Genomic DNA, 57,702 nt, shown 5'->3' on the forward strand with positions numbered 1-57,702 from the left:
AATCACCACATCAAGGATAAGGCAGAGTCCAATAGCATCCATTGACCTATAAAAATCTGTCCATTCGATAGCTCTAAGCCTTTTTTAAAAAATGTCCATCTTTTGAGTTTCAGAGTTTTCTTTAATTTTAAATGGGCCAATATTCAGCTTTTCTTGCTTTTGGGATCATCAAGATTTGAAACTTATGTAGGATCAAGTATCTTGATGTTAAGAAAAAGGGTAAGGGGAGCAAGAACAACAGATGTTGGCATGTTAGTCTTTGAACCTTAATTTATCACAATTTTTTAAAAAAATTAGGATGACTTATTATCATGCACTTTGGAAAGATATTAATGTATGATTGCTTGGATATATGAATGCAATAAAAAGAAGTCACCACATAACAATTGTTAACCAAAAAAAATCTTTATTGAATTGAAAGTTATTTCTAACCAAATCCAATATTACATCCATGAAAAGTCTAAAATTATTATGGAAAGAAATCCTTAATTTGTTGATATTGGCCTTGCACTTCATTAAGGAAAACTAATAGCTATTGATTATGTGTTCCCACTAGTAGTACCTTTGTATTCCATTCTTCAACTTTTTCCACCATGTCATTGGCTTTATTGATATCCATAGTAATTTGATCTAGTAAGCATTGTAATTGGTTATGTTTTCTAACATATGCTTTCTTGGCTTGTTCACATTTTTTATTTACAACACCCATTTGTGTTCCAATTTTGACCACCACTTTATTGAGCACTTGGATGTGCTTTTGTGTTTTGGTAAGTGCTTCATCTTTTTTTGGCATCTTTGCTTGCAATTGTCTATTTTCTTTCAAAAGTCGAGCTAACTCACGATTAGTGATGACTTAGTGATATTGAGATCAAACAAAAAATTCTTCAATCATCTTTTTCTTGTCTTAGTGCTTAAATCTTTTGGTCCATTATTCCCTTTAACTCCCTTTTTAGCCTTTTGTTTACAAGCTTCAATTCATCTTTTTCAACTTAGAGCTTTCTTTTAGCACTACCAATAGAGGATCAAGAGATAATGATTTCATTAGGCCATTTAGGGTTGCTTATTTAGGGATTTTAACATCTTTAACTTGCCTAATATGCCACACAAAGTATTCAAAAACCTAATTTGAGCGTCTCTTCCTATCTTTCTTTTAAGAAAACTTCCAAGCTTGCAAGGTTTTGGCTATCTTTATAGAGGCATTAATTTCAACATATGAAAACTTTATTTTACTAAGATCGAAAGTGGCTGGAATAAACTATTCATGCCATATTGTCTTTGCATCATAATGGGAAAATAACTCACTGCACCTCAAAGGCCTAAGAGAGAAACCAAAAGCTTATCTTTACAACCTTACAACATTGGTCCATAAGGCATCCAAAGAACTCTCTATATCACATCTTGGCTAGTGAGCTTGCATAAAAATAAGATCCATGCTTTCTCAAATTTTTATGTAGGCTATTCATTCTCACGAAATTCCTTGATATGAGTGCTTGTAGTGAAATAGGGTTTGTGGAATTTATCACCATTATTTTTTTATGACTTTTCATTTAAATGGTTAACAATTAAGCACATCTAGTAAAATGACCCTCTCTATTTCGATGACAATGATTTAAAGATCTAATAGTCTCAATTAAAATTGTAGGAATAGGGTTGATTTGGTAACAAGTTGATCAAAGAAATCTACCACTACAACATCAATATAACCAATTAATTTTGGAAATAACATCATCCCATATAAAGCCAATGTCATCAAATCCATTCCTCTTTCAATGCCAAAATATTTGTATATAAAGTCACGAACTATAGAACAAGGAATACCAACACTTTCACATTTTCCTTTTATCCAATTATCAACAATTTGGACATCTACGACCATTTTTTGAGTAAGCTTTTTTTGGTAACCAATCTTGATTTTTCAAATGTAATTTATCAAGATTAGGGAGATCCAAGCTAAAGAAAGTTTAATATTCTTCAATAGTTAGCACCATGTCAACATTATTAACACAAAGCAGCGATATGAAGGGGTCTCAAAACTGAACCATGGCCCTAATAAACTAATCATCAACAGGGACCGAAAGAAGTAATGCAAGGTCCTCAAACTTCTTTGAAAAGTCTCATTGGTAGTAACACTCCATTGGTTCCAAATGCTAACCAAATCGCTAAGATCATTTCATTTGAGATTGAGATGGATTTTGGCAGGCAAAGTAGTTACATAATTGGCTGTAGACAACCATCTTCTTTAAGCTAAGCTTCATCAAATTTTATTCTCAAGCACATAAGAAACTTTGATAGGCTTTCCATGATTGTAATTAAGATTCTTTTTGTTAAGATTGTTTTTTAGCAATCACTCATTATGTAAATCTAATGATGTATACAGGTAAAATAAAATAGAGAAAAAATGCTAGTTAACATAATATAATATATACAAGGAATAACAAAATATAAAAGGTTAGTATGGAAAAATATATATAAGGAATAACATAAATTTACAAGAATAATAGTTATCCCATCATATGTCATATTTAGGTTTTTTTAAATTAAAAGGAAGGCAAGGTTCTAGCCTAGGTTTGGATCCTTAAGGTTCATGTACAAGTTGGGTTTAAAGGCTTGACAATCTAAAGGCTTTCAAATTGTTCCCTACATCATTGTCCATTATAGACTAGTAAAGCACCCTAATCCTTACCCACCATTATAGGTTCAAACAAAAAGGTTTCAATTTGAGTGTGAGTTTTTGCTAACTCACACGGAGGTTACCACCTCACGAGAGTATAAGTACTTACTCCCTCCTGATAAAGGATAAAGCTCAGGTATAAAGCTTATACATGAATGCAAATGTGGTGTGTGTAAAAGACATGCCGAGCAATCAAATAAATAAGTGTGAAAAAATAATATCTACAAAACAAACAAATAAGAAATCAAACAAATAGGTTAGTCTACATAAATAACTACATAATAAAAACTAACAAAGTAAGGCTTAAGATAACACATAACTAACTAATGGTTTGACTCTCTAAGGTCCCTAATGGAGTCATCAAATTGTCATAATATTTAAGTTAAAAAAACTTAACCATTAGACATAAAAAATCATGGAGTCGCCACTGATTTTTTTTACATAAGTATGATTGACCACTTATATGAATCTATTTTCTTTAAGGTTATCCTAAATGTAAACTAAAGGTCCCTAAAAAGAATAAGTTTTGGTCTATATCAATAGAATTAAGGTTTGAGAGTCGATTACATACAGGAAAGTTTTAGCACCCCTTTATGCCCAAAATTGGTACCACATTAATTAAGTGTTATCTTACCTAAGCTTTGTCAAAGATTGTTTTTATCATGCAAATCAAAATCATAGCATGGTAATACAAAAAAATTAATCAAAATATCAAGTAATCATGCAATCATGCAATACATATTAAAAATCATATCATGCAAAATATATTATTTATCATGCAAATATATTATAAATTATACCAAATACCATGTAATAATACCATGCCTAGATCATGTTAAAATGTCCATGCAAGAATGTCATGCAAATATATAATCATGCAATAAATATATTAATATTCATGCAAATATATTAGTAAATGACAATTAAGTATATTTATGCAATTAAATATAAAATGCCATGCAAATATATTAATAAATCACACAAATAATATATTAATAATCATACAAATAAATATATTAATAACATGCAATCACACACATAAATATATTAGATAATCATGCAAATATATAAAATCATGCAATAAATATCTTAATATTCATGCAAACATGCAATTAAATATATAATAATGCAAATAAACATGCAATATCATTCATCATGCAAATAAGCATGCAATAACATTCATCTTGCAATATATACAATATAATATTAAAACATGAAATTAAAATTATCATATCATATTAATTATAATAGCATACAAATATAATAGTCATATAATATCATACAAAAAAAATAAAAATCAAAACATTTTTCTTTTTTGCATTACATTAATTCAATAAATATTCAAATTAACAAAAAAATTAAAACCAAACATAAAATCAAACCAAACAGAAAAATAAAATTAAATAAGCTAAAAATCAAAATCAATTTAGATAAAAATAAAATAAAACGAAAAAATAAATAAAAATACAAACAAAAAAATAATCTAAAAAAAAAAGAAAAAGAAAACCTGCGATCTAGGTTAGGTCAAAATAGGGTTAACCTGCGAACCTAGACGAGTTGGAGTGCAGATCTTGAACACTTGAACCGCTATTGTTTTGGCTCAGAATAGAAGGTAAAAAAATCTGACTTTCTTCAAATTCACCTAGCTTAATCTCTCTTTAGATCCAATTCCTATGGCTTCTTTCTAACTTCAAATAGAAAACTTAAAAGTTACTAAAAATCGACCACTAATTCCAGAATTTGGTGTCAAAAAATTCAATTGGTCATCAGTAAATTTAATTAAACCCTGAAATCTTCAAAAACACAAAATTTGACCACCGCATATTCCTTTTGGCCGTCATATACCTGCCCAAAAAAATCAAAATTCGTAAAAAATTGAAAGAGAAACCCAGACAATTTTTAGAAAATCTTAGAAAAAACAATCCAATTCCAAAAAATTGAATCTATTTCCAAAAAACTAAAAATTTCATAAGTCCAAGACCAAACCCAGAATTAAATTTCAAAACCTTAAATTGCAAACAAAATCAAATTAAAAATCCTAGAAGCAAGATTCCAAAGCCTAAGCACGATTCCCAAAAAACCTAAAAATTCATAAAATTTTAGATTACTTTGATTATAAATGCTTCTGTTTGCTTCTGCTCACCATCTTTCTAATCGCCTTCCTTCTTCTAATTCACAAATTAGGTCTTTATATAGTGACTTAATCACTTTTCGTTTGGAAACTAGGAAATCTTATTGAATCTAAAATTTACATGATTTGATCATCTGCCATTTACTTTCCTATAATTTTTTTTTTTTCATGAAATTAGGATCCAAATAATTCCAAAAAAAAAAATCATTCACATCTGAGGTAAAATCCTAGAATTAAATGCAATCCCAAGAAAATTAGCGAAAATTTTTTTTTTTACTTTGACTTTGTTGACTTTGACTTTTGACCAAAACAAAATTAAAATCATAATTAAAAATCCAAATAAAAAATATAATATAATATAATAAATAAATAAATAATCAAATTCAAAATTAAAATCAACATTTTTTTGGCTTTTAATCTTTTGGGCCTAAAATTTCGTATCGGGCTCACTTCTCGAATGAAGCCCATTTTTTATCAAAAAATTTCTAGACAGAATGGGGTGTCTACAGAGAGCTTTGAAAATTTACTCACCAAATTGGAAACTATCTTGAATCATAAGATCTTTTACTTAGGATTATTAGACCTACAAAAAAATAGAATCTACACTCTGATACCAATTATTTGCCCAAATGTAGATAACAATCCAAGAGAGGTAAATTAGGTTGCCTTCAAATCATTTCCAAGATTGAATTTCAATTAAATGTAAAATCAAAAATTAAAATATATGAAATATATGAAATTAATGCACAAATAAATAACAATGATAAATAAAAAAGTATAGTAGAAAGATCAAACACAAAGATTTATAGAAGTTCAATTTTTCTTTAAAAGCACCTACATCATTTTTCTTAGCTTTCTAAGCTAAGAATCCAAATTCATTAAATTTTTAAAATTTTTACAAACTACCTTTTAAGAAGTATAACCTCTCACTCCTTATATTTATAAGCTAAGATAGCAACCTCTAATTCCTACCTTTCTAGGCTAACATAGCAACCTTTAATCATTCAAAATGAGTTTCTACAAAAAAATCTCAAAATTATTCAAGAAGATACCTCACCTCTTAATTACAATTAAGTTATAATGTTTTGCAAACTAAAGACACATCTCAAAGGTTTAGTGATTGCCTAATAAAGTACAAATGAGACTAAATGATTTAGATATAACAAATACAAAGAATAAAGAATTTAAGCTTTAAACTTTTTGTTGCTTTTGATTTTCTTGGAGATTTTTGAAGATATGGCTTTACTTCTCCTATATTTCTCTCTTTTTCATGGGTGTTGAAACTCTCCTTATATAGAAAAAAATGAATTGGAGCCATTGCAAACACCTAATTTTGCTCAGATAGAATCCAACTAATTATGAAGTTCTTAAAATCTAACTCGGTTCAAATATGATATTTCTTTAATTTTGACAAGTTCCTAAAATCAAAATTAAAACCAATTTGACTCAAATGCTCCAAGTTCAAACTTGGTCAAATCCAATCAAATAAAATCAAACTTGATCAAAATTAGTCAAAATCAATCAAACTGGATTAAACTTGGGTCAATCTTTGTAATTCACAACCAAATGGGACCAATAGGGCTTAGAAATGATTTTTGTGATTTTACTACACTAAAAACCCTTATCACACTTTTAAAAAGCCAAAATTATCAAAATACCCTTTAAGGGAATTTTTGTAATTTAACTTTATCGAAGTTGGATTTTTGTGAACTCTCAAATCATAATTTTATATTATTTGTCATTTTGTGATGCATTAAAAAGCTTAATCGCACTTTAGGAAGTATGAAATTACTAAAATACCTTTTAAGAGCATTTCATAATTTAATCTTTTCAAGGTTGAATTTTTGTGGAAAGCTTCAAATCATGATTTAATATCATTTGATGATTTTTGGTGCGTTAAAGACCTTGATTGCACCTTGAAAGTTGTGAAATTACCAAACTACCCTTTAGGGATATTTTCATAATTGGACTTTCTTAAGGTCAGTCTTAAGCAAAAACTTCTAGATCATGATTTTATAATATTTCATGATTTTTGATGCATTAAAACCTTAATTGCACCATGAAAGGTTGAAATTACCAAAATACCCTCTTAGAGGTATTTTAGTAATTTGACCTTCCCGATGTTGGTTTGTCATGAAAATTTTTAGACCATAATTTCATATTATTTGAGGATTTTTAATGCTTTAAAATCATAAAATGAAGAAAAGATCATATTTCTCTAAGAAAGTTGCTTAGAAACTGAAACCTTTTAAATGGAAGGTAAATTGGCCTTTTTACTTGTTCCAGCAGCATTGAAAATATAACCTTTAGCTATGAGCATTCTTGATCATAAGATTATCTTAGAAGGTTGGACCCAATGTTGAAAGTGGGTTCCTTGCAAAGAAAACAAGGGAGAAAAATTAACGAATAGATGAAATTTTAATCCAAAGGCTCGTATGCATAAAGGAAGAGATACTTTTTTCTCATGAAAGGGGCTAGGAATTCACAGTTAGAGAATAAGGCAGTTGGGACAAGAAAAAAAGTGAAAAAAAAAATTGGTGAGCGTGGAGTAGATATAATTCTTCTATCCTTTTTTCTTTTGTATATTCATAAGCATTTCACAACATTCATATTGTTTTTCATAGCATTTAGCTTTTGATTTTTTTGTCTAGAAACTCATAATTTTTTTTCTCTTTTAATCTAAGCTTGGGTCAAAATTTCATCCAACTAGATAATAGTTTGGATTGGAACTAGAAAGACCAAGCAACAAAAAAAGTAATCTACTATTGTTAGCCTTTGGAAAGTTCGACTAAGCTTCCATTTTCCATGGTTGAACCTCCTTTTTTTGTTGTTTTTTTGCTTTTAATAATGGTGAGAAATGACTTGAATGTTTTTTCATATGTTTAGAGCATGAATATTTAGTTTGATGGTTTTTGTGTGTTGTTTGGCTATATTGGTTGGTTTCATAGTTTTTCTATTATTTAGTTCATTATATGTTTGATAAAATTTCTCTTATGATGTGGATGCCTTCATATAATGATTATTTTAATGTTTAATGCATTATTGAGCTAAGTAAAATGAAAAGCATGACTGGGAGGAGTCATGGGATTGTTCAACCAAGTTTTGCCATGCATTGGCTGAACCTTTCTTATTGGCGTCATGGCCAAATATTGCTTGATTCTTCTTTAAATGTTTGTGTTCTTGCATGGTTCTTCAAATTTTCAATGTGTTTAATTAAATTTCCATGAATAAATGTTAGTTTAGTGGACTTTTTTTGGTGATTTTAATGTTTATTGGTATGAATTTCAAGAAAAAACAAATAGTGGAACATGTCTTGGAAATTAAAAAAAAATCTTAATGTTTGATCCTTTTTCATCATGTTTTGGTTTGCACATTTAGTTTGTAATGTAGTTTTAAAAATACCTAGATTTATAATAAGTTTGTTCCATAGTCATGCATTTTCTATGCATTAATATTTACATTTTGACCAATGGTATTTTTGTTATTTATTCTTGTCACATGCATTTTTTATGAAATTATAAACGACCCATGAAACCCTAAACCACCTATGAAATCCTAAACCACCTATCGAACCCTAAACCCAAAACCTTAAACCACCATAATCCTAAACCCTAAACCCTTAACCAAACCCTAACCCTAGCCTAAAACCCAAACTAACCCTTAGCCTTAAACCATACCTTAAACCCTACCCTTGACCCCAAACAACCCTAAATCCTAAACCAAACCCTAAACCCTAACCTAGACCTAAACAAACCCAAACCCTAATCCAAATCCCAAAATCGTACCCAGACCATAAACCACCCTAAACGCTAGAAACCTGAACCAACCCTTAAACCCTAAAATGAACTTTTGATCCCATTCATACATTTGCATTTCATTTCATTTTGTTGTTAAATATATTCTTAAATTGTAATATATTCATACTTTGTCATTCATATTCAATTGTTATGCATCCATATTATTATCATGTCATACATTTCATGCATAAAATTTCAAAAAATGATCAAAAAAATATTTTTTTAATAAAATGACATCTCAAGTAAAATAACCTTCAAGATCTAGCCTAAATATACCTTACCCTAGACCTTAAACAATCCTAAATCCTAAACCAAACCCTAAACCTTAACTTAGACCCTAAACCAACCCAAACCCTAAACCAAATCCCAAAATCATACCGAGACCATAAACCACTCCAAATGTTAGAAACTCGAACCAACCCTCAAACCCTAAAACTAACTTTTGATCCCATTCATGCATTTGCATTTCATTTCACTTTGTTGTTAAATATATTCTTAAATTGTAATACATTCATACTTTGTCATTCATATTCAATTGTCATGCTTCCATATTATTATCATGTCATACATTCCATGCATAAATATTCAAAAAATGAGTTTTCAAAAAAAATATTTTTTTAATAAAATAACATCTTAAGTAAAAATAACCCTTAAGATCTGGCCTAAATATACCCTACCCTGACCTCCAAACAACTCTGAATCTAAACCAAACCCTAAACTCTAACTTAGACCCTAAAATAACCCAAACTCTAAATCACCCCAAATGCTAGAAACTCAAACCAACCTCCAAACCCTAAAACTAACTTTTGATGCCATTCATGCATTTGCATTTCATTTCACTTTGTTGCATCTGTATTCTTAAATTATAATGCATTCATACTTTGTCATTCATATTCAATTGTCATGCATCTATATTATTATCATGTCATACATTCTATGCATAGGTTTTCAAAAAATGAGTTTTCAAAGCAAAATATTTTTTTAATAAAATGACATTTCAAGTAAAAATAACCTTCAAGATCTGACCTAAATATAAAGGGACTCTCGATAATTATCATTTATGAGATGTGTCATCTTAGTTTTATGGGGTAATTTGAAATTTCTTAAATTAGAGATATTTTTTAAGCTCTTTCTAAATATAAAAGAGTGAAAAAAAATCTCAATACTTAAGACATTTTCATCTTGATCCAAACATAAAATGTTTTACTTTCAAAAAAAATACAAATTGATTTGTTTTCAAAGAAAAAATTTGGTTTTTGGAATAAATAAAAAAAAATTAATCTATAAACATAAAACCATTATTACCAATGTTTAAGGATAGCATGCGATTGATCGGTACCATCTTCGATAGACGCTATGGGGATACCAATCCTTTTCTACATGTAACTGACTTTCGAACCTTAAATATGATTTTCACATACCTCAAATTGTTCTTTTTATAAAATTTTTAAAATTTTTTAAATGTTTTATTGAAAAGGACAAAAATTTTTGGTGGCTAATCATACCTTAAAAAAAATTAGTGGTAACTTTTTATTTTGTTTTCTTATTGAAAATGTTTTTTAACACTCTATTTTTCAAATTCCCCTACATTTAGTGATCAAGATCTTTCCCTACCCGTCACGAATGCCACATCGTGACAGCCATTGAGACTGAGTTGGAGAAGAAATTAGACATTTATCTCTTGAAAAACTAATAGTTCAAAGCCGTTAGAAGCAAAGGGATCAATCCAGTGCATTAAATGATTGATTGAGTCATGCATTTCTATCAATTTTTTATTATTATAGGCTAAGGGATTGATCGGGGTCATGTTGATTTTCAATTTAGGGTGATTTTAGATTAATAGTACAACTGACTGTCTTAAATTAAATCATGTTATGCATTTTACTTACTAATTTAATTATATCTTAAGTTATATAACTTCAAATCAAGATTCGTTTAAAGATTTAGAAACTGAACTTAAAGGGCTTTTTATAAATATAAAATTCAACATTCAATTCAATATATAAAAATTATAGTAAATTTTTAAAACTATCTCTTATGCAGTTGTTAGACAACCTATATAATCTCTAACAAAAATTCAAAATCTTTTCTTAGAAAATTTATATTTTGATTTTGTTTGATCCATTAAAAAGTAGACTAAAAAAGCTTTCCAACCATGTAAAATTCAAATATTAAAACTTTGTAAATTAACACAAAAAAATAAAACAACATTAATGTTGGAAAATCTTGTTCATACAAAGCATTTTTCTCAAGGTAATCCATTCCTCAAAACTAATATTGTCAAAATTGTATTGAATCCAAGATTAATAAGTTTACTACAAAAACAACAATTAGACTTTCATTTAAGCTTAAATAAATAATCTTTAAAGATAGTTTTGGTTTGAGAAGTACAAAAATATAAAGAAAGGTTTGCTTAAACTTTGAGAAACATTTTACAAAGAATTGCTAATCTTGAAATTTTGTATTTTTAATATAAACATTAAGACCAATCTTTTAAAATATTTTTTGATGATGTTTTTCAAATCAAATAACAATTTTGAAAGACATAATATTTATTTAGTACAAAAAATAATATATCATAAAAATCGTGTATTAAATAAATCTTTTCAAAATCCAAAATCTTTTTCATTTCAAACATCACTTTGAAAAATATATCATTTATGTAGTACCAAAAATAATAAAACTTGAGAACATGTTCTAAATAAATCTTTTTCAAAATATTGATAAAGTTTATTTAACTTAATGTTTTGTTATTTCCAAATAAGGATTAATTCAAGTTTCACAGTGATGTTAATGATGAATAAACTAAGAAAAAGAAATGAAAAATAAGAAAGATGAGAAAAAGAAAATATGTGAAAAAATAAGAAAAAAGAAAAGAAAAAAAGAAAAATGAAGGAAAAATGAAAACTTTAATTAAAAACCTGAAAAGGCAATTTAAGTGGAAAAAAAAAAGGAATTTGAGCTGAAAGCTTTAAAAAAGTAGCTTTAATGCATGAAAATTAATATCATTTGAAGATCTCATGGAATAGAGGCACGGTTTGGCTTGATGAGTTCAAAAAATTAAGAACAACAATAGAATAGGCTTTTGTAGGAGAATTCTAAATTAATTTGTTCAAAATTGTATGAATATTTTATCCAAACATTTATCTTAGTGAATCTTCATTTGCTTATTTGTCCTTTATTTGATTTGTTCTTGAAATGAATATTCTTGCTTCAATTTATCTTGTTATTCACCATTTTTGCTTTTCCATAATGAATTGAATATGTGTGTGTTGGATTGCATTTGTCATAGAATTGGAATGATGACAAATAAATGACTAATGATAATATGAAAGATCATTGCTTTAGTCTAAAAAAAAGTTGAAAGTGAATGGGGAAAAATTAAAAAGAAGACGTATTTTGAAAAAAGCTTGAAAAAAATGTTGATATTCAAGGCCTATAATTGAAAGAAGAAGCATTTTGAAGTGGTTCAAATAATGTAATCAAGTGATAATATTAGCGAAAGGACATTTGGCCTCATAAATTAGTTAATAAGCTTGTTCGCACATTCTAAAGAAACTAAAAAAGAACCTTTCTATACAATTGAAAATGCATAAGGTTGATTTATATTTACATTTCATGTATTACATACATGACATTCATTGTAAACATTTGATAAATAAGAAATTTTGACTTTTGATTCTGAAATTGAAAGTAGCAAAGGAATAAGAATTTTTCAAGAAAAATTTTTAAATTTTATAATCCTTGATTGAGGAAAGCATTTCAAGGATGGGATTTTAAGCCTTAATTAAGGAAAGTTTTTAAAGATAAGGTTTTAATTCTCGGTTGAGAAAAATTTTTTGAAAATGAATTTTCATTCCTCAGTTGAGGAAGTTTTTCAAAGATTTTATTCCTCGGTTGAGAAATTTTTCAAAGATTTCTTTCCTCAGTTAAGGAAATTTTTTCAAAGATTCCATAAGTTGATTAAAGAAAAATTTACAAAGATTTCATTCCTTAGTTAAAGACATTTTTTTTAAGAAAAAATTTTCATTCCTCAATTTGGTAAAACTTTTTAAAGAATAGATCTCGATATTTGGTTGAGGAGAATTTTGCAAAGATAGGTTTAATCTTAGGTTGAGGAAAATTTTCGAAAATGAGATTTTGATCCTTGAAGAATGAAGTTATTTAAAGAAAAAAAATGATAAAACCTTGGTAAGGACAATTTTTAAAATTTCAAAACTGTAAACCTTTGGTTAGAAGAGCCATTTTTATTTTTAAAGCTTTATAGTCTCTAGTTGGATGAGTATTTTTCAAAGTGAAATTTTTAAAATTTCATAGTTTTTTGTTAAAGGAGTATTTTACAAAAACATTTTGGAAAATTTAAGCTTGAAAATGGTTTAAAGGCCTTAAATTAATTTTTAGGTAATTTTTTTTGTAAGGCATGCAACGGCTGAAAGAATTCACGATGGTTGATTTATGGAATTTGCGATGATTTTGAATTTATTTAAAATTTTCTATAGAAGGTTCAAGATTTCGACAAAACTTTGAAGTTTCCAATGATGGAAACTTGGTTTTTAAGAAAGAATGAAAAAAAAAAAGAAGAAGTGGGGAGAAGAAAAATGAGAAGTCTTAAGGAAAAAGGGATTTTGGTTTTCATAACAGCGAATAAACAATGTTGTTTACTCGAATAGGATCCATGCTTTCACCTAAATTGATTCTTATATTAACTGGACCTAGTCGTAGGTTTCCTTTTTCTTTTTTTTGGTTATTTTTTATTTTTACTTTATTTTATTTTAATTTATGTTTTTAAATTCTTTTTTTATTTTTTATTTTTTAAATTCTTGTTTTTTATTAATTTTATTTCTTTAATTCTAATTTTATTTTCTATTTTTAATTCTATTTTTATTTTTTGTTTTTTCTTTTAATTATGTTTTCTTCTTAATCTTGATTTGATTTAATTTTATTCATTGAAAAATAATAAAGAAAATGAGAAAGAAAAAGAAATAATGTTGCTGTGAAATTTAATAGTAAATATGTATTTGTATAATTATTTCATATACATTTTTAATAAATGGGAATTCTTTTTAGGGTGAAATTTTAAAAATGTACAGACGTGTATTATTCTTAAAAATTTGTAAGTAAAAAGATTTTATTAAAATTTAATCAAAGAATTTGAGGATTTTAAAAAAATTCAATATTAATAATTTTTATTTATTTTGAAATTAATAATTGTAAATAAATAAAAGGAATTAAAATAAACTACTTGTTATAAAATATTGAATATATCCAATGTCGAAACTTCTTTAAAGAAATAGACATGTTACTTGAATATTCTTAAAATGAAAATTTTTTGAGAGTTTCAATTGGATCATGATGTTGGAGAAAACCTATAAAAATATTTTTAATATTCAAATATCAACGTTAATAAAAAAATAAATTAAAAATAAAGATCTTTTTAATTAATGTTTAAATAAGATAATATAAGATTAATTTGGTACTAATTTATAAACGTTGTGGGGTACCAAAACCTTATTCTCATGTTATTAACTCTTGAACCTAGTTTGCTTAGAAGACCAAAATCTATTTTTTTTTAGAGATTTTTAGTCAAGTTTAATACATTTTTATAAAGAATAGATTCAATAGGTGACCAATCACACTTAATTAAAAAAATTGATATTAACTCTATATTTTTTGTAGTCGAGTTCTTGAACTGACATATTATGACACTAATCACCACAAAATGTGATATTAAATTTTCTCACTTTTTACTCATTTTTTCGATATCCAAACAAATACTTTTCAATCAACTGATATGATAAGATTAAATCAACGATTCAATTAATGATAATAATAAATTAGTCTATTTTGAATTATACTGTGATTGAAAGTTAAGACAATACACGAATTAAATTATATTAAGACAAATAAAAGCATAAAAAATTAAAAGAAATTTTAAAAATAATGTAATTGAAAAAATTCACTCACGTAAAACTCTTCATTTCCTTCCCTCACTAGTTTGCTAATTGGCATATGAATGCAAATTGATTGATTGTTGGTACTAACATGGCATGATCTTTTGCTTAATCTCTCTTCTCTCAATACTTGCACCAAACTTCATCCAACAACTAAATCAAGATTAATCTTTTGTATTAGTCTAACTACTGCTTGTCTTCGGCTCGATCTCTTTTATTCCGTTTTCTTTCTCCATTTCTTTAAATTTTTTCTTTGTTTTTCTTCATTCTCTCCCTTCACAAGCTTCTTTGTGAAGAAGCTTCAATTTTTTTTTCAATTCTAAAATGTTTATTTTGTCACTGCCAATCATAAGATGATTTTAAATAAAAAAATAACAAATTTCGTCAAATTAAAAAATCTTATGATTTGTTTTCATTTGATAACTACTTGATTACAAACAAAAAATTGACAGATGCCATCAAATTGGAAATTCTACGGAGAATTTCATTTTGAAAATTATTTTAAATGATACTTACAGATGTAGTTAAAATTTATTTAATGTAATTAAATATTATTTTTTTACTTACTAACTTTTAAAACTAGTAAAATTTTTTTCTTAATAAATATATGTTTTTCTCATGGCATGAAACAATCATTACTTTGATTTTATCATCCCAAATTGTAATGCATCCCTTCAAATTCCGCTCGGTCCATGTTGTAATAAGCAAGAGACACAAAAACAAGAAAAAAAAAAAAACAACACGCTTTTTTTCTTCTGTTGTCCCCGCTGTGAGGGCTGTGGAGGGGCCCCGGGACACCGGAAATCTTCGGTTTCTCCGCCTCCCTTCGCTCTCTCCCACCCCTTCCTCTTTCTATATTATATTCTCATTCATCTCTTTCTCGAGGGCTGAGGCGGCCTCCATTTTTTGATCTCCGAAACTCCAAAGGCTTTTGCAGATTAGGATTTTTTTTTTCTCGTTGCTCTCTTCATTCATGTTCGAGAAACAATGTCCTTCATTTCAAATTTCACCGCGTCATTTGACGGCCAGAGGATGGCGTTTAATTCACCGCACGCCCAATTAAAGTCCCATTCGCTTTCTTCCATCAATTCAAAACCCACGATTACGATTGCCAGACCGTTTCGGGTAAATTTGACTCATTATTTACTAATATTATTTTTAAATTCTCTTTTTCTTTTGACTTGGTTGATCAATTTTGTAGCTGCATTAATGCTGATTCTTTTATTTTTATTTTCGATTTTGTTCCCCTTATTTTGTTGTAGATAGACACATTTCGCAGCTCCCGGATAGCTCTTGGTAGGTCGAGTAGAGTCGGTAGAGAACGAAGCCCACGCTTGACATTGATAAATGAGAGGCTTGGACATGATCGAAATGTAGCTGAGCCCTCTTCAATACTGGTAACAAGCCTTTGGAATAACTCAGAGTGATGAGAAGTAAATTTCATTTTTACCATTTTAATTAACTTTAATTTGCTCTTATTTGGGTGTACTTTATAAATTTTAGAAATTCACAGAACTAAATATTTTACTGCTAGAATATATTTTAATCAACACGTTGTTTGTTCAAGCGCTGTTAAATTATTATCTCTTTATATAGATTAAAGTTAAACACATTGTTACATGGTAATATGCAGTAATGAAACATTGATTTTGTGTATGATGTTCTTAACTGGCTATGTTTTATATTTTGTTTGCAGGCATATGAACTAGTTCAAGGAAAACTTGTAAGTTTTCTTATTTTAAAATATGGTATTTCATATCTTTTGTAGCTTTGAAATAGATAATTGGAAACAAAAAATAGGTCATTGGTATTAGTTGTGCTAATGCGTTATGCAATTGCTTTCATTGGATTAACATGATAGATTCTTTGTTCTAGAATAATTTTTTTTTAAGTGGATTCAATATTATAACCTCTTTATGCTTTTCAGCTTTTCTGAACTCTAAAGTCTTTCCCATTATGGTTACTGCATACTGTAATTGATTGATTAGGTATGTTTGTTGCAAACCCATCATATGGGATTTTTTTTTTTTTTTATGTATATAGGGAGAAACGACAATCATCTCTATTGCAAATGAGGATAAAATAATCATGGTTTTGCTTTTCAAATTATTGTAATTCTAATGTTCATTTTTGGAATATGATAAATGGAGTTTTATTTACTTTATATACTAATAAAAATATTTAGTGTATGGTAATTGTTACAAATTAGAATAGATTGTAAAATGCCTTTCCTTTTTCTATGTTCTTGAGCATCTATATGAATCTTTTCTTCCTTAATTTTTAAAGTTAGAAATGATGTTTCTGCTTGAATTCAACAGAACTTATGCATAGAAACTTCTACACAGGTAAAGTGGAGTTCAATGGTAGTATTGAACAGGTCAATACCAGAACCTCCAACAGCTGTTCTCTTGCATGGCATTCTTGGTAGCAGAAAGAACTGGGGTAAGCACCTATAGGTAATCAGTTAATACCTTTGTATATGTATGTCATCATTCTGTGCATTTCTGCGCATGTTCTTTTTTCTCCCATAGCCTGAAATGGGATATAGTTTTGCACCTTCTTTTGGGAATTGGAATGATCTTTTTCTTTGTGTATATATATCTCATTTATTTCTAAGTAATGATCTTTTCCCTTTCTAAAAGGCACGAAATTATGGAACTTAGAGAATTATCTTTCCCTTCAGAAAAAAAGTTAAGAATTTTTTGTAAATATTGGTTTTCAGGAATTAAATACATATTGTACTCCTTGATATTCCATTTTGAATTAAGCATAATTTTACATGATACTTTAATTTTTTGGGGCAACCAGATTGTACACTGTAGCTAATTGATATTTCAATTGGGAAAAAAATAATTGTTATCTATAAATGACATTGTCTTTGATCGGATGATGCAAACAAATCCACAAGATCCAGCTATTAAAACCAAAAATGAGAGGCTTCCACTTTACCTGCCCTTACAATTTTCATTTAGTGGTTGAGTTGTCCTATATTCTGTTCTCAACTCTTTCAAGTGGTTACAATTAGTTTTCTAATTTAGCAAACATCTTGTTTCCTCGCATAATCGCAGTTATGTTCTTTACTGAGCATTTTCTGACATGTCCAATTTCCACTCTGTTTTAGGGTATTGATTATCTGCTGTTTGTATATGTCTTGGTTATTTTTCTTCCATATATTTTAAGTAAAAATCTATTGTTTGCATTTTGCACATGAGAGTAAGAGGATAGTAAAGTATGTGTTTTAAATGCTGCAGGAACTTTTGCTCGGCGACTGGCACAAGAATTTCCATCATGGCAGGTATCTTTTAGTAACATTCTAGTATTCTTTTTTATGTTCCTCCCACCTTTGTGTGATCATACCCTTCAGTTGATCTGGTAATTTTATGTCATTAGTAAGTCCCTTTTTGTCTCCCATTTCAAAGCAAAGAATTCTATTTGTCATCTTACCCAATTAGTCTGCCATTTTACCAAATTAGTCTGTCATTTGATGCCTTAGAACTATTATTGCTAATCATTGTGAATTACTTGAAAGTTATGATGGCATTATGACATCTGTGCAATAGATATTTATGATCTGCTTAATGTGGTTTATGTGGTAACTTGGCTCTTGGAAATTAAGATGTTTACAAGCATTAATGCCCACATGTTGTGGTAGGCCTTTTTGTGATAAATAGATATAAAAAAAAAGAAAATAATGTAGTTAATTGATTGAGATACTTAAATTGTTAAAAGATAAGGTTCTTTGAATCTTTTACTGAATGAAACATGAATAAAATAGAAACAAACAACTTGGTTAATTATTTAAAAAAAAGAAGGTTCATTTGAATCTTTGATTGAATGAAACATTAATAAAATAGAAAGAAATGCTTGGTTACAAAAGAGAAGGATGATTGGAAATAAAGTTTGAGGATCAAGGTCAAAACTAGAAATTAAAAAGTGATGGGAAGAAACAATGAGCTTAAAATACAGAGTGTGACACTCTTAAAAAGAAAATAACAAAAGCACTAAAAGTTAAACATTCTAGGCCCAAAAATGGTTAAAATAAATTACTGAGAGGGCGTTTGGATGGTAGAATCTAACTTTCCCTCATGAAATCTAACTTTTTATTATTTGATTCCTTAGTTTGGTTGGGAAACTTTTTACGTATCAGGAATCTTATATTCCTAACAGTGTAAAAAAAGGGGAAAGTAGGGTAATAAAAAACTCTCCTCTCCCTTTGGGTTTTTTAGATTCCAAGGGGAAAGTAAAAATTTTTTCTCATTTGTCCTCACTTAATTGCATTTTTGGACTATATAGGCAACATATTTACCTTAGAAATGCGGTAATTTTTTTAAGATATTATGAAAATAAAATTTTCTTAACATATTTTAAACAAAGATCACATTTTTTAGAATAAAAATGTGGTCTTTGTTATATTTTCAACAAAGACTGCGTTTTCAAGATTAAAAACAGGATACTTGTGGAAAATATATTATGAAAAAATTATATATTTTTTTATGGTTTAAACATAGGCCACATTTTTCTTTTTAAAAACACGGTTTTTGTTGAAAATATATTGTGAAAAAATTTTAGATTAAAAAATTTATTTGCTCCTAACAAATAAAAAAAATGGTTTTTTGGAAAACGATGATGTTTTATTACAAAAAATGTCATCTTTTTAATATTAACTATGGTTTCTTGAGATTAAATGTGATCTATGTTAGTAACATATAGGAGGTGGAAGCATGTGATGCAAAGCTCCCACATGGGGTAGAAAGCGCAAGGAAAGAAAAAAGTGGGCTGGAGATAGAAGGTTGGAACTTGGAAGGGTGGGACCATGGGAGGACCAATGGTACAGATTCTATCATATTATATATAGTTGGTGTAATCATTCCTCGTATTGCTGTATTGCTCAAAGTTTCGTACAAGGCATAATGTTTTAAAGTCCATTCATGAATAGGTAAAATCTTTTTGAATATTTGAAATATTTAACTAAATAGATAAATAATTTATAATTAAAAATCTTATAAAATATTAAATAAATAATTTATTTTCATGAAATACAGAAAATAACTTAATTTATTTAACTTTATGTCCAAGTGTTAAATATTTCAAATATTCAAAAAGATATACATGATAATAATGTCATGTATGTCACTCGTTGTCAAGGACAATATAGCAAAAGAATTTATTAGGCAATCTTTTTTTTTTTTTGAAGTTCCTAATCTACTCTTAAACCCCCCTACCCCACTACATACTTGGCTGAAGAGGACATTAGGTGCCTAAGCTCTCTCGAACTTGCAACTTTCAAATGCCAACTCCAATGACATGCCAATCGATCCAAGGATAGTCGGCACTTTATTAGGCAGTCTTACATTCCTCTAACCAAATACAAAAATCTTATGTTTCCTAAGGTCAAAAAACCCCAGGAATCACCCATTCTCCTTCAATATCACTTTCTTTAGAGTTACTTTTCCTCCCGAAATTAAAGGATCTGGGAACCAAACAATCCCTAAGAGTTTTGGTATGCATGTTAACTATAAACTGTTGTCATTAGTTGAATGCAATAGTAGTATAGCATTTAGTACATTTCTATAAAATGATTTAATTGGTTTTTTAGTTGTAATATTATTTTCTTGTCATTTTTCTAATGTGTAAAATTGTTGGTTAGAAACGATTATTGGCAAACATAAACTCATACGTGACAGATAAGTCTATAAACTAAAGTGATAATGAATTCAATTACAAGGTAATAAGGAATTAAGAAAAGATGAGATTGGAAAATATGATATTCTCAAAGAGGAAATGAGAAAACCTAAATGGAAGGAAAGTTCAATATTATAGGCACAAAAGGGCCAACAAACGAAGTAAAGAGTATATGCATAACTGTTAAACATATGAAAGGTCATGAGAACAAAAAAAAAAATGATGGTGGGCAGTGTTCCAGGAACAATGCCGTAATCGTTAAACATTGACAGTTTTGAGTTTATGAGGGAAGGGGTCTATGCATGTCTTTAATAATTATTTTACTTGGTTTGGACTCATACATTCGCTGGACTAGGAAAATTCTGGTTTCTAGGTATTTATTTTTTAAAGCAGAGTTAAACAGCTTCAATTGTTGACATTATGATGATGATGTAGGCTTTTAGGATACAGCCAGTTCATCTACGTTGGGGCTTCAATGGAACATAGAACAGGTTCTTTCCTGTCTTTCAGGATTGTTATAGGATTTATTGAACCATTGCAAATTACAGCAGCCAAGTCAAAGAATTAAAGATCTTGAAAACGCACCTCAATAGAACACAAAGCATATTATAGGAAACTAACCCACTTATATGCCATGGAACTACTGTACCCAATGATGGACCAGAATGCCTTATTGGTGTCATGCCTTGAATAAAGCATAAAAAACATGATGGATAACAGTTATGTCAGCATCCGATTAAAGCATATAAAAGGTTCTTTGATGCAAACTTCAATTTGGATACCTAAGAAGATTGATAGCTGACATGGGATCTTCACTGATTAGGTTTGGTTTAATTGTATTCTTCAGTTTACCAACTTTTCTTCATTTTACTAGATCAAGGATGTTTGTGTAAATCTTATAATGTTGTCGTTGGTCTTAGTTTGGTCTTGCAGAACTATTGGGTCCTTATATATGGTCCAATCATGTGATTGGTGTCAGTCTTATCTTCTTGTAGTGCAGGTGAAGTTGGTCTTTTATATTGTCATATAGCAAACTTGACGAGCATTTTTTCATGACGTAGAACTCTTGTAAGGTTGTAAATGTCTTATTTTCTATGTTTGATTTCATAGGAAACCCTAGGGGAGATTGCCTAAGGTTCACCATTTATCCACTAAATAGACAAGGCCTACTAAGCACCAACATGGCTCTGACTTTGATGTATTTGTGTTGGATACATGTCTGAACGTTTGACATGGACACACATTCGACACCCCCAGATTCGTACACAATACTGTCAGATATGTAAAAAAATTTTAAAAACAAAATTGTTTTTTTGGACACTATGGACACAATGATACGGCCTGGACATGGCAATGAAGGGGCAAAAACTTTTCTTGCTAATGGCTGTGAAGGTACAAATGGTTAGTGTCACTGTTTACTCAGAGAAACAAAAGAGAGGGAAACATTGGGTACAAAGCAATCTTCTCTTTCTTTCAGCATCAGATGGAGCCAATCTAATTGAGTGATACTCCAATTGGTGGGAAAAAGTTGATGAAAGAATGATGCAATATAGAGTTGGAAGGAGATGAGAGGGGAAAAAGATAAGTGGCTCTATTGTTCAACCACAACCGACCTACAGATTGTTTAAAAAGAAAAGAATTTGGTTTGAAATTGGAAACCGCTGGAGTTACGGCGTATAATATATTAGGCTGGTTCAAATAATATATTGGGCTTGGTCAAATCTTTGATTGTACAACTTAAAATCTTATTGGGTAAATATTTTGAGCAAATATACTTATTGGGCTAGATTTATTTATAAGAATTCAATATAAGTATAAAATTATCTTAAAATTTAACAATAACAAAATATTTTTAAAAATGATTTTAGTGCATGTTGGTTATTTTTCATTCAAAATTAAGAAACTTATATAATATATATATACATGTTAATATATATATAATTTTTTTAATTGATGTATCCTGCCACATTGTCCTAATTTTTTAAAAATGCTGTATTGCCGGGTCCGTGTCATGTCTTACCTGTTCCTGTGTCAGATCTTCCTAGGACAAGGCTAACTGTTCCCTAGACCCTAAAACTGTCTGACTCTTAATTGCCCCCTATTTTGCACAATAGTTTCCTTGCTAATTTTTAGCCAAGAAGCAAATTCTAATTCCACCACTACAATACTGAGCCCTGATTACCTTTCCACCACATAAATTTGATCAATGCAAGTTTCTAAATTAAAACACAACCAAAACTGGACCGTTGGCATGCAGGAGTCCAGGAACCTTCATTTTAACTTTCTGGTAGCAAAACACCTTATTTTGAGTGGAGGACCTTAACCTTAGACCTAGATTGGTGAAGATGACATTTCCAATCTAATTGTGCTGCCACTGGGAATCAATTCTTTGCTTTGTTTTTGTTTCTTTTCTTCCCTATCCCCTCCCTTATTTATGTGTGTGTGTGTGTGTGTGTGTGTGTATATATATATATATATATATATATTTCTTTTTTCCCATTTCTTGGCCCTTAGACCTACATTGGCTCAGGATCATGTGCAGTTAGATGGATTGCTAGAAAATTTAATTTATGATGCTGCCAAGAATCTCATATGTTCTAATATTTTTGCATGATGCAGTTTGTTTTGGTAGACTTGAGGTGCCATGGTGATTCAGCATCAATCAAGAAGAGAGGTCCACATACTGTTGCTTCAACTGCTTTAGACGTGCTAAAACTAGTGCGTGGTTCTTAAGCCTGACTGTTAGTTTTATACTCGAATATGATCCTTTAATTGTGATTTTAGTTGACAGTCCTCCGGTGGGAGAACCATAGTGAAGAAGAATTGACATATTAATTTCATTTAACCAAGATATAATGATGAGAATGCTTCAATACCTCCTTTGTCATTGTAAAATTATTATTAGTTTACTTCTTGATAAGCATGTTTTAGGACATTTAAGACAGACTTACTCCATTGTTTTGTCTATTCTGGTAATTTTTTGGTTTCAATTATAATCATGACACAATTGATTATTGTACTTTTGACACGATTGCTTTTCTGGAAATGATTTTGATTCAAACTTCCTGAAAAGCTAGGACTGTTCTTATATCACTTAAATTCCTATTCAAACAAACACTTAAAAGATGAGGATGTTTTTCAGTTGTGCAGCTGAAATAGTCCTTGTTCTCTGATTTAATGATGTATTATAGAGGTCCTCCTTCTATCCATTCAATTCCCTCAATTATTAATTGAGTAGCTGCATTAATCCCAGTAGGTGTTTTCATTCCCTCCCAAGCTTTATAAGGTAGAACTTAACAAACTAAGTCTTTAACATTTAAGTCCTTCATTTAAAATTGGTTTTCCACTTCTTTGTCTCTGCCAAAAAAAAAAAGAACAGGAAATTAGAGAAGAAAATTGTACATTTAAGACTTCTGTTTTTTATTCTTCTTCTCAATAACGTTTTTCTGTCTCTCTGCTGGAATAGATTGCACAACTTAGAATAACACCCCGAGTTCTAATTGGCCATAGCTTTGGAGGAAAAGGTATTTTTATTTTTTAGTCTTTAGGATGGTTAATAACCTTAATTCTGGTGATATATGATATAAATATAATCATTTGAGGAGATACAAATGGAAGTATGCTCTCTATTTGTTTTTCAGTTGTCTTGAGCATGGTGGAACAAGCTGCAAAGCCACTTCCACGACCAGTTAGAGTAAGTTCTTTTCTTTCTCTTAGATATTTTGAAGTTCGTTTTTTAGTCTTTTAGATGCACTGGTTGAATGCTAATCACATCTTTAGGTGTATATATTTTAATTTGGAGATTCTTCTTTTTTTTTGGGGGGCAGAATAATTTGGAGCGGTTTAAGGAACTCAAATTTACATTAGAGCTTTGCGACATTTTAGATATAGATATGGGGGAAAAGGATCAACTGGTTACATAATCAATTTTGCATAGACCATGGACCTGAAATATATATAGATTATTGCTTTAGTTTCTTTTTCCCTCCCTTTAATTTTCTTTATAATTTGCCTTTATGGTTTGCTTCATAAATTTCTATAGGTTTGGGTTCTAGATGCCACTCCTGGAAAAGTTCAAGCTGGTGCAGATGGTGATGACCATCCGGCAGAGCTAATATCTTTCTTAAGGAAACTGCCTAAGGAGGTGAATCTTTGTGTCACTTTGTGGATGTATTTTTTCATTTGATATATTAACTATGCTATTGACATCCTTGTCTAATCTTTTGTTTGATGGATTTGAACTTCCTTAGTCCAATTATTTGCATACTAGTAGAATTCATTGGCCATGCCATTGATTCATTGGTACCCGATCAATCTATGTTGGTTATTTTGATATGTTCTTTTATCTTTGCTGTTTTACCTTATTTTGTGGTTAGAAATTATATTTTCATTTTATTAAGTGATCTTGTGACTACTATGTGATCTTTAAAGAGTTTGAATGGCTGGGATTAGATGGGGGTTATGTGTATCCAGGGGCTAGGAATATAAGCTTCTGTAACCCTAGTAGACATAGTCTTCTAGATGCATTGGGCAGCCATATTTAACAAGAGGTTGGACAACCCTACACCCTAGTTGTTTTGTTCAAACCTAAGTTTACATCAATTTTGACCCTCTATTATGTTTTTCTTTAACTGTTTTAGTTATCCTTGAATATTTCCCTTTGTTCAAGCTAGGTGTTCATATATGATCTCATTACGTGGATATTGTTTGCAAAACCTCTTTAGATTGATAGTAATTATGTCTTTGTTTTTTCTTTTTATTTTAATTTTAGCTTTAAATTCACTATTTTACTAATTCACTTGTAGCAAGAGTTAAATTAACAACTTTTTCTGCCAAAATTAAACTAATCCGTGTATCATTTTCTTGCTATATTTTCACTTTATTGGTTTTGAATTTCCAGCATGCCATCCACACAAAAAAAAGAAAGAGAACCACTCTTTTATATGTTTCCTTCTTTTGAATGTGGCTTTAAACTTGCTGCAATTTTTATTTAAGGCAGGTCTCTTCAAAACGGGACATTGTGAATGCTCTCGTTCAAAAAGGGTTTTCTAAGGATGTTGCACAGGTATATTTCCACAACCACCAATGATGGGGCTCCTTTGGAGTTTTACTTCATTTCATACCCATTTTAACCCTGTTTAATCTTTATATGTAGCAGGTCTATGATTTATGTTTGGTGTTTAGTCACTGGTGATGACTATTATATGAGTTTATTTGCGATAATACTGCACTTTATTTGCATGATCAGTTATTTAATAAACATCAGTGTTCAATATAAATAAATATATATATATATATAAATTGCTTCTTTTTTGTTGTTTTGTTTGTTATTTGTGGAGTTTTCTTTATAATCAACAAAGTTTAACCTTCTTTTATATTATCTTAACTAAAGCACATCAATTTAGACAATCTACTTGACCATCTTGGGCGTGCTATATGATCTAATAGTCAAGTATATAATTTATTTTCTTATTCATTTACTTCTGTCTCTGTAAAGGGGTGGAACATTCTAATTCTTATATTTTAGTCCATTCAAGATTTATGTAAATGCATCACATGTGGCATAGGACAAAGATATCCTTTAGAAGAAATTTTTAATTAGTCTAGTTTTCATTTTTGATAATACTTCGTTTGAAGCATGTTAAAAATTTAGGGACTCAAGAATAGTCTAAAATATTGGCTAAAATACCATATAAGCCTTTAAACTATCCCAAATTTTCCAAAAAAGCTAATATCCTTGTACAATGTCCAAATAAACTGTATTCTATCATTTTGACCCATAAAGCCCTTATGTTGACAAAAAAAAATGTCAAATGACACATGGCCTTAGCAGCCATTAGGCTTATGTAAGGTTCGCATCCTTTGCACTTGTTGCAAATGATGTGATTTTTTTGACATGGCAAAATTGGCTAACTAGAGTGGCCGTTAGGCTCATGGCAAGCTGGCATCTTTTACACTCTTGGCAAATGATGTGACTTTTCTGACATGGCAAATTGGTTGACTAGAATGGCCATGTTTTAGGCAGCAAATTTTCTCACTTAACCACTTTTGTCACTGTGGCAAAACTAAGAAACAAAATTGTGTGGAAATCTAAGAGTAAAACTGAATGTATTTTGAAAAACTGCTCATAAATAATATACAAGCACCTTAGGTTTATATACAACTAACTAGTGAGTAAACTAGAAAACTAAACCTTACTAAAATTGATCCTATAATTGAGGGATTGTTTATTTTAATTTTTTGTCCTTAATTCTAGAGATACAAATACTTAATTTTAGAGATACAAATATAAATATACAGATTTTAAGATTACAGCCAGTTGTAAATAAGTGTTTTCCCACACTCTCCCTCAAGCTAGTAAATAGGTGTTTTCCATTCCTAGCTTGGAAATAATTTCTTGAAATGTTGCACTGCTGAGACCTTTAGTCAACACATATGCAAGTTAACCTCTGGTTGATACATACGGTGTACAAATAACCTGCTATCTAGTTTCTCCTTTATGAAATGCCAGTCTACTTCAATGTGTTTTATTCTGTCATGTTGCACAAGATTGTGTGTAATTTTTATTGCAAACTTGTTATCATAGTAGAGTCTCATTTGGTCCATCCCACTTGATTTTCAAGTCTTCTGAGATAATCTTTAACCATAGTAATTCACAAATTCCTTGAGCCATTGCTTTGAACTCTGCTTTAGCACTTGATCTTGCCACCACATTCTATTTTTTACTCCTCCAAGTCATAAGATTACGACCTATGAAAGTGCAATAGCCTGAGCTAGATCTTCTATCAGTTACTAAACTTGCATAATCAGCATTTGCATATGCTTTTAGAATCAGCCCCGAATTTCTTTTGAATAAGATACCTCTCCTAGGATTGGCCTTCAAATAGTGCAATACAAGGTAGACAGCCTATAGGTGCACTTCTTTAGGACTATGCATAAATTGACTTATCACACTTACAACATATGCTATATCAGGTCTAGTATGTGAGAGATAAATGAGTCTTCCAACTAATCTCTGGTACATCTCTTTATATATAGCAACATCTTCATCAGCTTCTCCAAGTTTATGATTAGGATCTATAAGGGTATTTACAGGTATAGATGTGAGCTTCCCAGTTTCCTTCAAAAAGTCCATCACATATTTTTATTATGAGATGAAAATACCATACTGTGAGTGAGCTACTTCAATTCCTAGGAATTACTTCAATCTCCCTAGCTCTTTTATCTCAAATTCTCTAACCAAACATTGTTTTAGAGCTTCCCTTTTTCATCATCTCCAATTGCAATTATATCATCAACATACACTAAACTATGACTCTTCCTGAATCAAAGTGCTTGATAAACTATGTGTGATCTCCTTGACTTTGCTTATATCCCATTGCTAGCATCACTTTGGCAAATCTCTCAAACTAAGCCCTAGGAGACTGTTTAAGGTCATATAAAGCCTTTTTCAGCTTGGATACTTTGTTTGCTTTTAGATAACCTCCAAATCTTGGTGGAACCTTCATATATATTTCTTCTTCCAAATCACTATGTAGAAAAGCATTCTTTACATCAAATTGTTGAAGTTGACAATTGTAATTTGTAGCCAATGGTAACGAAATCCTAACTGTATTCCTCATGGCAACTGGAGCAAAAGTTTCCTGATAATCCACTCTATAAGTTTGAGTGTAGCTCTTAGCCACCAACCTGGCTTCATATCTTTCAACAGTACCATCTGCCTTGTATTTTACAGTGAAAACCCGATTACATCCAATTGAATTTTTTCCTTTATGCAACTCTACCTGTTCCCATGTCTTATTTTTCTCTAAGGCCTTCATTTCTATTTTCATGGCTTGCCTCCATTTCTCATTGGACAAAGCCTCGGATAATGTAGTTGGAATAGAAATAGTGTTTAGGCTCACAAGGAAATTTTTGTGGGATGGTGAGAATTTTTCAAATGACACAAAATTAGAGATTGGGTATAGTAGATGCTTAGTTCATTATTTGGTTCCTTTCCTGATGGCAATAGCCAGCTCATAATCAATAGTTATAGTTTTAGGAGATTCATGCTTATTTTGAGAAACAAAGTCAAAGGCTGGTGTTTCCTCATTTCCAAAGTTAGGATCAGGTTCTTGGACTTGCACTGGTTCAGGATTTGAAACTTTCCTTCTTGAGTACACTTCTAATTCCTTCATAGAATCAAGAACAATATTATCTTTTGTCACATTTTCTGTGTTTGGAATGGGTTTAGACTCAAATTCAGTGTTTGATTTGGACTCAGAAGAAATAGGTTTCAACTCAGAAGAATTAATGGGTGAAAATGTTGAAGAGGAGGAAAAATCAATAGAAAAGAAATTTTTATCCTTATCTTCCATGAATGAAGTCTCCCCCTGAAGATAAGGTTGAGTAAAAAATGGTTTACTTTCTTTAAAAGTGACATTTGCAGATGCATAATTTTTTGCTAAAAGGATGATAATGCTTATACCTTTTTTGAGTTGATGAATGCCCCTAAAAAATGCACTTAATTGCTCTAGGATTCAATTTCCCCCTATTATGACTATGAACATGAACAAATGATGTACAACCAAATATCTTATGTGTGAGGTTGTTTGTGGTATTAAAGTTGGAATAGAATTGTGAGAGTAGTTCCATAGGAGTTTTAAACCCCAAAATCCTTTAAGATAATCTATTTATAATATGTGTGGCAGTGAGAACAACTTTCCCCCAGTAGGATTTGGATACGTTTGCTTGAAAATGTAAAACTCAGGTTGTGGTTAGCAAATGATTGTTTTTCCTCTCTACAACTTCATTCTGCTGTGGAGTATTAGCACAAGATGACTCATGGATAATCCTCTCTTTTTGGAAATAGGTAGATAAACTCTGGTAGAAATAGTCTCTTGCATTATTAGACCTAAATCTCTTGATTTTCACTCTAAATTAATTCTGGATTATGTTTTGGAAGCTTAAAAACACACTATTCACATCTAATTTGGATTTAAGTAAAAATACCCAAGAGAGCCTGGTACAATCATCTATGAAAGAAACAAACCACCTTGCACCAGAAATATTAGGAATTATAGAGGGACCTCATATGTCACTATGAATCAAGAAAAAAGGAGTAGAACTTCTTTTATTGCTAATTGGAAAAGACAAATGTCTATGCTTTGCAAGAGCACAAACATCACAATGAAAATTTTTGACATTTAATCCTTTGAGCAAAGAAGGGAACATGTTTTCCAAAGTTCCAAAAGAAGGACGTCTAAGACGAAAATAATAAATCCAAATTTTGTCTTTATTTGAAGATTTTTCTAAAAGAAATGACAAAGGTAAACTATTCTTGATATTACTTGTGTTATTTGATGTCTCAATATAGTATAGTCCATCCTTCCCCTTAGCAAGTTCAATCATCTTTTTCGAACTTTGGTCCTGAAATTCACAATAAGAGGGATAAAAAGTCACTTTGCAGTTCATGTCTCTAGTAAGTTTTTATATAGATATCATATTAGTAAACAATTCAGGAACATGACGAACATTTTTAGGAACAAACAAGGGATTAATTTGAACATCTCCTAATCCTGCCACTGTAGTAAGTGAACCATTTGCAACAACAATTTTCTTATTACTATGACATATGGTATATGTACTAAACTTCTGTGAGGAATGTATCATATAGTCTGTGGCTCCTAAGTTAATGACCCAAAAACTCGTAATAGGCTTAACCGAGACATTTAATCTGTGAGAACTAGAAGCTTGACCTAAACTAGAGACCTTACCCAAAGAACATACCCTAGTACGCTTTTCGAGAGTTTTCAATAGGCTTCCTAGTTTTTTAATCTCTACTTTATCAAACTCTCTTTGTTTCCAACAATTCTGTAGTACTCCGGTAGTTTTACCAATTATCACTTCCTCAAATTGGGTAGTAGTGGTAGATTTTGCTATCTCTGGCATGATTATCTTTCTCAAGACTGAAATGAGTGTTGATAGTAAAGGTTTAACCAAAGACGATTCTAGGCAATGAAGACCAAAGAAGGAAAAAATAAAACTGAAAGATTTAACAAGATTTGGCTATGAAGGCCTGTAATAGAATTCAGCAATGAAGGCTAAAAAAATTTTCTTTTCAAGAAAAGTCTAAAGCTCTGATACCATGTGAAAAAACTAAGAAATAAAACTATGTGAAAATCTAAGAGTAAAACTACATGTATATTGAAAAATTGCTCATAAAGAATTATACAAGCACCTTAGGTTTATATACAACTAACTAGTGGGTAAACTAGGAAACTAAGTCTTCGTAAAACTGATCCTATAATTGAGGGATTGTTTATCCTAATTTTTTGTCCTTAATTCTAAAGATACAAATATAAATATAAAAATTATAGGATTATAATCAGCTTTAAATAAGTGTTTTTCCACATTCACGTTAGAAAAGCTACATCAACATCCATATGTGTTGAAGATGTCAACCGGCCAATACTTGTTAAGGTCATGCAATACCCAAATCCGAAATGACCTAACCTAAAATAATCCAAACATGAAATGATCATAACTTGAAAGAATTTGAACCTGAAACGATTCAACCCTAAAACAAACCGAACACGAATTGACCTAAACTTGAGACTTGCACTTCTTATTCCATTTCAAACCAATTTTGCTTTTAAAAATGTTAAACGTGTATAAGTATAATTAAAAAAATTATTGCATTACATGCAAAAGCTTATTTAAAAAAAAAAAGAATAATTAGCTTTGGATTTGAACATTCGGTTCATATTGAAATGGTTATAACTTCCATAAACTCTAAAACGGTGTAAAATTGGCTCCAACCTGACCTGAACTGAAGACAACACAACTCAAAAACAACCTGAACATGAAACAAATCCAAACTCGATGTAACCTGAACCCAAGATGAACTGCCGGAGCCTGATTGTTTGCCACCTCTTCTAAGCACTACATCAAAAACATAAAAAAAGGAAAACAAGCACAAACACATATAGCGTCACAGAATTGGTTATCTGTATAGTCTTTATTTCTCAGTTCTTTTAGATACTGTTCTATATATTTCTGAGATGATTTCATGACTAAAAAAATAGAGCAAAAGGAATAATATTTTCAACTTTGATTGGACTTCATTTGTCATGTTTCTCATATGAAATCATATTTCAGTTGCTCCGAAATTTTACCTAGTTTTTACTTGTTCAGTGGGTTGTAACTAATCTTCGACCAACCAGTGCTGCTGGTTCATCATTGTCAAGCTTCTCTTGGGTGTTTGACCTTGAAGGGATTTACGAAATGTACCAGTCCTATGAAGAAACAAATTTATGGTAATCTTACCTGGATACAGCTATAGGGCGTGGTTTGCTTTTTACTTTACTTGTCCACGTTCAGCCTGAATGTTGTCTGTTATGTGACTTTTATGTGTTATATATCTGGAGTGATAAACACAATAAGAAGTGAAATTTGTGCCCTATTTTAAAAGCATTTATTTGATTATCTGCGACCTTTTAAGCTTAAAGCTTGTATATTTTCTTTCTTTTTATTCTTTTGGCTGCATAAATGCAGGAAAGTGGTGGAAAATCTACCTCGTGGTGTGCATGTTAATTTTTTGAAAGCAGAAAGGAGTTTGCATCGGTGGGCCCTTGAAGATCTTCAGCGAATTCATGCTGCTGAAGAGTCTGCTGCTGATAAGGGAGGTGGAGTTGAGATGCATGTCCTTGAAGATGCCGGGCACTGGGTACATCTATTGCACATGCTTTAATTTCTTTATGTTTTCTCCTTTGCTCATAGCGTTTGCCTGGAGTTACACCAATTATTTGTCATGTCTCTCAGTTTAGTTTTTGAACAAGATTGGTGTATAACCTAAAAAGTATTACTGAGTTTCATACTCAATAAAGTGTGTAGAACCTTATAAGCATTACACTTTTCAAGAAATTGATTGTGCTATCCCAATATGATGTCAGAGACTGACATTGTTCTATAATCACTATCTTCCAAAGATATGAAGGATCTTTCAGGCTGCTTGAAATTATGCAACCTAAATAGAAAAAAGCTCTTGTAACTAATGAAAACTGAATAGAAAAAAAAGTGCAACTTTCCTGAGCTGTACCTCTAATTTCTGTTAGCATTCAGAACATATGAAATCAGTCTGGTCTGCGGCACTTTTACACAGCAAGAACATCTGGAAAACTTTTGCTTGAGATGCGATTCTGTGGGCTGATTTAGTTATATGTTTGCTGAATAGTTCTGGGTAGCTGTATCATTTGTAATTTTGGATGGGTTGCAGAGTTATATTCCCTGAATGCGAGGATGTTTAGTAATGTTTGTTTATCTTGCTTTACGTCAAAGTGGTGCTCATTTTCAGTTGAATTTATTAATAGGTACATGCTGATAACCCAGATGGACTCTTCAGGATCCTTTCATTTACTTTCAAGGGAGTTAAAGTTTAAAGGCTGTGTACTGCTTCTATTCAAGGTTTAATATTTATGTGCTCTGAGTTACACAAAATCAACATTAATTATTCACCTTAGCCCAAAATTGTAACTTGATTCATATAATGAACATTCTTCTATTCTTCTCCCCATTCCAGTTTCCACTGCTGAGTGTTTTTTTCTAGGTTGAATTAATTTGTGGCACAGCACTTTTTAGAAAAAAAAAATTTCAGTAGGTTTTGTGATGTGGGAAATCATTCTTGTACCATGGTATAATAGAGAAATTACATTTAGAGTTGTTATAGATTCTTTTTTCATTAAATTGCCTTTGTTCAGTTTTGGTGCTGGCAACATTTTGCAGGAAGGGATCTTTTCTTTCTGGCTCTCTCGGCCAGGTATTTCATTTTATTTTCTCTTCTTTGGTTCTTCCATATCTGGCTTGAGCTTGGGGAGGATGAATACTTTGTAATTTCTCAAAGAAAGATTAGAATCCAAGTGGCAACCAAATTTTCCAAAGCTGCCTTTTTTATTTGTTTAAAGTAATAAAATCACTTAAAGAGTAGAAGAAAAATGAAATTTAAACGAGATGGAATAGAGAGAATTTCTTATTAATTGAAGTCTCGGCCATAAGGAAATTACATAAGCTCAATGTTTTTGAGAATGTGCTTGGAAGCAATTTATTAATCGATGAAGTACCCATCAAGCTTACAGTAATCACCAAAATCAAGAATTCTGTAGCAGAAAATATTACTAGTTTCAATTTTGGCCCCAAAAAGGGAGTTCATCCATAGCAGTGACAAATCTTACTTCCCTTGATTACGTGCTAGATTTTAGGTGATTCAAATGCGGCTTTGTCATTGGTCCAATTAAGCACTAAATTGGCCGAATGGGCTACTATTCTTCCAAGAATGGCATGTTTTCATACGTTTTCACATTTTTATTAAGGGTTTTTTGTGTAAACAATGCCCTATAAACAGGGGAGCGCACAGAAATTTCATAAACTTCTACGTCGCCATGTAGTTGACTGATATGATCAACAAGATCTTGCTCGATGAATTTCAATGATTGGTCAAATTATGCAGTTCTTATACAACAGTAACAAATTAAGTTTTATATCCCAAAATTGGGGTCCAAAGGTCAAAAAAAAAAATTGTTAGATCATAATTTTAAATTTTCTTATATTACTCATTTCTATCAAAAACAATTATTTTATTTATTTCTTTATCTCTCATATCAATTTTTATTACTTATATCCATGTTTTTCGTAATTTACTTCTAGAAGTTTAGGTATTTTTCAAATCTAGAAGCTAATTTCTCCTAATTAGGTACACGGATAAATCTATATTTTACATATTCAAATCATCTCAAATGATTTTTTTTTATCTTTTTTTGAATTTGAATTACCTCTAATTTTCTTCAAATCTTTTTATTTCTAATTTTACCTCTTTTAATCTTATTATATATTCATCTAAGCATCCTCATCTTAGTTAAGTTTATTTTCTCATTTTTTTTTACGACCTAACACTCACTCTCATATAACAATGTAGATATTACAATTGTTTTGTACAAACTTTATTTTTAACTCTAAAACATATTGCGATCACATAACACACCCGACGTATTTCATCATCTAACTTATTCTATTTAAATTATACTATTTTTATCTCAGCGTCACTTTGAATAATTGATTCCAAATATTGAAAATGATTACTCTTTGATACTATCTCATCACCCAACTTAATTACACTAGCACTCGCTTTCCTATTAATACTAAACTTATGTTTTATATATGCAATTTTAGATCTACTCAATTTAAAGTTTGAAAATTTCGACATATATCTCTATAATTCTAATTTCGCATTAAGATCATCATTAGTTTCAGAAGCTAAGACTAATCATTGACAAATAACATACACCATGACACCCTATCTTAAATATATCTAATGAGTTTGTTATAACTAATACAAAAAAAAAAAAAAAAACTTAATGCTGCATCTTGATGCAATCTTAAGGTAATGGGAAAGTTATCAGTTAAGCTCTCAATATATTCTCACATTCGTTACAACTTTTATATTGTAATTTATACAAATTTAATTCTCATATTACTTTGATTTAATAATTTTAATCTAATTATTAATTCTGTCAATTTTTTGTCATTAAAAATATTAAAGTGGTCATTGACTCGATGACGTGAGCATTGATTTTGTTGACATGACATTGGTTTTGTACTCACACATTGACTTGCTGATATAGTAACTTGAATAGATGACAATCATTAAATTATACAAATTATTTTTGCACTCACAAATTTTGAAATTTAGTTTCTATACTTGCACAAAATTTGAAATTTAATCTCTTTAATATAAAAATATTTTAAAGTTTTTAGAAATGTTTTATCTTTTAAAAATATTAAATTTATGTTTTAATATTTTAATTTTTTTAATTTCATTTTTTGAAAGTTTTGTATTTTAAATTTTTTTAGTATTTAGAAATGTAGAAATTTTCTAAAAATTTTCAATATTTTTTATTTTTTTTAGAAATTTTCTACTTTTTAAAAAATATTAAATTTATTTTTTCAATATTTTAACTTTTTTAAAAATCATTTTTCAAATTTTTTATATCTTCAAATTTCAACATTTTCTTTAACCAAAATATTTAATTTTTTCAACTTTTTAGATTTTTATAAAATTTTCTATATTTTTAAATTTTTAAATCTTTTTTAGAAAATTTTTGTATTTTTTAGTATTTAAATGAAAATAAATAAATAAATAAACTATAAAGACATGGGTCTTTAAAATTTGTTTTGTTTGATGGAAAAGCATAAAAATTTGAGTAATATAAAATTACTAGAACATGAAGAATTTCTGATTTTGATTTATTTTTCACTTGAATAAGATAAAAAAAAAAAACATGTAAAAATTTTTAAAATTATAAATTCATGTTTTAAACATAAATTATTATAAAAATATTCTGAAAACATAAAAATTATGAATTATGAAAAATTGTATAAAAATTCTAAAAAATTAAAAATAATAAAATTAAATATTTTGTTTGAATAAAAATGTTCAACTTTGAAAAAATATAAAAACTTTCAAAAAATGAAATTAAAAAAATAAAATATTGAAAAAAATAAATTTAATATTTTTAGAAAAACTAAAAAATTTATGAAAAATTTAAAATATTTTTATATTAGAGTGAATAAATTTTAAATTTTATACGAGTACAAGAATTAAATTTCAAATTTCATGTAAATATATAAACCAATACCACAGCAAAATCAATGACCATGTAATTAAATCAACAGTCAAGTCAGTATTTTAATTATAAAAACTTGATGAAATTTGTGATTGAATTATAATCATCAAATTAAAATAATATGATAATTAAATTTATATGAATTATAATACAATAATTAAATTTTAAATTTTCACAAAATAACTTTTGTCGTAATTTGACATCGATGATTCGGCTTATGATTTTATGTTGAATGAAAAACTTGTAGTACGTGAGCGTTTAAATTAATCAAATTGGAGGGATTTGACGTATCACCAAATCTTTGAAAAATCAGGGTTTGGCATTTGAACAAAAGGTGCTTGTCTCTAGCATCAAGGATTTTTGTGACAACAAGTTCTTGAATTTATGAAGCTTTTTCAAGTAAGATCAGAAGGGAGATCATTTGAGAGATTTGGACACAATTTTATTAACCTGTAGAAGACTTTGGATTGGCGCTTGCAGCCAGTAATAATATCCAATTCTCACAAGCAGCTTCACAGCTCACCTTGGATGAGTATTCTCTTGGCCCTGAAAAAATTCAGCTGGGCCGTTCACATTTTACATGTACAAGGGCACAACATTTTGACGATCCATCCCACTTTATATATTTAATAAGCAATGCAGATAGCATTTTTGCAAAATTTCACCATGAATCAAACTGCTCTGCCAATACGCTGCAAGCTCTCTTACCGCTAGATAACTATCATAACAATTGATTCTCAACTGTCCCTTAAGATACAAAATTGCCCCCCTTGCCACCCCCCCCCCCCCAAAAGAGGCGCTCTGCGCTGGGGTCTTTGCCTATTATATCACCAAAAGCTCCATAACAATAAATTATCATACAATGCAGGCTCCAAGGCAGTGCCAAGACTCCCACCATACTCTCAAATGGAGCCTCAATAACTGATGCAGATATCATTTTTTGCAAAATTTTGATGTGAATCAAACTGCTGTACGTTTAACACTCTACTTACGGCAATACACTCTGCTAGCCATTACTAGTATATGACCCTAAATCGATACGTAATTGTCTCTCAAGTAAGGTGTCAAATGGGTAGTGCTGTGCCACAACAACAATTATAATATGTGGTATCAAAATCACAAAAATACTTAGCTCACCCTTACCAGTAGCCTCCATATCAACAAGGAAAACTAGTGTTAAATTTTCATTTGGAAATGATTCCAGCCAGCGCTAGAGACTAGCACAGCAGCAGGTATTAAGGAGTTTAAGCACGATTGATGCACTTGCCTTGACGAGACAGAAGAAAACTTGTTGGAGGGTTCATCAATAGAGCGTCGCTCAGCAGAATTAGACCATTTCATCTGCATGAAGCCCCTCTTTCTCCATGGACCCATATGGAGTTTCTTCTCCTCCATTGACCTTTTGGCTGCATCACACATGACACCAACGATGGCATTCAGGTAATCAGCTTTGCCCACATAACACTCTGGTAATTGCTCAACTAGTTTGCTGTGCTCATCACATGCTTTTGCAATCTCAAATTGTTCTCGGAATTCCAATTCAATTACAAATGGGATTTGCTTCTTTCCCCCTTGTGTGCTTGCAATCACTTCAATGTATTCATGTGTTCCTGAAAGTAATAAATAAACAAGAAAATTAGAAGAATTACTTAGAAGGGGTTAATGTCTTGGTACCATATCTAAACTATAGTAAAATATTCAATTTAATATTTGAACTTCAAAAACCTATAATTTGGTACATAAACTATTAATTTTTTAATTAATGTGATATCTACCTCTAACGTACTTAATTTCAAATGGTGATACATGTTCGACAAACAAGCTGTACCATATTAGTTAATAGATTTATAAAAATATAAAACCACATTGAATATTTCACTATAATTCAAAATCTGTTCAAGACATTAATCCTTACTTAGAAATATACTATATATAAAAAGGGGGCAATCAACAATGTCATCCAAATTGAAATAAATTAATCTATATATTTACTTGAGATTTTTTTCTTGAAAATGAAAAGAGCAAGATGCATGCAAAATAGAGAAAAGGAAAAGAAAAGACCTCCAGGATACTTTTTGGTGTCTTTCCATTTTGAAATACAGAGAGCGGCATTAACTCCTCTGTCACAAAGTAGAGTGATTACTCTCTCGCGCAAGCAGTTGGGGCAACCATCAATGCTTGGCTTTATGCAGCTGCAAAACTCTGTCTCTTTCGCTACCTCAATTATTCTACAAATTTCGTGTCGTAGCTTGGAACCTATCAAGATATAACGCTCCAGGATTTCCTGATACATTTAGCCCAGGGGGAAACCAAATTATAGGCTATTTAGCTAAACCAAATTTCAACAATTTGATTCTGAAAATTTTCATGCTGATTTCTATTTACACATCCATGTTTCTTTCATACAAGTGAAAATCAATTCCCGGGATCATCCATCTATGAAAATGGAGAACAAAAGGACTGTGGTTTATTTATTATTACATAAGTGTGTACCACAAGACAGGCTTATATATGCAATGCCTTGCAACCAAACATTTGGTTTAATTACACACATTCATTTGGAAAACAAAGCACACACCCCACAAATATGATTCAGCTTCTCTCTATTTATACTTATTTTTTTTTTACTGACTAAAAAGTTGAAAAGAAACCATAATAATTTACAATTCGGTGATAAAATTTTTTTTTTTTAAATCATGTTTTTAATGGAAGTGAAGCATTATAGATATTTTCTTGTTCCTATATATGGCAGCTAGCACGTGGACAAAAACCCCTTATAAAACCATATGATTTATGACATTTCAATGAAAGGTGATCCCTTGTCTGCTATTTCAGATTTTTCATATGGAGTAAAAAAAATTACTTGAAACAAAGTTTGCAAAAATATCGGGAGATGTTTATGTATGAACCAAAAAAAAACCAAAATCATAGAAAAGAAGATTAAAATTCCGTTGTTTCTATGATAAAACTTTGTGTTGAAGAAGACAATATGAATGAAAATGAATGGTAGAAGAGAAGTAAAATATATACCTGAAGCAAGGCCTGTTGGGATTCCCAGTAAAGGGTATGTTGAAAAGGGTGATTAGATTTATTACCATCTGATCCATAGCCATCAGTTGCATTAAGACAAGAATCGGATTCAGCAAAATCATTGTCCAGAAACTCTGAAACTTTCTCTTCAAGACTGTAATTATTATTAAACCCATGCTGCTGCTGCTGCTGCTGCTGCTGCTGCTGCTGATGACGATGATGATGATGATGATAATGATGGCCATGGCAGTTCTGTGCAAGAGCCTCCTCTTCAATAAGCTTACCCATATCTCCTTTCACAGATGTAAATAAGAAAAAAAAAGATTAAACTTTAAAGAAACCAAGAAGAAAGAAGAAGAAAAATTGCCGCAAAAATCGAGAATGAGCAGGGCATATATATGTACACCCACCTAGTGCCACGTCAGCTTCATAAGATACGCTTTTTTTTCTTATTTGCTTTCAGACAATTTTTTTAGAAACCCAAAATTACTCAATTCTAGATTTTAATTTTATATGTTTAGTTATATTCTTCTTTTTAGACCTACATATATACTCTCTCTCTATCTCAGCCATTTTCCTTATTTTGTTTTCTTTTGAGATATTCCAAAATGTAATCCTGTTTTCATTTTCAAACACTAATTTTTTATATATTATAAATTTATTTTTCTTATTTTTATCTTTTTGCATTTAACAATTTATGGGACATCAATTTTATAAAAATTTTTATATACAACATTATTTGCAAGCTATTTTTATAATAAAAATAAATTAAAATGAATTCAAAATTTAATTCATATACATGTAACTCATACGATAATATTTAATAAATTTAAAATTTAAATCTAAATATTTATAATATTTTTTTTATCTCAAACTTTGATCTTTCTTTTATAAAACCAAAAAGTTAAAATTAAATGAATATAATATAATATATGAAATACACACAAATATTCACTAAAAAATACATAAAAATAAAATTTTGAACTAATTGTTTTTAGGGCCGTTGCTAATTTAAATGGATTAATTATGATCATTATATATATAGTTTCTATATATTTTTCCTGTATATATTCTGAGTTTTTTTGCTAATATCTTTAATGATATGCCTAATTATTAGATATATAAATACTTCCCAAAGAATATGATTAGAGATTTGACTTTTGAATGAAATTGATGTAAAATGATTAAAAGTATTTGAAGAGACATCAAGGGTCTGATTTTAAATCAGGTCTCCCCTCTTCCTTATTTATATTAAAACTTTAACCTCCTAATATAAAAAAAAAATACAAATTAAATATGTTAGTGAGCCACTTCAGGCTATTGGTTTTTCAAAACCCTTTCTCAAGGTCTAGTATGGCTCAACTCATATAACTGGAGAGAGATAAAAATTTTTTAAAATACAAATTAAAAATATTAATATTTTAAGTGCATTTTCAAAATTAAAATTAATTAAAAATATTTTTTATTAATTAAATAATAATTCGGATCATACCAAATTTGATTTTAATAAATTTTGTCTAAAGCTTGAGCTATCCAAATTTGATTCTAGTAAACTTGATTCAAAACTCGAGTTATTTATCGAATAGATAATCTAACCTTTGAATGAATTTTATACATTCCATAAAATTTTTTTCAAAAATTCATTGATCTTTTTATTTAACAAGAATATTTTCATTTTGATTGAAAATTTTGCATAAACTTATTAGGGAAAGATTTGTGTCTCTTAGAAACGTGATTCTCCAATAAAATACATTAATGTTTAGCGATCATAATCAATTGAAGGCCAAAAATATTATAATTAGGGTTTAATCAATTATCTTGCTATGTCAGTATGCCATTTAATTAAATATATTCTGTATTACAACATCCTTAGCTTAATAAGGTGAATTGAGGAAAAAGGTGAGAATATCTTATTATAAAAATTGTTTTATATATCAACACTAAAATTTTTAAATTCCCCAAACACACTTAAGATTGTATGTATATATATAATAATTATTAAATAGACCAGTGTCAATTACATATATCCGTTTATAAAATTTTAAAAAAATAATAAATAACAACTCTATAGTTGATTATATGATAAAAATTTAGTGAACTTCAAATTTTACTAAAAATTTTAACTTATGATTTAACCCAAAGATTTATTCATATTTTTTGGAATATAAATTCCTATAAGATTGAAACTTTAGCACATATAATTTTTTTTACTTGATTTCCAAAGCTTTGGTTTCCTTTGCGTTAAAAGATTTACTAAAATTTTGCAATGCAAAAGTAAAAGAAAATGACAAAACAAAATGAAAAAGGAGAAAATAAATAAAATAATTGCTACTTAAGACCTTTGTCCTCTCTCTTATATTTATTTATTTATTTAAAAATATCTCTCCCTCCTACCTACCAAAACCAAAAGAGAGAAGAAAAGATGTGAAAAAAGTTGGGACGGAAAGTTGGAGCACGTCTTTCATGCATCTTTACTTTATTGTGTCACATGTTTATTTGTTAGATGGGGCTTGAATGAAGTCATTTTCAGGTTGCATGGTGCCCTATTGGATTATTATTTTAGGATTAGTGCAAGCTGTGATTATCTGCCGGTGAGCATGAAAGCAATGCTTGAGCTGTGTGTTTCATGTCCTCCACTTGTAGTTTGTCCTCTCCTTTCAACCACAAATATACGAGAATCAAACAACAAAACTTTAACATCTATTTTCTTGGGTGTTTTTATTACTTTTACATATATATATATATATATATATATATATATATATACACAAAACCCTACATTAAGGGGAGGGAAAAAACCGAAATTCAAACCTTAACCTTGATATCTTCATTAAAATTATCTTAACCATTAAACCAAGCAGTTAAAGACATATATATATATATATATATTGATTAATATATAATTTGACTTTTATATTATATCACTTTTTATAATTTGATATTTATAAAAATATTCATAATTTAATATTCTGTCATATTATTTGTATCAAACATTATTAATAATATGCCAATGTAATAAGCAATTAACAAATAAAATCATGACATGTGACCTTATTTTTTTATTGTTAAAAATTTAAGATAGAAAGATTGTTTAAACTCTTATATTGCCTAAAACAGATGATTACAGATCGTGTATTCGAAGTAATCTTCACAAACAATCATAGATAAGACTTGAACTTAAAGCTTTTACATCGATAAGAACAAGCCTTAATCAATTGTTGGTAACATGTGACATTTTTTTTCATTTATCAATATCTACCAAATCATTTTACCTAACTCTATTAGTTAAACGAAGTTCAAGTTTGAGCCAACCAACCCAAACTGGAGAGGCGCATTCAGGAGCATTTGCAAAAACCCAACCCAAACCTTTGGGCTCAAAACTAAATTGTAAAGCCAACAAATAAATCTGGGGAACCAAGGCACAAATTGAGGTCAGATCAATTTGGTCTCAACTACAAACATATAGAATACTTGTTCCAGTGAACCTGCCAAGATCAAGTGGCTTACCCACGTTTCCTTAGCAAACTAATATGCAATCCATCTGGAATAGCTTTCTTCCCAAAATGTAAAACGCTTGCCCCAGTTAAATTAACAAGTGCAACAGACATGAACAAACACCAAAATGCATAACTGAAATTGTTGGAACAAAAACATATACAAGCAAATAATAAATGAAGCAAAACGTCTCAAAAATATGGGTAAATTTGGGCATTTGAGACCTTTTTTGTAAGCAGGAGATAAATTACTTTTCTCCATCTAGATCCCAGCTTTAGCAGAAAGTTGCCAATGATGATAGAGAATGCTGGTTTCACTATTTTTCTTGTGCGAGCCTTATGGATGTCTCAGGGTTATGGTCTGGAGAGAACAGATGTACAAAAATATGATACAAAAAAAGAATATGAGAAATTGCTGGTCTAACATGACCAAAAGTACAAGAGTTTGGATGACCGGACATTGCACTTAGGGATTTACCAATCCAGTTCTCAATTCATTGACCATACCAATTTACAAAACTTATCTTTCAAGCTGACCAACAATAATTTGCAGACACATGACCAATGATGAGTTCAGATCTACCTATTCCAGTTTTCTAATCAAGTCAACAAGTTGAGATAAACTACCACTGAGAAACAAAACTTGTCTGACTGCAAGTAACAACAAAGGCAGCAGATATCAACATAAGTTGGCCATTGCACAAAGCAAATAACACAAAGAACCAGCAATCAGCTGTCTATTTCTGTAAAGCTTAACAAAAAGCAAAAGTAAAAAAATGAACTTTAGATCCCACAAATCTTATTTTTATTATTAAGTACTCTTATTTTTGAAGAGGGTGTCAAAATGGGAGCAAAATGCAATGGAACTAAGTGATCAAAATCCTCCGCGGTGAAATCAAATCATTAAAAAGCAAACAATGAATTTCCTAAGGTGGGGTATTAAACACATAAAGGCCCAGACCAGACACAAATTCAAAATGATTCACCATGCAATTTGCACAAAAATTTTCCCCTGGTGGAAGATGAGTAATAGATAATTACCAATCATGTTAGGAGACTGTGAATGGCTTGCAATAAAGGGAAATGAAGATAAAAGGATATTGTATTTGTAGTGCTATCTCAATCTTTGTTAAACATAGCAAGAGATTCTGATTCAAGCAGCAACTCATAAAACAAGTATAAGAAAAATGTGCAGAGCATGGCCTCTCTTCTGCTGTCAACAACAAAGACAGACCAACTCGATGAGCAAGATTTTTGAGCAACCTTCAGGATGATCTCTAAGCACCATTCCTGCACACACTCTGCCTTCATTGCCTATAGAAGTGAAGTCCACATTGCCCTTGAGATATTTTGATGAAGGGAATGACCAACCAGCCAGTCCTTGCTTAATAGATTGATTCCTTGTTGGATTTTAACAGCCCTTCACCTACTCTGGTTGTTGAATATCCATAGCCAAGCTCAATACAGATTAACCAAATTATATGAGTTGAAATAACATGCCAATGGATATTTGAGATAGCGCAGTTTGTTTATCATAGGACAATATCCAAGGGTTTTTCTTCCCTCAGTTTTTTGAATGCATATTACTATCCTGGCATATGCTGATTTTCTTCATAAGATGACTTATACAGACCACTCCATCGAAGCTAAAGCAACTAGGATCCCAGTTCTACAAGTCTTTCCCTTACTGAATGGGCAAGTTTCAATTCATTGACATTAACTAAACCCTCAACAACCTTTTGCCTGACCCTAATATAGGGTATAAAGCCCCTCTCGGTCATTGCTATAACTACCTTTCCTGCCAAAATATACTCACAACATTCCAAGCATCCTTCAACCACTAACTCATAGCTTTCAAAGCCAACAGGGTTACCTTTCCTCTCCAAGAATTCAATCATCTCAACAGCTTTCCAGATCTCTCTATTTGCCAACAAAGTTGCCACAAGCTTCATCACTGTTCCCTGCCTTGGAGTCAATCTAGCTTTCTGCACCATTTGCTTCACTAACTCCACTGCATCAACTGTCCTTCTAAATGTGCACATTGCAGCTATTAAACCCGAATAACTCTCCAGATCAGGAGGGCAGCCTGCTCCACTCATACCCTTCAAGACTTTAACAGCCTCCTCTAATAGATCAACAGCACAAAGAGATGATATAATGTAATTGCACGTTACAGAATCAGGACAATATCCAATTTCTTGCATCTCCATAAGGCTATCAGAAACAGACTGAGACTGGCCATGGCAGCTGAGCCATGCAGAAGAAAGAAGTAGTTTCACTTGGGGAGCAGGGACGCAGCCAGAACGAAGACAGCATTGGAGGATGGCAAAAGAAAGAGGGAGAGGGTGGGGACTCTGAAGAGTGTAGAAAAGAAGAAGGTCATAGGCAATGTAGGAACGTGACCGAGGTCTAATGCATTTAAAAGACTGTAAAATTTCATCAACGATTTGGGTTCTAAGCTTCAAAGAAAAGGTGGAAAGAAATGAGAAAGGATTTGGAACACGCCCCGTTTTTCCTACAGCAATGAGAATGTCAGGAAGTTGTGTATACGTTTTGGCTTCAACAGCAGCTTTGACAGTTTCATCAACAGAGTGAAATGAAGAGATTGAGTGAACTATGGAAGGGTGGCAAAAGCGTGGGTAAAGATTAAAGAGAGATCTGCAAAGCTTTGTTGGTACAGTGGCCATTTCCAGGTTCACAAACTATCAGAATGAGAAACCTGAAGGAATTAATCATGCAAAATCGAACAGGAAATACAGGATGCCATCATTTGAAAGGGAATTCAAGCTTTTTTGGTTCAAATCTAATATGTGTTGTAATTAAGAATCTAGCAGTATTAATTTAGTTCAATATTTATAGGATACAACCAAAATTAAGAGAGATAAAAGGGAATCAGAAACCTGTTTGATGGAGTCGGCGATGCCATCACTAGAAGAGAGAGGGGCTCCAATGGAAGCCACGGAGGGAAAGAGAGCGCTAGCTAGCGGGCATGGAAGAGGATTTGGTTGGGTTCACCAGCAGTTAAGTTAAACCAAGAGGGGACCCTTCCGCTGTAAGGTCCGGTGCGACTTTCATGCGATTGGAGTAAAGACAGCCATCAGATCTAGCAAATATATCTAAGCCACCAATTCAAGGTTGAATTATAAAATCTAAACATGAGATCGTCTAGGTAAAATTTTTTTTTCTTTTTTTATTCAAATTTCGTAGGAGTCTTTTAATTTTTAGTACAATTCAAGACAACTTAAAATTTGATAATTCACTTCAAATTTTTTAACTTATTAATATAATTTAAGCAAATTACAAAATTACCCTTAAATCTAAATTTATTTTATATATATATATATATTATTCTTTATTCTATACATCTATTAGATATATAATAATAATAATTATTTATATTTAAACATTATAACTCTTTTAATTTGTTTTAATTATTATAAATGATTTTAAATTTAAAATGAATAAATTTGTCATTATTATGTATACGAATATTGTAATAATTAAAATCGAATTGACAAATATTCAATTGCAATTTTTTTTAACCACATATTTTTTTGTATTATAATTTTCATACTTTTTTTTAATATTTACATGTGAAAAAATACTCATTTTATTATATATATATTTACATATTAGTATACTTGTAATTACAAGTTTTGTTTTTATATATGTTGTATCTAAAAATTTTTATTATTATTAATAGATTTATATATTTTTAAAAAATAATTTTTTATTATTATTATAAAATATTATTTTATGTAAGAATTTAATAATAATATTTTTTAGGAGTAATACGGTCTTTAAATAAGGTTTTTACTAGAATAACTAATAGATGACTAACAAAATTATCTAATTATTTTGTGAAATTAAAAAATTTGAGATGAATTGTTCATTTTTCAAACTAATGGATTTATATTGAATTATGTTCAAAATTTAAGGACTTGAATAGAATATGTCGCTTTTTTATGAAATTTGTGTGAAGCTTTTTAATTAAAAATAATTAAATAAAATTTAAATAGATAGATTTAGACATATTGTTACATAAATTTATTTTATAAGATTTTAAAATATTTAATATTTTTATTTTTAAATAAATATTTTTCTAAAAATATTTACACAGAATTTTCACTATTATGTTTTAGTATGCGTCTTTTCAAAAAAGAGTTTTAGTATGTATCAAATCTTGATTATAAAATGTATTTTTAATAAATTTTTTTAATATATTATTGATTTTTTATTAAATTTTAATTTTCAAAATAAGTTTTTATATGATTCTTTTTAATAAAAAAATTTTACAAGCTTCACCTTAAAAAAAATTTTGATCTAAATCTTGATCCAAGCAGGTAACAATCAAAATTAAATTACTTTCTCTGCTTTCTCCTGCTTAATGTGTCCTTCTCTTGAATTTATTTTTTCTTTAATTTATGCTTTGCACTACATTAGATTTTTTTATTAATTTTTGTTTAAATTCAACAAAATTAAATAAAACTTGATATCCTTATAGTACACAAATAATTTTAGAGGTATCCATTGATTGGTATGAGCCAAGTTTACTAGGCCTGACTTCATTTTTTATTTTGGAGAAAATTAGGCATAATATGTTTAAAATCAAGCTCAAGTTTAGCTTATTCACCCATTTAATTTTTTATTATTAAAATTAGAAATTTTTAATTTGAATATTGTAAATATGTTTTTAAATTAAAATTAAATGAAAACATATTATTTATTGATAAAATAATTTAATGAAGTAGATCAAGACAAACTCAAATTTAAAGTTTTATCTCTTAAGTCTAATTCATGTTGAGCCAAATTGAAAGCCTCAACAATTGTTTAAATCTAAAGTTTTATATCTAAGTCTAATCTAAATCGAGCCAAACTCCATAGTTTCAATGGATGTTCAATATTTGAACATCTCTATCATATCAATTCTTTTGTAACATGGTTAGGAGTATTTGTCTAAGTTTGGCTTAAACTTAATTCCTTTTTTAAGTATTTTTAAAAGTGCAATTATTATAAAGTATAAGTCAATAAACTTGATCATTAGATATAAAGTCATTATCAATTTTTTTTATTTAAGCGTAATTAATCACCTAACTAAATATATTCTTTTTTAAAGAAATATTAAATTTAACTCAAGTTCCTTAAAAGAATATATTCTAATCTAAAAAACTAGGCTTAGTTGAGAGTACAGTTATAGTAGGAAAAGTTATAATATCCCTACAATAACCATTAAAGAATGATGCTAGCTAATTTTCATGTTATCTATTACGCCTTAAAAAAACTCTAAAAATCTCAAAATAATTCATGTATTGAAATTATACTTAAATTACTCCAATATTTTTGTAAAAATTTAAAAAAATTCTCCCATCTCAAAAGTATTCAAGAAAATAATTATTTCTCTTAAAAATGCTCTGTTGTCGAATTCAAAAACTTTTACAAAACTTGAAGTTTTATTGAAATCTTTTATGTTGGAAAGTCTCTTTAAATTGCTCCAATATTTTGACAAAAATTTAAGAACATTTCTTCACCTAAAAATTTACATAGAAATTGCAATTGCAACTTTCTAGTAATTTCATCCTTAGAAGTTTCAAAACTTAATTCTATTTTTATATAAAATTTCAAAAAGTTTGATCTTAAAGAAAAAAAATTGATATTTCAACTTTTTTTTCTAAATTTCCAAAACATTTTCATTTTAAGAGAAATTGATATTTTGATTTTTTCTTCAAGTTTTTCAAATAATTTTATTTTAAAGAGATATTGATATTTCAACTCTTTCTTTGAATTCCCAAAACGACTCATTTTAAGAAAAAATTAATATTTAATTTTTTTTTTATTTTTCAAAATAATTTTCATTTTAAGAAGAGATTATATTTCAACACTTTCCTTAATTTTCTAAAACAATTTCTTTTTAAAGAAAATTTGATATTTTAATTTTTTTTTATTTTAATATAAATTTATTTTAAGAAAATATTGATATTTCAACTCTCTTCTTAATTTTACAAAACATTTTATTTCAAGGAAAGATTGATATTCAATGCTTTCTTTAATTTTCAAAACATTTTCAAGTAAAGATTAAGATTTCAACTTTTTCTTTAATTTTCAAAAAAAATAATTTTTATTTTTAATTTTCTTAATCCGAATGGATTTTAACATAAAAAAATAAATAAAAATAAAAGTAAAAATAATTTACCAAAATTTTTAGCTTAGTCAATAAATTGGTTAATGGTAAACAACTAGTCAATAGATTAAAGGCTTGGTTCAGCTCAAGTGATCTGGTCCAGTTTAAGTCAAACCGGTTTAGTAGTTGGAGATAGATCATGAATTCATGTGTTTCAGGTTACCTAATAGGTCGGTGCACAGGTCTTTTGTTACTAATCCCCCCAAACAACGTCATCATAGGCTTCTTTAAATACCAAAAAAAAAAAAAAATTGCTTTTCTTTTCCTTCATTTCTCTGTAGGCTGAAATCTCTTTACCTCTCTCTTAACTCTAGTTTGTGGTGCTGGAAACTTCAATCTTTGGTTGGAAAAGTTGCTTAAAAATTCTTCTGTCGTCGAAAAACTTGTTCTAAACTGAAAATTTCCAAATATTTTTCCTTTTTTTAATCAAATTCCTAACTCCTTCTTTTATTCTAATTCTAACTAAACACCAAACCTTTCACAAAGAATCCCTAAAAGCTCACCTTAAGCAAAACTTTCTCCATTGTTTAAAAATCTAATCCTAACTTTCTTTTAGTCTCACCTATGTATTTCCTACCCCTTGAAGATTGTAAAAAAAAAAAAAAAAACCAACAACAATGACTTCCAATGTAATTTCATTAATTCTTTCTCTTAATTTTCTTTATCCATTGCCTGTCCAATTTCTAAAGTTTATATAAAGGTTGGTATAAGTAGAGATTAGGTTTAAAATCAACCTAGGGGTTAAAATCAACATAAAGTTTTAAATTTAAACAAAAAAAAATCATATCTTATTAATCCCAAATTTGAAAAGGGAATTTCAATAAGAGAAAAGGCTTGATTCAAATTCTCAAATTTCAAAATCACTTTCATCCTATCACATTTCTTTTTTTTTAAGTTCCAATTTTTTCCTTTTTAATCTTATCTTATTCATATTTTAAACAAAATGAATAAATAATAAAATAAAAAAAAGATGAAAATGGAAATGGAAAGTAGTAGACAAATAAAATAGGAATTAGGCTTTAAACTAAATACAATTAGGAAATTATCATACACCATGATCCAGCATTTGTTCAAACAAAAATGTAATTCCATTCTCAGATAGGTTTGATTATAAAGCAAATGAGAATCTAAATCCAAAAAAACAAAAATAAAAATAATTAGAAATTAAAAATTAAAAGGCTTTAAACTAAAATGAATGTTTATAGTTATTCCTCTTTTAATAATTTTTATAAAACAAGAATTATGCAAAAACGTATACATTCATTATAACACTTTTTTATCAACTTGAAATCTAAAAATAATTCATCATGAATTGAACCAAAGCCTGAAAATGAAGTGACATAGACTAAGTTTAAGTTTGAGAATAAACAACTCATATTGATCTGAAGCTTGAAAATGTGCCAAAATCTAAAAATAAAACAACTTGGACTAACTTGAAGTATGAAATTAAAACAACTTGGCCAGAGCAAAAGTATGAAAATAAAACAACTCGAATTGAACTGAAGTTTGAAAATGAAACAACCTAGGTCGAGCCAAAATCTGAACATAAAACAACTCGATCTGAGTCAAAGTTTGAAATAAAATGACATGGGTTGAATTGAGATTTAAAAACGAAACAACTTAGCCTAAGCCAAAGTCTAAAAATGATATGACCTAGACTAAGCCAAAGTTTGAAAATGGTACGATATGGACTAAGTCGAAGTTGCAAATAAAATGATTTAGACTAAGACAAAATCTTAAAATAAAATAACTTAGACTAAGCCAATGTTTTAAAAATGGAACGATTTGGATTGAATTGAAGTTGAAAGAATAAGATAACCTCAAATCAAGCCAAGGAAATGAAATATTGCAATTTCATCTTTAAAGATTTCTCAGCTAAAGATCGAAACTTTGAAAAGTGTTCCCTCAAAACAAATTTCTTGGAATGTATGTACCAAATGCTATGAATGCAATACACGTAATGCATATCTAATTATGGTAAAAAGGTTCTCAAGCCCCATTCCCTTCTTATTCTTACTTCCAAACATTTTATTTTCAGCTTTTATGCATATCATAATTGACTAATAAACCAAATTAACCTTTGTTCCACCTCATATTTAGTTTCACAAAAATTCTTTTTCCATCACAAAGATTTCAAGCGTCAAAGGTTTTAGTTATTTCACAAGAATCTTTCATTTTATTATTTATTCATCCATTATCATTTCAATATTATAATAAATGTAATGCAATCACACATTTTCGTTTAACCAGGTGAAAAATGAAAGAAAATGTAGGCAGTGGAATAAAGAAAGGACTAATATAAAAAAGGTAAGCAATGAAATAAAGAAAGTGATGTCTCTTATTGTAGGAACAATTATGAAAAGTAAATGTGTTATATAGATCAACTTAAGTGGGCTATAAGTACCCAAGCAAATAACCAGATAATCATAAGCAAGCAATTTGAATTTTTTCTTAAGAACCCATCCAACTGAAGTTTTTGACTTTTTTGAGCTTATTAAATAAAGCCATGCTCTTCTTTATATCTAAGTCTTTTATTTAGATTTTCAACTTAGATATCCTTTTTTTTACTTAAATCACCTTTTTTGAATTTTTAATGAAAGGTAACTGTTCATGTCAATCCTTATAAGTATTAGTTATCTTCTTTAAAATCATCTTGACATTCTTATTTATAGCATTTACTACTCTATTTGGATGATAGGGTGCAGAGTTGTGATGCCTAATTTTAAATTAAACACATAGCTTATTCGTCATTTGTTATTCAAAATAACACCCTTAATCACTTATAACATAGATTTGTCACTTGCATAAAAATACAGTGACATGTATGGCATATAACAACTCTATTAACTTTTAGGTATTAACTTTTAAGTAATGGTTGGTATCTTTTACATAATCACTATTATAATGTAATCATAGAGGCGATTTTATTATCAATGTAATCTTATCGCTTGTGAATTGAAATTATTTTGTTTGGTTACCAATCATTAACTCTTAAGAATCAAGTATCACTATGTTTGGTATTATTAAAAATCAAACATTATCTTATTTAAAAGTACGAAAATAACTATATGCATTGTAATAGTTACACAAGTTAATGATTTTAATGTTGTTTAAAGATAATAATTTATAAAATATTAGTAATATTTTTTTATTTTATAATAAAATATAATTAAATTATTAAAATAATAAATATTTTTATTAATAGGTAAACTAATTTTTATAATATAGAATATATAAAAAAATTTGAACTAAAAGATAAAACTAATCTATTAAATTCATAATAAAAGAAAAAAATTATATTATATATAAAAATATTTAAAAAAATAAAAAATGCACAAATTTTATTTGAATTTGTTATAGCGGATATTAGTTTGAAAATATAAAATTGTATAATATAAAATAACTACAATTAATTTTGAGAAAAAATAAATTTTTAATTCACATATTAAATGGGTAATATTGATTATTCTTAATTTTGTACGTCATTTTAGCTCAATAATAAAATTTTTTTACCTTTTTGGATAAAAATTAGATCACTCTCTAAAGTAGTAATCTAATCACTATTGGCGATTCAAGATGACCACCATGTTGGATCACTAAATGGTTATCAAATACAGTAATCTAATCAATATATACAAATTATTATAGTTTTTGAATTATCACTCCATACCAAACACTACCTTAAGGATTGAGAGACTAAACAATTTTAAATGTTGTAAATTTTGTTGTCGACCAATTTAGATAAAGTTAAGGTGATACAATTTTAATATTTAACAAAGATTTACTTAATTTTTATGACAATGATACTCTAATTGTTTTTATTATTTAATATTATTTGATATGATTCATACACTTGCTCTCTAGCCACATTATTAGGGGTTAAGAATTTGGAAGAAATGTAATTTTGTTTACTTTCAAAACTTGAGGATTGGTGAAAGAGTTGCTGTTAGCGTCAAATTCATTGGTTATAATTGTTAAATGTTAAAGTTATATATATATATATATATTGCATTTTATTTAATGATATAAATGAATTGGCATTTCCAATCTATTTATCTATTACATAATATTAAAGTTATCCTCTAACATCTATTATAAAACAAATAAGCAATGTAAATAAATCAATGAAAGGGTAATTTAGGGAAAGAAGTTACTCTAGAAGTTTATCCAAAAGCTTAAAGGGAGAAGCTTCCTTTCCTCTCTCAATTTTTACTCTTGAATTTATCAATATCTAAACTGAAAACATCGACTTCAAACCTTAAAATATCCCTCCTCTGTTGCAGCAAACACAATCCTTTAGAGAAATTAAATGCTTAGAGAAATATCAAGTCTTGATTTCCCAACTAAATTCCCTTATGAGTTCAACTCATTTGACTATTCTTTGCACTCAATTCCCCTATTAAATCCACTGTTTGGTCTACTAAGACTAAAAGCAATGACAAGGATGAGTTTCTAACTAGGTTGATGCCTTGGAGGCTACATGCAAAGTGGATTCTAGAGGTTACCCATTTTTTATTTATAGATTTTTTAAATTGTTTAGCTTTTTTTTCTTACATAAATATTCAGCTCCAACTAAAACTTTGATAACTTTCTTATGATTACTTTTTGAATTTTTGAAAGGTACTCTTTTGAGTAGATGGTTTGTCAAATCTTATGTCTGTTTTTGTCTAGGGTTAATTTTTTATACGTTTTTGGATGTTTATTGAGTTTTTGTTGCTTTTTTATGACTTATAAGTAAAGAATTAATGGTTTTTACCTATTCACTGTAAAAGAATCTAGCTAATATTCCAAGCTTGAATTCTCAAAAGGTAAAAAAACCTTATTGATAGTTTTACAATTCAACAATAAGATGAAGGAAGCAAGAAACAAATGTGAAAGAAACTAAGAATTGATGGTTAGGTTCATCACATTTTTTATTTTAAGTTTTGACTTTTTATACAAAACATTATTTGAAACCAAAAATTAGTCTAATCGATTTCTAATATTTATCATTTTTTTTATTCTCGAATTATAATTCTTTTGTTAAAAATATTATTTTGGTGTTGAATACCGAGTTATATCAAAATGAACATAATTTATTTTCATAAACATTATGGTCAAATTAAAATGTCTTTTTTTTTTAAGAAACATTTTATAAATTTTTTTAAGTAAAACATGCTAGAAATTTTTTTTGTAACAAACTCGATATGTTATGGTTCTTAAATGTTGTTTTTTCACATGATTTTTGAGTATGCATGGACATTGTTGTATGACCTTAGAAATCTTAGAAATTGATAATATTTTGTGCATTTGGAAGCACTTTGCTTTAATGGTGTTATGGTGTTCTTTTATTATTCGTTTGTAACCTAGTAAGCATAATTTTTTTTTATAAAATTTAATGCATAGTCTCATATAAAACTAGATATTTTTTAAAGCAATATAATGATGAATTTGTTGAAAGACTTAAAAAATCTCATAAATTTATGTAAAATTTTTGGAAAAGCTATTTTCTTTGTATGGGTATATATTCCAGAACTTTGGTTACATTCAGTCAGGATCTTCTATTATCCTAGCAAGCCAATAATATTTCCTATGTTGAAATGGTTTGCTTGAGCTAGATTTTTTACATATTAGGCTGTTTAGTGTTTGATGGATGATTAGAGGTCAAAATTTTTATCAAGAATATATTGAAGTTTAGATTTTGGGACTTTATGGTGAAGAAAACAAAATGATAGATTATAAAAAGCTAGATTAGATTGTTGCTTAATGAACATAAACACAAATGAAAAAATAAGACATGTGTAGACAAGTAGCCAATCACACCCTCACTTCTAACTAAAAGAAGCTGAAGTGAACTTTGAATTATCCTCTCTACTACTTTCAATTAAATTGAGAATTAATATAGGCTGCTAAGAAGTCCACACCAATCCTACAATTGTAATAACTTATTTACTCATTTGCCTCTCTACTTTGATGTATAATTTTATGACAATTTGATTAAGCTTTAGTTTGACTATAAAGATGATTTTGTTGAAAATAATGGAGTAAAGTTCTAGAATAAAGTAAAATCATAGAGCAAACTAATTTTGTGTAAGCAAAATTATACTAATCTTCATTCAAATTAAAAAAAAATAGATTTATTTCAATTCAACTTTAGATTGTTCATATATAACTTATTTAAAATGAGAATATTAATTGCTTAATAAAAAATTATATGTTTCTATAAAAATATGATTGAAATTTGTAGGCTTTTGATTTCTTTAAATGTTATATACATTGTTTATATCCTAACTACATCTAATTTATAAATAAATTGTAAGAGAATAAACTAATGATGTGTTTAATTAATCTCAATTCTAATTTAAAGTTTTTTAATTAATATTAATATATATAGTAATATATATATTGTGCTTGAATTAAACATATTTGTGTAAATTTAGCCATATGCCTTATGCAAAATTTGATCATTACTCTCTTTAGTAGTCTAAACCATATGAATTAATTTGCCCATTTTCTTTCAACATTTCCATTAATCAATCTTTTGTTTTCATTCAACCTTATGTTCTCAAGAAAAAGATTATTGATGGTAGCTAAAGCCCTGAATCTTTTCCTAATTAAACTATATATGTCTACATTACTAAACATCCAATTATTGAAATTTTTATGTTATTTTGTTATACTTCACTACTTTTGCTCTAATCATCATTTAACTATCCAATGCCATGCAATGTTCTTTTCAGTTATTATATTAATAACATTTGCTTCAGTACTATAACTCCCCTAAAAGAATCATCTACCCTTAGTAACAGCTTGTATCCTTAGAAATCATAGTTGATGAAAAGAAAATTCAAGATGTTAAGGAAATCAAAATTCCACTTCACTAATGTTACATTAGGCCAAAAATAATTATTTGTGTGGTTGTTATTTTTTTTAGTGAATGCCCATGAAAAAATTCATTAACCAACCATTTTACCAAAAAGACTACATGTTAAAAAAAATTATTGAAATTTGTACTGCAGCACATGAAAAGCACTACCATGGATTTATTACTCAATAGCTAATATCAAAACTTAATGAAAGACTTACCTTTATTACAAAAGGGTTTGAACAAAATTTGTGATCTTATTGAAATTAAAAAACACATAAAAAATGTAACTAAAATTGTATCAAATTTGCTTATCTGTAATAAAGTGCTAAAACTCATATGATCATGTCTAAGAAGAACATAATAATGAAAATAATTAAAAAGTGAAATGTTTTCAGTATTATGCTTTTGGTTTTTTTTTTCTAATCAACCTATGCTTATTACTTCTCGGTTTGATGTTTATTTCAGTTCAAACATGAAAAAATTAATGCCATCATGAATGATTTTGTTGAACTTGGATCACTTGCTCCAACTAAATTGTACCTTGGTTGCATACAATATATGGAGACCCAAGGTGAACTAGAAGCAATTATTCAAAAAAAGAAGGTGATGTTTTCCATCTATTATTTATTTATTTTACTTTGTTTATAACATTGAAAAATCTCATATGCACATGCAGCTGTTGACATCACGTTTAATGCAATGATTTTGTTTTTTTCTTTTTAATACATGTTAATTTATTTTTATCTTTGTTATGATTTTATTTTTGTTGTACAACAAAGTTACATAAATTAGTTTGATAGATAACATGTTAATGGGTTCTTTTAGGTTGGGATATACCATTCACAACTTCCTTCATAAAGATACTTGACTTTGTTTGCTTTATGATTTTATTTATTTCACTTAGACATTATTTTTATTATTGAAGATTTTATTGTTGCTTGGATTTAAAGAGGTTGATTATCCAGTTCTAGAATCAGAGGCTTGTTCATTAGGAAGGCAATGAAGGAGATTAGAGATCATGTTTGCCTTTTTTATTATTAAATTGTGTTTAATTATGGAACATGTTTGATTTGATTAGTAGTTAAATTCTAATAAGTAGACAAGGGGAAAGTTAAGGTTCTAATGTGTATCTAACAACAAACATTCTAACTTTTCATAAAATAGCTAAATTTGTTTGAGTAGAGGATACTTACAGTTACTTATGAAAATGAGATATGTTCTATTAACAAAAAAAATGGTTCTAAAAATGTAAAAATTTAATGCTAACTTTGACGGTATGAGAGCGAAAGTATTAAGAGTATGCATTTTTCCATGTTTCATGTACATTTTAGTTTGTTTTTGGACAAGGTTTCAATTATTGTTAATTTTTAAAAGATCAGTATATTTATAAATAAGTTTTAATTTCAGTGATTTAATTCTATAAACATTATATATGAGACTTTCAACATTGTGTGAACTGTGACCAAATAATATTCTTTTTTAGCTAACTTTTCCTCTCACATTGTAGGAAAATGATGATAGTGATGATGATAGCTCTGATGAAAGTAAAGATGAACAACTTGCAGCTAAAAAGGTCAAATTTTCTTGATCATCTATATTTCTCTAAATATTTCATTGGTATCAATTTACTAAGTTGTCTAATTCTATAAATTGTATACAAGGTTGCTTTAAATAGTGGAAAAGATGCTAAAGTTGTTACAAAAGTAAACAGTAGTGAAGATGAGAAATTTGAATAATCGTTCAATGATGATGAGCAAAATGATGAAGAAACTTCAAAGAAAAAAGTATGGATATTTGGAATCACTGTCTTTTGCTTTATACTTTTGAAGGGTCTTTTGCTTTATACTTTTGAAGGGTTGATGTGATGATTGCCTAATGTATTGTTGTAATTATATATTAGAATCAAGATATAGATGTAGAAATGATGGATGTTACAACACCAAAGAAAATTGCTAAGCTGCAGGATTTGAAGTGTGCTAAGAAAGCTATAAGTTCCAATTTCCCTTTTAGTTTCTTTGGAAGCTTACCATTTTTATTACTTTTTTTGCTCATTTTGTCAAATAGGTTACAAACTCATGCGATTTTTTTTTTTGACAACCCTAACTCCTACATCTCTTTAAGTTCAAACTATAGGATCAAAGACACTCTTTGCTAGAAACTTACCTTTTTAAGTTGAATAAAATGATATGTACGTTTAGATTTTTGGCTCGCTCTGAATTGATTTTTTTTTATTTTATTTTCATTTGATCAATATTATTCTGCAAA

General features: G+C 29.0%; 3 protein-coding genes across 4 annotated transcripts; 1 reads left to right on the forward strand and 2 right to left on the reverse strand.

Moving 5' to 3' along the window:
• The first annotated feature begins 15,256 nt into the window (after positions 1-15,256).
• LOC111276780 (alpha/beta-Hydrolases superfamily protein) lies at positions 15,257-32,785 on the forward strand. 2 transcript variants are annotated; one of them, XM_022862601.2, is made up of 13 exons: positions 15,257-15,675; positions 15,813-15,947; positions 16,247-16,273; positions 16,869-16,992; positions 17,802-17,845; positions 22,852-22,950; positions 23,699-23,756; positions 23,874-23,926; positions 24,275-24,376; positions 25,232-25,297; positions 31,408-31,529; positions 31,768-31,939; positions 32,583-32,785. In XM_022862601.2, the coding sequence occupies exons 1-13, from the start codon at positions 15,538-15,540 to the stop codon at positions 32,649-32,651; spliced, it is 1,209 nt and encodes a 402-aa protein (XP_022718336.2). In that variant the 5' UTR covers positions 15,257-15,537; the 3' UTR covers positions 32,652-32,785. The 2 variants fall into 2 exon arrangements, with proteins under 2 accessions (XP_022718336.2, XP_022718337.2); XM_022862602.2 differs by having other exon boundaries at positions 16,896-16,992.
• A 4,182-nt stretch (positions 32,786-36,967) lies between these two features.
• Positions 36,968-39,300, reverse strand: LOC111277674 (uncharacterized). The gene is made up of 3 exons (XM_022864072.2): positions 38,919-39,300; positions 37,950-38,172; positions 36,968-37,498 (listed from the first exon to the last, which is right to left on the reverse strand). Exons 1-3 carry the CDS (start codon positions 39,204-39,206, stop codon positions 37,065-37,067), a joined length of 945 nt encoding a protein of 314 aa, XP_022719807.2. The 5' UTR covers positions 39,207-39,300; the 3' UTR covers positions 36,968-37,064.
• A 4,196-nt stretch (positions 39,301-43,496) lies between these two features.
• On the reverse strand, positions 43,497-45,532 carry LOC111276781 (Pentatricopeptide repeat (PPR) superfamily protein). Its single transcript, XM_022862605.2, has 2 exons — positions 45,313-45,532; positions 43,497-45,131 (listed from the first exon to the last, which is right to left on the reverse strand). The coding sequence occupies exon 2, from the start codon at positions 45,097-45,099 to the stop codon at positions 44,068-44,070; it is 1,032 nt and encodes a 343-aa protein (XP_022718340.2). The 5' UTR covers positions 45,100-45,131; positions 45,313-45,532; the 3' UTR covers positions 43,497-44,067.
• Positions 45,533-57,702: the final 12,170 nt, after the last annotated feature.

Source organism: Durio zibethinus, chromosome 7, assembly GCF_047325235.1.
Source record: "Durio zibethinus cultivar Kanyao isolate XHJ-2024 chromosome 7, ASM4732523v1, whole genome shotgun sequence".
Classification (NCBI taxonomy): domain Eukaryota; kingdom Viridiplantae; phylum Streptophyta; class Magnoliopsida; order Malvales; family Malvaceae; genus Durio; species Durio zibethinus.

Bases quoted from the DNA above. Each gene is read 5' to 3' on its own strand.
- LOC111276780 (XM_022862601.2), top strand. From the start codon at position 15,538: ATGTCCTTCATTTCAAATTTCACCGCGTCATTTGACGGCCAGAGGATG. The intron at 15,676-15,812 runs GTAAATTTGACT...ATTTTGTTGTAG, and splicing joins CGATTGCCAGACCGTTTCGG to ATAGACACATTTCGCAGCTC. The intron at 22,951-23,698 runs GTGCGTGGTTCT...CTGCTGGAATAG, and splicing joins CTTTAGACGTGCTAAAACTA to ATTGCACAACTTAGAATAAC.
- LOC111277674 (XM_022864072.2), bottom strand. From the start codon at position 39,206: ATGGGTAAGCTTATTGAAGAGGAGGCTCTTGCACAGAACTGCCATGGC. The intron at 38,173-38,918 runs GTATATATTTTA...TAAATGTATCAG, and splicing joins CCCAACAGGCCTTGCTTCAG to GAAATCCTGGAGCGTTATAT. The intron at 37,499-37,949 runs GTCTTTTCTTTT...TATTACTTTCAG, and splicing joins CACCAAAAAGTATCCTGGAG to GAACACATGAATACATTGAA.
- LOC111276781 (XM_022862605.2), bottom strand. From the start codon at position 45,099: ATGGCCACTGTACCAACAAAGCTTTGCAGATCTCTCTTTAATCTTTAC.